This window comes from Crinia signifera, chromosome 11 (assembly GCF_055691185.1).
Source record: "Crinia signifera chromosome 11, ASM5569118v1, whole genome shotgun sequence".
Classification (NCBI taxonomy): domain Eukaryota; kingdom Metazoa; phylum Chordata; class Amphibia; order Anura; family Myobatrachidae; genus Crinia; species Crinia signifera.
Genome location: NC_139227.1, coordinates 113,092,747 through 113,164,835, shown reverse-complemented (window position 1 = coordinate 113,164,835; position 72,089 = coordinate 113,092,747). Strand labels below are relative to the sequence as shown.

The 72,089-nt window shown below is 45.5% G+C and overlaps 1 protein-coding gene across 2 annotated transcripts; it reads right to left on the bottom strand.

Annotated features, from left to right (window-relative positions):
- Positions 1-24,235: 24,235 nt before the first annotated feature.
- On the bottom strand, positions 24,236-58,031 carry RCN1 (reticulocalbin 1). Of its 2 annotated transcripts, none has more exons than XM_083164285.1 (7): positions 57,898-58,031; positions 56,175-56,423; positions 45,487-45,680; positions 44,552-44,730; positions 43,484-43,544; positions 30,289-30,488; positions 24,236-26,173 (listed from the first exon to the last, which is right to left on the bottom strand). In XM_083164285.1, the coding sequence occupies exons 2-7, from the start codon at positions 56,396-56,398 to the stop codon at positions 26,066-26,068; spliced, it is 966 nt and encodes a 321-aa protein (XP_083020411.1). In that variant the 5' UTR covers positions 56,399-56,423; positions 57,898-58,031; the 3' UTR covers positions 24,236-26,065. The 2 variants fall into 2 exon arrangements, with proteins under 2 accessions (XP_083020411.1, XP_083020412.1); XM_083164286.1 differs by having other exon boundaries at positions 57,912-58,021.
- Between the last annotated feature and the right edge of the window lie 14,058 nt (positions 58,032-72,089).

The following is a 72,089-nucleotide window of genomic DNA, read 5'->3' as shown; positions in this document are numbered from 1 at the left end:
TACTGGTCACTAGATGTAGCTCTGTATTGTACACAAGATGGGTTCTGTGTTGTATACAGGTCACTAGATGTAGCTCTGTATTGTACACGAGATGCGTTCTGTGTTGTATACTGGTCACTAGATGTAGCTCTGTATTGTACACAAGATGGGTTCTGTGTTGTATACTGGTCACTAGATGTAGCTCTGTATTGTACACAAGATGGGTTCTGTGTTGTATACAGGTTACTAGATGTAGCTCTGTATTGTACACAAGATGGGTTCTGTGTTGTATACTGGTCACTAGATGTAGCTCTGTATTGTACACAAGATGGGTTCTGTGTTGTATACAGGTCACTAGATGTAGCTCTGTATTGTACACGAGATGCGTTCTGTGTTGTATACTGGTCACTAGATGTAGCTCTGTATTGTACACAAGATGGGTTCTGTGTTGTATACTGGTCACTAGATGTAGCTCTGTATTGTACACAAGATGGGTTCTGTGTTGTATACTGGTCACTAGATGTAGCTCTGTATTGTACACAAGATGGGTTCTGTGTTGTATACAGGTCACTAGATGTAGCTCTGTATTGTACACGAGATGGGTTCTGTGTTGTATACTGGTCACTAGATGTAGCTCTGTATTGTACACAAGATGGGTTCTGTGTTGTATACAGGTCACTAGATGTAGCTCTGTATTGTACACGAGATGCGTTCTGTGTTGTATACTGGTCACTAGATGTAGCTCTGTATTGTACACAAGATGGGTTCTGTGTTGTATACTGGTCACTAGATGTAGCTCTGTATTGTACACAAGATGGGTTCTGTGTTGTATACAGGTTACTAGATGTAGCTCTGTATTGTACACAAGATGGGTTCTGTGTTGTATACTGGTCACTAGATGTAGCTCTGTATTGTACACAAGATGGGTTCTGTGTTGTATACAGGTCACTAGATGTAGCTCTGTATTGTACACGAGATGCGTTCTGTGTTGTATACTGGTCACTAGATGTAGCTCTGTATTGTACACAAGATGGGTTCTGTGTTGTATACTGGTCACTAGATGTAGCTCTGTATTGTACACAAGATGGGTTCTGTGTTGTATACAGGTCACTAGATGTAGCTCTGTATTGTACACGAGATGCGTTCTGTGTTGTATACTGGTCACTAGATGTAGCTCTGTATTGTACACAAGATGGGTTCTGTGTTGTATACAGGTTACTAGATGTAGCTCTGTATTGTACACAAGATGGGTTCTGTGTTGTATACAGGTTACTAGATGTAGCTCTGTATTGTACACAAGATGGGTTCTGTGTTGTATACTGGTCACTAGATGTAGCTCTGTATTGTACACAAGATGGGTTCTGTGTTGTATACAGGTCACTAGATGTAGCTCTGTATTGTACACGAGATGCGTTCTGTGTTGTATACTGGTCACTAGATGTAGCTCTGTATTGTACACGAGATGGGTTCTGTGTTGTATACAGGTCACTAGATGTAGCTCTGTATTGTACACGAGATGCGTTCTGTGTTGTATACTGGTCACTAGATGTAGCTCTGTATTGTACACAAGATGGGTTCTGTGTTGTATACTGGTCACTAGATGTAGCTCTGTATTGTACACAAGATGGGTTCTGTGTTGTATACAGGTCACTAGATGTAGCTCTGTATTGTACACGAGATGCGTTCTGTGTTGTATACTGGTCACTAGATGTAGCTCTGTATTGTACACAAGATGGGTTCTGTGTTGTATACAGGTTACTAGATGTAGCTCTGTATTGTACACAAGATGGGTTCTGTGTTGTATACTGGTCACTAGATGTAGCTCTGTATTGTACACAAGATGGGTTCTGTGTTGTATACAGGTCACTAGATGTAGCTCTGTATTGTACACGAGATGCGTTCTGTGTTGTATACAGGTCACTAGATGTAGCTCTGTATTGTACACGAGATGCGTTCTGTGTTGTATACTGGTCACTAGATGTAGCTCTGTATTGTACACAAGATTTTTAATTTGAATTTATGTAATAAAAGTGAGCGAAGTTGGCATTTTTAGCAGATATTTTGAACATCTCTCACAGAGATGTTGGCACTGAAAGGGTTATGCTAGGGCTGGATCTGATGAGAAACAGGAGACACCAGAATGCATGTAATACTTGTCGTCACTAATGGACATAGGTGGCCATGCAGGATGCCGGCCGAACTCTGAGGGTTTTTTAAAAGGGCAATCATTTACAAGGCAAAACCCTGCCCTGCATGTGATTGCCCCTTAATAAAAAAAACCTTGGGGGCTTAGCATTTATGAGAATATTTGCCAGATTTTTAAAAATATTTTGAGATCTACTTTTATCCGTTACTTCGATCATTTTCTTTCATTTGTAATGTGAGGAGTTTCTATGTATATATATCATTTTATTTTATTTTTTCCGATTTGGACCCCAGTAATGACAAATAATCTGGTGGTGCCGAAGCTCGGACCTCATTCAGAACTGCATAGCTAACAGCTATGTAATCAGGACCCAGAAAGGGGCGCATGGTCTTAGGTCAGGATGGAGGCGTGGCTGCGTGGCCAGGGACATCACCAGAACTTTGCCCCCATCGCAACATTATAAAGAGGACTTTCCCCACAAATGCTGTAATCATAGAGAAACCTACTGCTATCTGACAGTGCTGTGCCCAGCGATCAGCTCAGTGGTAGATGTATGAAGCTGTGATAAGAGAGGAGAAGTGGCAACCAATCAGCTGCTCTGTATGATTTTATATTATGCAAATTCTAGATGTTACTTCAGTGCTGATTGGTGACCATGGGCCACTGCTCCTCCCTTATCACTGCTTCATACATCTACCCGTGAGCTCCTAACAGGAGCATGGGAGATGGTCATGGATCCTATCAGTCTCCCATGTCCAGGCTGAGCAACCATCCAGATACAACTGTGTTGTATCAGGGACTTTGGTAGACAGCTATATGACCTGGGTACGGGTCTCCTTAGGCCTCTGGACCCCATTGTAGGGATGGCCATCGTTACCTTTGTCATTGATGGTTGCCATCGACGGCAAAAGTGTAACTGGCCATCGATGGTGTATACCTATTCAATGGATGACCATTTTGTAAATCGATGGTCATCCATTTTCTGTAATTGAGTGGCCTGTGGGCCAATCAAAATGCGGGGGCGGGGCTTTGTGGTGTCAGGGGCGGAGCTATGCTCTGTGTCCTGGCACTTTAAGGAAAAAACAAAAACGAAACTATTCATTTAAGCCCCGATCGATGGCAAAACTATTCCACATCGGCCATAAACCATCGATGATTTCTAATCATCGATGGTCGATGGCCATCCCTACCCCATTGCCCCAGCTGACACTATAAATTATGAATTTATTAAGATGGGAGTCCTATTTCAGATTGGATGTTGCTATGGGCAACCAATCAGATCTATTATCTTCTAGAAGGTGCTAACTAAATAAGAAGTAGATACTGATTTGTTGCCGATAGCAACAACCATGTGAAATAGAACTCCCATCTTAGTATTTTTCCCCAATAGCTCAATTAGTCAACAGGCAGAGATTGGCATTGGGTCAACATGATCAAAAGGTTGACACAAGTAAAAGGTTGACATGAAAAAAGGGTTAGGTCTAAATTGTAGTGGGCCAAAGGACCTCAGGGAGGAGAGGCGGTGGAGAGAGGAGGAGCAAGGTCGGAAGAAGGGTCCCAAACGGACCCGCGCCAGCACGCTTCGCTCGCCATGCTTCGGGGACGGTGGCTCGCTCCACTCGCCACCTGGTTACTAAAGGCAACCAGTGGTGGTGTGGATAGTGAAGGAGCAAGCCCCCCGGCCTTGCTCCTCCCACTGGGCGTGGAAGGTCCTTTAGCCCACTACAAGCAAGGATAAAGGTCCACGTGAGTCTTTCATGATGTCTTGTTCACACTTTACCACCCAGTGGGCATAGAGGGAGAATGTAACAGTGCGCTGAGCGCAGCGGGCCATGCGAGGGTGCGCGGTGGACTAATACGGTGTCCATGTCAACCTATGTCGACATAGACACCAAAAACATGGGGGAAAATCATGCCGACTTTTTCAATGTTGACCTTTTGCTTATGTCGATGTTTTTCAGAACTTCTGCCTGTCGACCAATAGTGGTCATCCTAATGATCCAAGCCAGTGGCAATGATAATGCAACCACAAAAGTGTCACTGCACAGCCTTCTCCAGTGAGCCCCACCCACACCCCACCCCCTTTGCATCACGGACGCTGGCTCCGCCCCCTCCTGGTGAGGGCAGACAGAAATACAGATGTAACTAAGAAAATAAAGAATAAAAATATAGATTCCCAGAGCACCGTCTGGAACAGGTGCAGTCCCAGACCATCAATTATACCAATCTAGCCACTAGCTGTACCCCACATTCGGGGCCTGTTCCTCATATCCTCCATTATTATAAAACTATAATGACCAGACACAGGGCCAGATGCACCAAGCTTCAAAAAGTGATAAAGTGGAGAGTGATAAACAACCGGCCAATAATTCGTACCTGAGATTTTTCAAACCTAGCCTGTAACATTGCAGTTAGGAGCTGATTGGCTGGATGTTTACACTTTATCACTTTTTGAAGATTGGTGCATCTGGTCCACAATGAGAAGATCATAACAGCTGTTTCTGTTAGAAACTATGGCCCTTATTCTGGGTCACCCGCAAAGGCAAATTCCTTCTCAAATGGACAAAACCGTGCTGCACTGCAGGTGGCAGATGTAACATGTGCAGAGAGTTACATTTGGGTGAGTTATTTTGTTTCTGTGCAGGGAAAATACTGGCTACTTTATTTTTACACTGCAATATAGATATCACTTTGAAGTAAAACCCCACCCAAATCTAATTCTCTCTGCACATGTTACATCTGCCCCACCTGCAGTGCACATGGTTTTGTCCATTTGAGGAATTAGCCTTTGCGAGTGATCCCGAATAAGGGCCCTTATGTTATCGATTGATTTCCCACAGCCGGAGTATCTAACACCAGCTACCAGCCCACGAAATGCGTTGGGTGAATCAGTACCATAAAAAAGTGCTTTGATCCAAAGGTTTGCGCTTTACTTGGCAAATAAAACGCTTCTCTGGTACAATATGGTTACGTGTCTCTCTACCGGCAAGTGACACTGTAACAATAGCTATCCCAAGATGAAAACACAATGGCTGTCAGCGGGGACATCATTAAGACATCTTCTGGCTTTCAGACCTGGAAGTGGCACAAGGGTATCACACGTAACAACAAAGACCACCCCACACACACACACCTTCTGTGTCACCTGGCATTTCCCCGCTGCCAGCCCTACGACAGAGCTCTGTAGATATTACGGTTTGTGTAAAACAAATAACGCAAGACTGGATTATGCCATCCTGAAACAGTCTCTTTTATGCCGGTTGTAAATGCGAAATATCCCAGGTTGTGCATCCAGGGGAGCATTTAGAATGGGTTCTCTTTGAAATCCCTCTTTATTACCAAACGGCATGTTAAATAATCAGTGCACGCCAGAACTGAGACTCTCTTTCTGTGATTGTAAGAACCCATTAAATTATATTGTTACCGGGGAACAATACATGTGCTAATCACGCACTGAGCATGTGGATCTTAATTTCCCAGGAGAACCGGTTATGAATTTTTACTAACATGTTAATTTTGTGTGTTAATCAGTCGCTGTAGGCTGAATGAATGGATTGACAATGTAAAATTGTTTGATATTGAAACAACTTCTTTTGACCCTCTCAAATTGGCTCCATTCCCCTAAAGACGGTTAAAGTTAATTAAGCACTCAATAGGTTTATGGTGTTTAAATTAAAATATATTACTCCTCATTGTTTAGTCATCTAGTGAGAGGATCTTTCTCCTCCTGGCGGCGTTGCTGGCTAATAGGCTTATCAAAATTCATGATGTAATGAGGAGGATTTGATAGCTGGACAAGTGTGGTACAGAACCATGTTGTCAATCAATGATTAGGGCAGTACCTATATCCACCACTGGAGGGCAGCTGGTTTCCATGAATAGACTGGGGATCATACAACTGTAGCGTGTCAAACAAAAATATTTGTCACATGTATGTATCATTATCAAAGAACACAATGTCAACGTTAGGTATATTGAATGTCACTTTAGTCAGGCTTAGCTCCCCATGTTAAGACTTCTAGCCACATATGGGATAATATAATAAGCTCACGTGGGACTCACGTGGAGAATTGACGCATTTTACCTAATAAATATGTGTCGCGGTACAAATGACCCATGTGCGTCCATATCTAGGTCTACTTGGGTCACATTTGAATGAGCAAACCTTTACTTTACCCATTCAACGGGTGCACACCGAACCCCTTCCATCCCTTACACAATGCAAAACGATGGAAATGAAATGACTGCCAGGACCTGTACTGAGACGCCCACTGTCCCAGTACCCCTATGTCCCCCGATGTTCACGGACAGAGCCGAAGCTATATTTACTGTGTATGGGATCGCCGCCGCAAGCTGTGCCACCCCCTGATTGGCTGGGGCACGTTGTAAAACTTGTTGCGCATGATAAAACTTGTTGATAAATCCGCCCCTATTGTTTTTAGCATGTCAATTACTGGAACAATATTTGACACATTATCTGGGTCAGTCAGTGGCGTAGAAATGCTACCGATTAGTGGCTTGGTAGCGTAAACGCCTATTTACCAGGAATATGCTGAAAATGGCCCTCCAAAAATGGCTGCCCCCTAGGAGGAGACAGATGTTCGAGGTTCTACTAGACCTCTATCGCCTGTCAGGGAAGCGCAGCTCATATAAAGTTACCTGTAAGAGCCAGATACCGGGAACGTGGTGTGCCAGCTAACGTGAAACCCCTGATAACAAGCAAGAAACCACTGCCAATGAGAAATAAACCCCTAGAAATGAGAATGAAATCCTGGCAACGAGCAAGACACCTCTGGCAATGAGCATGAAACCCCTGGCAATAAGTAAGAAACCACTGGCAATGAGAAATAAACCCCTGGCAACAAGAATCAAGCCCCTGGCATTGAGTACGTAACCACTGGCAACAACTAAGAAACCCCTAGCAACGAGCGTGTAGGCCCCAGGGCCCAGGCCCCCCTCAACTCTAAACAACCCTCTCTATTGGAGATTGCACTATGTATTGTATTGTAATATATTTTACATATTGGCAAATTTGTTCAATATTTCAAAGTGTTTAGAAAGAATTTGTGTCTTTGCTAAGGCCAGGCACACACCTGGATGATACTGGTGTGATTTGCAGTATCGGAACAGCAAATTGTTCATTCTGTACCTTGCGATTGCGCGCTCCCTGCGACATCTTCCGGTTGGCCATGCCGCATGGCCAACCAGAAGATATCAAATACTATCCCCGACGCAGTGTGTTGACGGAGGGAACTGGATGCCGTTCCGTCACTAATTAGATTGTGTAATGTGTACCGGCATCTGCTGTAGTCCGGGATGAAGGGAAATCGCCCCATCTGCATGGTGGCAAACCTTTGGGGGGTGCACCTTTACCTCTGTAAATAGTTCCCAGGTATCTGTGTAAATATTTCCAGCAGGCCCTGAGGCCGGGACCCTTGCAGTAAGGTGCCCATATGGCAGGGCAGGAGTTAATGCTTGGTGTACACTAGCACAATGTGCGCAGAGCAGAGTATATATATAGTCTCTCAGTAGATGTCTATATACCTTAAAGTTGTCACATTTCTTTGCATGGTTTGGTTGTGACACCGCTGAAGGCATCCAGATCTTTCCCTATGTCTCTGTCTCCATCTATTCCCATCTCTTTGGCTGTCTTCGATATGGCAGATGTTTGTCTTTACTCTGCATTGTAAATGACAGCCCCTTTATTCCCTTCTTTATTTCTTATTCACTCACTGGGTTATTTGTTCTAGACGGAGTTTGGTTGTTTCCTTCCTGTTTTGATTGTAACAATTACCAGCAGAGACAGAGCCTGATATACGGCAAAATAGATAGATAGATAGATAGATAGATAGATAGATAGATAGATAGATAGATAGATAGATAGATAAATAGACCAAATGTGAGAGAGAGAGGGTGAGAGAGGGGCTGCACAGATCCCCGCTGACTGGACCCCATGCTGCCCTGGTACCACCTTCCTCCGTCATGGGGGATGGGGACAAGCCTCCGTCCATTGGGGCCCCACAGTTTTGTTGACCAGGGCCCCCACAGACTTTAATCCGGCCCTGCAAAAGATAGATAGACCAACTGACCAAAAGACAGAAAGTTTAAAAGACAGATAGATTTATTTATTTATGTACAGTTTCTTATATAGCGCAGCATATTCCGTAGCCCTTTACAATTGGAAATAACAGGGATAAACAACCTGGGTAGATACAAACAGACATGGAGGTAGGAGGGCCCTGCTCGCAAGCTTACAATCTATAGGTATAATAGGAGGGATACATAAGGGTAGGAATCCTTTAAATAGATAGGTATAGATACAATTAGAAATTAGATATATATGTAATGTAGCTGAAATTCGCTTTTTTATTAAGTCTGTAATAATATAGGTACCGGATAATTTATGCTGAATCCTGCAGATGTCACTGTTGCTATTGTCGTCAATGGAAAGACTTAATTTCTGATTAAAATCTCTGTACCCCCGAATCCAGTGACACTAGGTACTAGCTACTCCATTATCTACTTCCATCTATTTTATTCATAAAAGGCAGCACTAAAACATATATGGGGGACAATTATCAAACCTTCTACAGATGACAGTTTGAGATGTTGTCCGTAGTAACCAAGGGCCAGATTCTCTAAGCTTCAAAAGTGATAAAATGGAGAGTGATAAACAGCCAGCCAATCAGCTCCTACCTGCCATGTCACAGACTGTGTTTGAAAAATGTCAGACAGGAGCTGATTGGCTGGCTGCTTATCACTCTCCATTTTATCACTTTTGAAGCTTAGAGAATCTGGCCCCAAGTCACCAACCAGATTTGTCATCATTCTTTAAAATGATAAGTGGAATTGCATTGGTTGCTATGGGAAACACCTCAACTTATCCTATTTAGAAGGTCTGATGAATCTCCCCTATGGTTACAAAAAGAGATCCAACAATCTACTTTCTATGGTATATTTTGTTGATAATAATCAGATCAAAGGGAGTGTTGTTCATCCTAAACACCTAATCCTCCCCCCCTAGTACCGAACCCTAATTCTCTCCTTTGTGACTCATTACCCTAACCTCCCCTCCCGCAGCCTAACCCCAAACATCCGCTACAGGACCGTGCAGAAAGTTATCATACGCTGATACTATGAACGGAAGCGGTACATCTGTCAGAACAGACTTAGGTCTACAGTCATTAGGTCGACCCCGGAAGGTCGACTGTCCCTAATGTCGACAGGGTTAAATGTGGACATGGCTCAAGGTCGACATGACTTAAGGTCGACATGAGCCAAGGTCGACATGGTTTTAGGTCGACAGTCATTAGGTCGACATAAGTTTTTCACTGTTTTTTTACCTGAATGTCGACACAGTCGACATGGACACAGTTGGAGTCGGACCGCAGCCCCTCGCATCGCTCGCTGGGCTCGGCACACTATTTTATTCTCCCACCACGCCCTAGTGGATGGTAGGGCATGAAATACCGCCTGTCGGCACATGTCTGCTCAAAAAACAGTGAAAAACTCATGTCGACCTAATCAGCTGCCCTCCCAGCGAATGCATGGGCACGTCTGCGTTCGCAGGGGTACACCCAGCGTTTCCATGGGCTTGCCCAGCATTTTTGTGGGCATGCCTATATATTGCTGGGCGGTCCCCTGCATTTGCCACATGATCATCCCCTTCCCGCCCACCATTGAGCGAACCCTCCCGGCGAGTGTGAAAGGCGCTCACTCCCGAGGCTTGCACATGTGCATATTCACGCGTGTGCTAAGTCTCTCCATCGGGACCGGGGGCGTATTCGGACCTGAGCGATCAGGACTGAATCAGCCCCTAAGAGTCCTAGGACCTCCACAAACAAGTCACCTTTATGGGTAAATGCAATAGGCCGGTGACATTGGCAAGTTCCCTGCGAGTTTTCCTGAGGTTCTAACAGGGCAAATCATTTAAGAAAGCAAAACTAGGTTGGTTTTACCTTTTAAATTTATTTTTATTTATTTATTTCTTATATAGCGCACACATATTCCGCAGCGCTGTACAGAGAATATTTGAACATTCACATCAGTCTCTGCCCCAGTGGAGCTTACAATCTATATTCCCTACCACATGTACACGCACACAGACATTCTAGGGTTAACTGACACTACTGGGGACATGATATGTAACTGGCACTACTGAGGACATGATATGTAACTGGAACTACTGGGGACATGATATGTAACAGCACTACTGGGGACATGATATGTAACTGGCACTACTGGGGACATGATATGTAACTGGCACTACTGAGGACATGATATGTAACTGGAACTACTGGGGACATGATATGTAACAGCACTACTGGGGACATGATATGTAACTGGCACTACTGGGGACATGATATGTAACAGCACTACTGGGGACATGATATGTAACTGGCACTACTGGGGACATGAGATGTAACTGGCACTACTGGGGACATGATATGTAACTGGCACTACTGGGGACATGATATGTAACTGGCACAGTACTTGTGTATTTTGGCGGTGCCCATCGCATCGCATACCATAAGGCATACGATGGTATGCAATGCGACGCGATATCGCGCAATGCTGTACAATGTCATACAATTTTAAAATTGTATGACATTGTACATGGCATACAATGCCATACAATGCGATGCGACGCGATTAAACATTGTATAAGCACCCTAATGGGTGCTTACAATGTGAAATGCACCCCCACGCCACCCCCCCCCCCCCACCACTATAAACTTTAACCCGAAGCGTGGCGAGCGCAGCGAGCCCGCGAGGGGCGGCGGTACACGTCCTCGGACCTTTTCATACCCCCACTATCCACGTTGGCGTGGAGTTGAGAATAGAAAGTGTGGCGAGCGCAGCGAGCCTCCGAGCCCGAAGCGTGGCGAGCGCAGCGCGCCCCGCGAGGGGACGCGGATACCTGTGAAGCCCGCGAGGGGACTCCGATACCTGTGAAGGTATCCGCGTCCGCTCGCCACGCTTGGGGCTTGGTGGCTCGCTGTGCTCGCCACACTTTCTATTCTCAACTCCACGCCGATGTGGATAGTGGGGGTATGAAAAGGTCGGAGGACGCGTACCGCCGCCCCTCGCGGGCTGGCTGCGCTCGCCACGCTTCGGGTTCACGTTTATAGAGGGGGGGGTGGCGTGGGGGTGCATTTCACATTGTAAGCACCCATTAGGGTGCTTAAAAGCACCCTTTATGGTGCTTAGACGATCTTTCATCGCATAGGGGGCAAAAATCGCGTTGCATCGCATGCAACGCGATGCATGCCATGCCATGCGATGCGACGCGATATAAACATCACGCGATGCACATCGGGGGCGCCGCTATAATACACAAGTACCACTGGCACTACTGGATACATCTGTAACAGCACTACTGGGGACATGATATGTAACTGGCACTACTGGGGACATGATATGTAACTGGCACTACTGGGGACATAATATGTACCTGGCACTACTGGGGACATGATATGTAACTAGCACTACTGGGGACATGATATGTAACTGGCACTACTGGGGACATGATATGTAACTGGCACTACTGGATACATCTGTAACAGCACTACTGGGGACATGATATGTAACTGGCACTACTGGGGACATGATATGTAACTGGCACTACTAGGGGACATGATATATAACTGGCACTACTAGGGGACATGATATGTAACTGGCACTACTGGGGACATGATATGTAACTGGCACTACTGGGGACATATGTAACTGGCACTACTGGGGACATGATATGTAACTGGCACTACTGGGGACATGATATGTAACTGGCACTACTGGATACATCTGTAACAGCACTACTGGGGACATGATATGTAACTGGCACTACTGGGGACATGATATGTAACTGGCACTACTAGGGGACATGATATATAACTGGCACTACTAGGGGACATGATATGTAACTGGCACTACTGGGGACATGATATGTAACTGGCACTACTGAGGACATGATATGTAACAGGCACTACTAGGGGACATGATATGTAACTGTCATTATATATGTATAAGATAATGATTGCTTGGCAATTAAATTCAGTGCCTGAGATTGTACACAAACTTTGTTTCATGTTTTGAAACCTTGTTTTATGCACAAATAAAATATATTTGTGTTTATTTCATGTGTTTGATGTATATGTACAACATAAATGCAAGATACCTCAAGATACATAATTGAAATATTAAAATATTCCAAAATACGGAATAATCAGTTATCCAAAATTCTCCTGGTCCTGAGCATTTTGGATAAGGGATACTCAACCTGTAATACATTCTTTATATTATGCCAGATATTTGGAACATTATGGTACATTTTGTAAAGTGTGATTTGCATTTTAGTTTAAAAAAAAAATATATATTATGAGCCAAATGCAGTAAGGTGTAAATATCAGAAAGTGATCAACCTGGTTTTGCCATGTAATTGATTGCCGCTTTAAAAAACTCCCCAAATCTCTCACTTTCTGATTCTCACACCCTATTACATTTGGCGCCACATCTTTTTTCTTAAGGAATTGAATACAATCACAATGTTTATTGATAAATTATACTTTATAACCGCCATTATACCACTTTTATTGATGGGACCCCCACAAGTTTGTTGGCCAGGGTCCCCGCAGACCTTAATCCGGCCCTGCTTGGGTGGGTTCTACAAATGATGTTTATATAAACAATCATACCTTGTTTATTTATAGATTTGCGGTGGCATAGTTTTCAGATTACATTAATAATGGTCCCAGTTCCACCTCCTTTCTCTCTACAATGGTTTGGCTACAGTCCATGGAACACAAGGATGGGACCGAGCTGAACTGTTGAACCTCTGGGCATTGTTTGCAGCAGATGTCAACCATTCCTGAGAGCATTCTTCAGTGGGTGGGGCAGTTAGGGCACAGCCTGCTGAGTATATTGAGAAATAATACACCCATTGTGGCTAATAAAGAGGGTATAGTTAAAATATTCTTGTTCTAAAATAAAAATATAGTAACATAGAATTTAACAGCAGACCATCTGACCCATCTAGTCTGACTTATTATTAAACTTTATGTTATAATAGTATTATTATTATTATTAATATTACCATCATCATCATCATCATCATCAGAGCCATAGAAAGCGGTGCCAAGCCTGGGTACTGTAGATGGCATGGCCTCATCATGAGTGCGTGACCATGCCCCCTACAAAATGCGCCCCTTAGCCATTGGCAGATCGGGGGGGGGGGGCATCACTGCGATCACTCTGGATTCGTAACTCCCCCAACACCTACAATCTTTTTAGCAGTGACAACAGCCTCTTTCCACAACCAATTACATAGTGCACATGCTGGTCTTTCAGATTTTTTTTTTTTTTTTGGGGGGGGGGGGGGGGGGGGGTTGGGACAGTGGACTGCCACACCTCCATAATTAGAACATGTCCCCTACAGTACCCTGGCCCATTTCCACTCTCTATGTCCCTGGTCAAATGTACTGCTCTTCATAATGTTCTTACTCGTGCTGACTTTTTAAAAAATATCGTTGGGTAAACGCAAACTTACTGCATTTGAACTATGTTAGGGGAAAATGTAGAGGAAATGTGGGATACTTTTAAAAAGCTATTAGATACATTAATGAAAACATTTATCCCAAAGGGGAATAAGGGTAACACCAGCAAGAAAAACCCAGCATGGCTAAACAAGAAAGTAAGGGAAGCCAAAAACAACAAGAAGAGAGCATTTAAAAGATACAAGTCTACCGTGGACGAGGTGGCATGCACAAAGTACAAAGAGTTAAATACAATTTAGAAAAAGGAAATCAAAGCAGCCAAAAGAGAAACTGAAAAGCAAATAGCCATAGAAAGCTCAACAAATCAATAGCAAACGGTTAAAATAAAAAAAAGAACATAGGCCCATTCAGCAACGCTAATGCAAGTAGCATTATTGAGGACAAGGATAAAGCAGAACTATTAAATTAATTTTTCTCATCTGTTTTTATTAGGGAAGAGCAGTCATTAGAATCTACAGGAACCTCAGAAGGGATGAAACCGCTAAACGTAAACATGGAATTCACCTCAGAGGAGATCCTCAAGAGCAATGATTTTCAACCTTTTTACCTTGCGGCACACTAAGTAAGATTTTAAAATTGCCAAGGCACACCATAAGATCCCCACAGGGCAAAACACATTGGCCCCCACAGGAAAAAAAACAAACCTATTGGACCCCATATTAAAAACAATCACACTGGTCCCCACAGGTAACAAAAATAAAATACATTGGCCCTTTACATGAAAAGAAGAGACCGGTAAATAACAGTAGAACTGGTGGTGGCTGTAAACAGGTTTGGGCATCTCTAGATCTGGGGGCCCACCTGAGAACAGCTCAAGGCACACTAGTGTGCCACGGTACAGTGGTTGAAAAACACTGCTCAAGAGGCTTGGTAAATTAAAGGCAAATAAATCAACAGGTCCAGATGAGATTCACCCAAGGGTTCTGCTAGAACTTCAGGAGGAGATAGGAAATCATCTGCACTCCATTTTTTGATAACTCTTATTCATCTAATAAAGTGCCAAAGGATTGGGGAATTGCGGAAGTAGTACCAATATTTAAAAAATTGAAAAGAGATGACCAAGAAAATTTTAGACCTGTAAGCTTAACGTCAATTGTGGGGAAATTATTTGAGGGCATTTTAAGGAGAGACATGCTTAACTTGTACAAATATATCAGAGGGCAATATTGTGATCTGTCGGAAACTAGGACACGTGGACATCCTTTTAGACTAGAGGAAAGAAGATTCCATACTTTTGGAAGAAAGTGTTTTTACACGGTCAGGGCAGTATGGAACTCTCTTCCAGACAACGTGGTGATGGTGGACACAATGAACACATTTAGAATAAGATTGGGCAAACATTTTCTGGAAAATAACATTCAGGGGTACAACTAATCACTATTTAGCCCATAGTTGGAAAGGGTAAAACTGTAATGGGGATATCACAACTTGCCTATACAACCAAACGGGTCCTGGATAAGGTTGAATTTGATGGACGCAAGTCTTCTTTCAACCTCAGCTACTTTGTTACTGTGTCCGTCTATACAGTGTTGGACTGGGACAGAGAGGGCCATTTGGGGGAATTTACTAGTTGGGGCTCATCATGTTAAGAGGTGTGGCTATTCTCAGGAGGGGGTGTGTCAGCTATGACAGACAGGTTGCTGGCCTTTAGAATCACCCAGGCAGCTCATTTTTCCCACCGCAACCCCCCCCCCCCCTCCCTACTGCCTCCACTACGCTGCGCTGAACAAAGCAGGTCCCGGAGCACAGACTTATTCAACCCAGGATGCCGGCGGCCAATTCAAATTCTGTACCAGCTTTTGAGCTCTGATTGGCTCACCAGCCGGTGCTGCATTTTAATTGGTCGCCGGCATCCTGAGTTAAAGAAGCCTGTGCTCCGGGACCTCCGGGCTGCAGCTCAGCAGAAGAGGAGATGGGGGAGCAGGAGCCGGGTTAGGGTAAGTCAAGTGAGGAGGGGGGGGGGCCTGACTGGAAATGATTCCCGAGCCCCAAAATTCCTGATGGCAGCCCGGACTACAGTAACTTAGCTAACCATTACAGAGCGCATGGTCTTTATGAATATACATAGCAAATAATGTAGAGCATGCATAATAATGTGCCATAGTAACAACAGCAATGCACTGTAGAAAATACGGTACTCTTTACTTAGGACGGCGCCCATCGCGGGCATCGCATCCATCGTATGCACTAAAGTAACGGGTGCGACGCGACCGACGCGATGCCCGCGATTTCCCATAGGGATCAATGTTCAATTTTTCAATGGACCCGATTTTTCACTTCAATGCCTCAATGCCCGCGATTTTGCCATAGGAAACAATGTTAAATGGGCCACAGAGCCCAAATAGGCACCCTTAGCAGTGAAATGTCCCCCACAATTTTTAACGCCACCCCACGATCCACGTGAACCCGAAGCGTGGCGAGCGCAGCGAGCCCGCGCGGGGCGGCGGTACGCGTCCTCCGACCTTTTCATACCCCCACTATCCACGTCGGTGTGGAGTTGAGAATAGAAAGTGTGGCGAGCCACCGAGCCCGAAGGGTGGCGAGCGCAGCGAGCCCCGCGAAGGGACGCGGATACCTGTGAAGCCCGCGTAGGTCCGCGTTTACCTGTGAAGGTATCCGCGGGGCTTGCTGCGCTCGCCACGCTTCGGGCTCGGTGGCTCGCTGCGCTCGCCACACTAATCTATTCTCAACTCCACGCCGACGTGGATAGTGGGGGTATGAAAAGGTCGGAGGACGCGTACCGCTGCGCTCGCCACGCTTCGGGTTCGCGTGGATCGTGGGGTGGCGTTAAAAATTGTGGGGGACATTTCACTGCTAAGGATGCCTATTTGGGCTCTGTGGCCCATTTAACATTGTTTCCTATGGCAAAATCGCGGGCATTGAGGCATTGAAGTGAAAAATCGGGTCCATTGAAAAATTTAACATTGATCCCTATGGGAAATCGCGGGCATCGCGTCGTTCGCGTCGCACCCGTTACTTTAGTGCATACGATGGACGCGATGCCTGCGATTTTTTACACACGATGACCGTGATGGACATCGTGGGCGCCGTGCTAGGTAAAGAGTACCGAAAATACACCTTAATGCCTTGCAGCATAAGGTGACATATGTATAAGTCAACTGCACAGCCTGGAACCTGAACCTGCACAGTTGGGCCCCCAGGCATTGGAGCCTACCGTGAGATTCCCTTTTACCCAGTCCTACCCTGTGTCTATATGTACTCAAAACAAGCTCCACCCACTTGGGACACCGGCAGCAGCAGCAGCAGCAGGAAGTCTGACCAACTTCTAATGTTACCGGCATCAAGCACTTCCGAGTGGCTTCTGTATACATGCAGGAACTCTCCCCGTACTTGTGTCATCGGCTGAGCATCAGTAACATCTGAGCAGCCTCATTTCCCCCATGAGATGCTATCTCACAGGAGAGTATAATTCTTCCCCTGATAGAATGGTCACAGACAACACTTGTATAATTTGCTGATATTATAACAAAAAATAGCATGCAGGTAATTACATTCGCTGTGCGTTATATTTCATAGGACATAATGCAGTGGAAAATTGCAGTTCCGCTTTTTATTTTTTTTTTATACCTAACCCGGCCATTTTTTTTTTCTCTTCCCATCGTGGCAATGAAGCAGATATACTCAATAGGATTTTAACATGTGTTCAATTTATAAATGCGTTCATTAACTTAGCCCTTTGCCCAAGGTTAAAGACTGCAGGCTTGTAAATATTACAGTGTTTCAATCAACCGAAGTCACTCTTGTATCGTGTGATTGCTCGGAGACAATGAGAAACCTTTTAGGCAATTGCCGACTTCATCTGCTGAGTATCTTTCTCCCCCAATCTGTCTCCACTGTGCTGAAATGTAATAAAGGGAACGAAAACTGTCATACTTCAAACATTTTAAACATGGCATTAATTATAAAATCCATGTAATTTGCACAGTCTACAGTTCAGGCTTGTGAAATTGAACTGTAACACATCCCATAATCATCTGAAAATACAGACGCTCATGTGTCACCGGGTTAATAAAAGAGATGTTAAAGGATAAATAGAAAACATATTTCCAAGTGAAAATTTACCCTGGGGATCTTTATCACGTTCTAGAAAAATATTTTGAAAATTAGCCGACTCCAAAATGCATCTTCATAAAAATGTACCGTGAAGAATAAAATGCCGAAACATCTGGGTAAGTTAAAATATTTTATTACATGTAAGTAAAGTTTAAATGCTCCTACGCTCATACAGTAGGTGTCCTGTTTAAAGGTTTCAGAAAAAAGTGAAATTTCCACAAATATTAGTGGTTCGTTGCTGATGAGGCAGAAAAGGGCCAATTAGGATACAGGGAATTCAGTAATGTGAACAGCGCTGATTCTTTCATATTGTACAGCAGGGGTCCTCAAACTACTTTGCTCTGGGACCCCATTAGACAATAAAAAATAATGACAGGACCCCAGCAAGTTACTGCAGAAGGTCATCACATCACACGTGTGAGTCAGCAGACAGCACATACATGGCAGCATTGAGGAGGCACAGAGTGATGGGAGGAGTCTAATATACCATAACCCATCACATCACACGTGTAGTCAGCAGACAGCACATACATGGCAGCATTGTGGAGTCACAGAGTGATGGGAGGAGTCTAATATACCATAAGCCATCACGTCACACGTGTGAGTCAGCAGACAGCACATACATGGCAGCATTGAGGAGGCACAGAGTGATGGGAGGAGTCTAATATACCATAACCCATCACATCACACGTGTAGTCAACAGACAGCACATACATGGCAGCATTGTGGAGGCACAGAGTGATGGGAGGAGTCTGATATACCATAACCCATAACATCACACGTGTAGTCAGCAGACAGCACATACATGGCAGCATTGTGGAGGCACAGAGTGATGGGAGGAGTCTGATATACCATAACCCATCACATCACATGTGTAGTCAGTAGACAGCACATACATGGCAGCATTGTGGAGGCACAGAGTGATGGGAGGAGTCTGATATACCTTAACCCATAACATCACACGTGTAGTCAGCAGACAGCACATACATGGCAGCACTGTGGAGGCACAGAGTGATGGGAGGAGTCTGATATACCATAACCCATCACATCACATGTGTAGTCAGTAGACAGCACATACATGGCAGCATTGTGGAGGCACAGAGTGATGGGAGGAGTCTGATATACCATAACCCATCACATCACACGTGTAGTCAGCAGACAGCACGTACATGGCAGCATTGTGGAGGCACAGAGTGATGGGAGGAGTCTGATATACCATAACCCATCACATCATATGTGTAGTCAGCAGACAGCACATACATGGCAGCACTGTGGAGGCACAGAGTGATGGGAGGAGTCTGATATACCATAACCCATAACATCACACGTGTAGTCAGCAGACAGCACATACATGGCAGCACTGTGGAGGCACAGAGTGATGGGAGGAGTCTAAAATAACAGACCATTCAACAGATTTTCAGACTCCTAGAATCACTGACTGAGATTAGAAAAGTCATTGGCCTGATGGTCAGTAACATGGAGTCACGACCCCATGCTGAGAAGGTTGGGACCCACAGTTTGAGAACCACTGCTGTACAGAGTGGGATGTACTAACCAATGGCGGTAAATCTGGCCACACATCACATTTATACTAATCGCATATGTGTTAACATATACAATGAGTTTCGCAAAGAAAAGCTATCCCGGTATCCCAGCACTGGATACTCCACTTCCGGAATTGGCCACCAGGAGTCCCTATGAGCAAGCACAGATGGACCCCAGTGGCAGAATGGGTGTTGGGAGGGATCTGATTGGATCCCTCTTTTAGACCACAATGCAGAAAGAAGCCCATAGGCTTTTATAGGACAACATCTGCAAGCTGGTGTTACTCTCCGCAACAAAACAGGAAATTGCTCAGTACATATGGAAAATGTGACCGAAGCCTGAAAATCTTTAGTACATCCCACCCCTAGTCTTTATACCACAGATTTCTAACTATTCAAAATTGAGGAGGATGGAGGGATGCATGCATGCAGAATAAAGGATGGGGGAATAAAGGATGGATGGCTGAAGAATGGAGGGATGAAGGATGGTGGGAAAAAGGGTGGTGGGCTGAAGGATGGAGGGATGAAGGGTGTTAGGCTGAAGGATGGAGGAATGAAGGATGGAGGGATGAAGGGTGGAGGGCTGAAGGATGGAGGGATGAAGGGCGGAGTGCTGAAGGATGGAGGGATGAAGGGTGTTGGGCTGAAGCATGGAGGAATGAAGGATGGTGGGATAAAGGGTGGAGGAATGAAGGATGGATGGCTGAAGGATGGAGGAATGAAGGATGGAGGGATGAAGGGTGGAGGGCTGAAGGATGGAGGGATGAAGGGTGTTGCACTGAAGGATGGAGGAATGAAGGATGGAGGGATGAAGGGTGGAGGGATGAAGGGTGGAGGGATGAAGGATAAAGGAATGAAGGATGGTGGGATAAAGGGTGGAGGAATGAAGGATGGATGGCTGAAGGATGGAGGGATGAAGGGTGGAGGGCTGAAGGATGGAGGGATGAAGGGTGGAGGGCTGAAGGATGGAGGAATGAAGGATGGTGGGATAAAGGGTGGTGGGCTGAAGGATGGAGGGTGTTGGGCTGAAGGATGGAGGAATGAAGGGATGAGGGCTATTCCGTCTCCTGACTCCAGAACACATCCATAAACTGTACCTAATACATGTATTGTAGCATTAGCCAGATGCCTAGAAGTCTCTCATCAACATCATCATCATTATCATCACCTTTGTTTCCTTTCCGTCTTTTGCAAGCCATAAAGATTATTTCCACATCATGTATACAGTACAATTATAATATTGTATCTTGAACCAGTAAGGGAAACAAAGCAAACAAATCGCCAATACAAATTCAAAAAATCCTGGACTCTAACTGACCTGGGTATAGGTATGGGCATCTACTTCCAGGTATTCAAACCCCCCCCCCCCCCCCCCAGCAAGATTTTTGGGCCAGGTAAAACGCATTGGTACACCTGTGCAGCCAGGGGACAGCCGGTCATGTGCTAGCGCCTCGCTCTGTAGTTCCATGCACACACTGTAGCAATGTGCACGCTAAATTTTGGGGGCAGAGGCGGGATCTGGCAACCCCTGTAACCTGCCGCCATGGGTTGTAGTTTTGCGAGAATTTGCAAAAACTATAACCCAGTCTGAATCAGGCCAGTTGCAGCGCCTCATCTTGTACTTCTTTTGCAATTCCCTAACTCGCCTACGCTAAACTAGGAGGCGGCCAAAACTCTCATTGGATACGTACACATTTTAGTCTTAAAATCTATGTAATCAAGTTACCCACACACCCAGCCCTGATAACTCTCCCCTTTTGCCGATGAAGATATAACTCTATAGAGCGTATTATATTGCAGAGAACGTAGAAAGAGCCCCAGCTGGTTTTACAGAATGACTGTCCGTTCTTGGCCACCCAATGCTACCTACTTACAGTGCTTCCAATAAGGACCATGCAGCTCAGTATACTGAAACCCTTATTAAGCTGAATAGGATTTAAATTTAAAAAACAAAAGCAAAGCCTGCTCCGTATGCACAGGACAGCTGGTCTCTAGGCCCTCTGGGGGTCTTCTTTTGCCTGGTAGAAGAAAATCTGAGAATCCCTCACTCTTCCACAGAAAATGACTATGCAGTTAAAGTGAACTTTTGGCCTATTCCACGGGTCTGCCTCCTTGGTTTCCATTTGTGGTACGTCCGATGTCCTATTTATTCTAAGCCAGAAACGCGTCACTGATTTCACAGTCCCGGTCAATGTAAAGGTATCTGTGCGCAGACCAGAGAGGATGCAGCGCTGCAGTTTTATGGCACCTTATTAATAGATTATAAATCAGCTGATTGTGTTTATTATTTGAACATCTATATACGGCAGCTGCTCACTAATATACAGAGACAATCTTTCTTAATGTCCGACACCGCACCCGTTGTTCTGTATACTGGATACAATTTCATCTAAACATTCAACAGCTGGGTATAGATAATGTGATATATTGCACGATATATTGTTTTAATGCCGTCAGACCAATATATTGGCCATATATAGCTCAGCGTGTAGCCGTGATTGCACACTCCTGGCCATCGCCAGCAGGGGTCCCACCAGATGCGCTGCAGGTCAGATGGTCTGACCCCTTTGACAACAGCATGCAGGGGAATGAGGCTGGTAATGATCTATTGAATAGTCTTACACTGGATCGTGCAGTGGGAATGACGGTGCGATATATCGTTCTATCATCCTTATACTGTGGGCTTTACAACTTTTTATTGAACAAGATCAAAGAAAAAGCGAATATATGGTACAGAGGGAGCGATGTATGAGGCAGTGAAAATAATGGTAGAAGTGTCAGTGGAGAAGTTGCCCCTAGTCAGGTTCTGGATGGAATTATGAATGTTGACGAGATGTATGTATTCCATAGTGACATACAGCTTTGTCATGACACACTGGTTTGGAATCACTTCTCTTATATCCCCCATTATGCATGGTCTCTCTATCACCTTCAGGTCGATACTTCAATCAATCCTGAATTCAACGCAAGACTTTCCTCTCCTGGCGGTCCACCGCCGCATTCCTGCTCTTCCAACATGTACAGTGACTGCTGTTCCCTACAGAATTCAATCCAACTTCCTCTTCCACACCTACAAAGCCATCAGAAACTTCACAACCCCATCAGAGATCACATCTCACTCCCCCTTCCCATCCTCTCCACTAATGGCTGACCCCTTGATGCTACACGGATAACCACATCCATCTCCATTCCGATCTTCATCTATAGAACGCACTTCCATAACAAATACTCGTTAGCCTTCAAAAGTTAAAGCTCTCCTTACAAAAGCCATCACGCTGGCACAGGCTGGTCTGGCTCATGTGAAGGACCCTCCCACCTCCTTCTTTGTTGGGTGCTCCGACCTGGTCTACCTGTACTTATCTTTGCATCATACATTTTACTATATTTTGTATGACACTTTATTTATGATTTAACCTTTTGTCTTGTACAGTGTTTTCTTTAAGATATTGCGTTTATTATTTTGGCATGTTCTTTATATTGGCTTTTCACCTTAAGGTGGCCATACACATGCAGATCTTTCTTCAGATCTGACTGGTTGGAACAAAAACATGGTTATGGATGAGAGCACATGACAGGTGACCATTTGCTTGGAAATGCTGGAAAACTGACAAACTGTCACTCATCCATAACCATGTTTTTGTTCCAACCAGCTAGATCTGAAGATAAATCTTACTAGTGTATGGGCACCTGTAGGCATCCTCACACCAGAGCACAGGGGACAGGAATGGATTGTGTGGGTAATGTAGCATTTTTTCCTATCATTTGTGGCAATGGGGCATTTCCGCCAGCGGTATACCCTCCACTGTCAGACCCATACCGCTCATGTCACAGACACCCCGAGGCATATGTAAGAGGACCGGATGCTGGCCAATCTCTTCCATCTTTTTTGTTTTTAAATTAAAGCGGCAATCATTTTCAAGACAGAACCAGGCTGGTTGATGCTTTTAAAAAACCGCCCATCAACCGGCATCACGCACACCTGGCAAACTCAGACCGTATCACATATGCGGCACAGCCTTGTAGGATTAAACAGTAGCCCTTAAATCATTGCCTCCTCACCCAGAATTAAAACAGAGAGCCAGTATATAAAACCCAAAAAAATAATAATACAAAGTATTGAACACCCTGCTCAAATGACAAGTAATCCTATGTAACAAAAAAAATCATCATCATCATCATTCAATGGTTATGATCAAAATGGAATAAAAGTTATATTAAAGAGGATTCAAATAATAAAAAAATACCAAAACACAGATCTTTGTATAAACAAGAAAAGAAACACGCAGACATTCTTGGAAAATATATATATATATTTTTTTTAGCTTTCGATAAGTATTCATGAAAAATGTATGGCTTCAAATTTTCAGTCACATTCAATTAGTTCCACATAATTTACCATTTTTCTCTTTCGGTTTTCAGGATTCTAAAATCAACTTAGTGAAATATGCTGATAGTACCCATGGTAAGAGACAGCCATCTGAAAGTCACTACGCTGTTGTCTCAGAGACTTCTGTGCGATATATCATTCCAGCTGTGGCAATACACTATACCAAAGCATTAGGATGCGTACACACAGTTTGAGGTTTACAAATGTCTTCTATCTACGCTATTTAAAAACACACACAACCGCCTTCACTGACGGGATGTCTGGGAGTTTTTTTCACAATCCCAGGAGAGGAAACCAGCTGCAGTGAAGTAGGTTGTGTATAAATTCCATCATCATAGCTCCCACCCATGCTGTACATGTCTCACTTTGCACCAATGTACAATGATTGGAAGTAAACAGTATTTTTTTTTTGCATGTGGGATGCACTGCCACTGAGAAATAAAAAAATTAAATTGTGCAGCAGGTGCACAGGAAAAGAAAAAAAAATATATTCAAAAAAGTTATGGCATAATAAGTTTTTAAAATAAATATATAAAAAAAAAAAATTGTCCAATTTAATCAAAAGTAATTTTTATTTCACACATCTTACCTTGGATTAGAATCCGATCTTTGACACCAGCACATACATACAGTGGCCTAAAACACTGGATCAAACATTTTCTTAAAACATGATCTTTTCACCTACAAGTTCATCCAAACTAGATAGTATAGGTCACCAGCAGATTCACAACAGCCAGATCTAGATGGCAAAAATTAGACACGGACAGCACATCTTCTCGGTGGATGAAAATGGAATCCATTCACTCACACCGGTGTAGTTAATTAAAATTAGACCGTTTATCAGAGCATTAATGTTTTCCCCAATTATTCTTCCTTTATCTGGTTTCTCAGACGGACTTAATTTTTATGTATGCAATTTACAAGTGATATAGGGAGACATAAATTGTGCTACAACCATGGTGTAATTAAATTCACTCTGGCTGGGTGACCTGGTATTTACCTGCAAGCAGCCAATGCAGTATTTTATCACAAAATGGTTTATTATACTCTTAGTTGCGTGGAAAATAAGATTTAATAATTACATTGAAAAGGACATTGAATATCTTAATTAAGAAATAACGTTGCACACGGCAGTTTGAGTCAAGGTAGATTACAAGAATACTAGGTGTCTGTAAAAAAAATAAAACAATATATATATATATATATATATATATATATATATATATATATATATATATGTTTTATTTTTTTAGCTTATACAGGGTGAGGACAGCTAGATATGTCTTTGCAATTAAAATCGTATTTTTCAATTTCAAATGAAAACAAAATTTGATGATACTGTCTACTAAGACTTTCTGCCCCCAAAAATGACAAATATGTCATATATCATTAGCTGTTAACATTTAATTGTTGTGAGTTTTAATTGATTTTTGCTCATTTATGTATTGTTAAGCGTTGCAGAACCCTTGTGCTGTCATATAAATAAACGATGACAATATTATTCTAAAACCAATTCTATTAACCACAGTTTATACAAATTTGGTATTTAAAAAAAATAATAAAAAAAGCAACATATGAAGTACCTATTCATTGAAATAGTGTATTTTTCCTTGTCAACAAATTTTAGAATTTCCTCATGATCTGCATCACACCCCACTGAACATTCCCTTAAGAGATATATATATATATATAACTATTTTTCAATACAATACAATATTTTGTATTGAATTATAGGACCCAGCTTTTTAATTGAATACAGAACTATTATTCAAAAAGTGCTAATTCTACAATTTATTAGGTTATGCACACCTGTAAGTAACTGCAAAATATATGTTAAAAACCAGAAATCCCCCCCCCCCCCAAATAAAATCATAAAATAAATTCCCACCTCTCGTGAAGGAATGAAAACCTACCAACTTTCTTACAAAAAGTTTTATTAAAATACTGACATTATTAATGTAGCCCTTGTTATCTGTTCACAGAAAACAAAAATCAGTATTATGCAAAAAAAAAAAAAAAAACATTTTCAACCCCAATATACAGTCAAGAAAAAATTCTTGTGTGTACATGGCAGAAGTTATTAAAATAAACAACCTAATATAACATTCAAAAACATAAATTTCAACTGCCACTATTGCTTTAATACATATTACAGTAAAATATAAAAAAGCTATACAAAAAAACACTATATAATCGCTTTTCTAAATCACATTTAAAAAAATCTGTTCATAGCTCTTTCAAACACTAAACTTTTGGGCAATTAAACCCATTTGAGGTAATAAATATAGTATAGAAGTGATGGTGCAAATACTATGATAAAGTAAAAGTCAAGTGAACGGAATATCAAAAACAAAAAAAGGAGTCACAGTTGCTTTTTGTTGAATTACAATTCATCGTGGTTCCTGGTGAGGTCTTCTCCGTAGTTTGTGGCCTGACTACCCACAAACATGTTCCAATTCTGCAATATCTCGTCTTTAGTCAACAGTTTATCCTAGATGGGAAAAAAAACAATAAATAAAAAGGAATTTGAAGACAAAAATATAAAAAAAAAAAATTCAAAACCACCACACTTTTAATAGTTTCACGGGTGTGTTAACACAGGCCTGTCATTTTCGCTTTGCGCATGTGCATGCATCCATGGCGAACAAACTGTTTGCCGCACCCATCCTTGTGATCAGAGGGCGCGGGGTGGGGGGGGGGTTGCTCTGAGCATCCTTAGATCTGCGTGCACGTTCCACATCTTTCGATGGTCTGCGATCTTTAAATTATGTGGGCATTACCCTGCAGGCTGCAAATGGATGTTTATGTCAAATATCCATTCCCAACCAGTGCAAACCTACGTGCATTGCGGATGGTGGGTCGTCGTACCACCATTCGGAAGGCGGGATCTGGTTCAATCGCAAGGGTGCGAATTCACATCCGAGAGGTTGAACCAGGATAAGGTCCAAAGTGGAAGGTGATACCACACCAGCCAATCAGTGGTGTTTGAAAAATTACAGTTGCGAGTTGATTGGCTGGTGCGTTATTATCACCTTATACTTTATCTCTTCACCAGGCTTAATTCATCTGCTCTGTGAAAAGGCAGATGCCTTTAAGAATTCCGCCACTGCCCAAAAGCTTTCACACCCATTGTACAGATATTTTTGGCTATAGTTAGTATATTGGGTCATCTAATACAGAATTCTTGCTGCGTGGTTTTGGCGGGTCCACAGACAGCCTCTGTCCAGCGGACCACTCTCCTCTCCTACTAAAAGCAAGGTTCTTTGAAAAGCACACAGATATTATCTACCAATAAGAAATTTGCATCCTCACGAACAAAAAGTTAATGGAGAGGAAACAAACAAGCAGTAAGAGAATATAATCAGGACTTTTCATAGCCCTCGGAGGACACGCTGAATCGGTAATTGGGACGGGGGGGGGGGGGGTCGTAACATCTCCCATGTAAGTAAAGTACTGTAATATACGGTTAAATATTGCCCTTTTATCTTTTAGCTCTTCTTTTACTTCTGCAATAAACCCACTTCCTCCTAAATTGCTCATTCATAAGCATGCCATTGCTGTATCTCACACAATATGGAAAAATCACCTGACCAGGCCCTGCATTCCCATGATGCTACAGGATTTCAGGAGACTTTGCCAGCCTAGGCTGGTGGCATTATAGAGAGGAGAGCCACAATGTGAGTGTACTAACAGACAGAGAGGGGTATTCAATCCCAGGTCACGACTGTGATAGGGGGCGTGTCCGCGTAAAAGATCAGCAAAAAGGGGGAGTGTCCACGTGAACGGTTGTGGATTGTCGAGATTCGGCCATGATCGTGACAATTCACGACCATAACCGACAAAACGGGCCCCACAGCTTTCAAAGTCGGGCTCGTTCTGTCGATCTGCCTATTCAATGCTGTTGGGCAAGACGGCATTGAATAGGCGCCCGTCAAAATTTCCCATGTCAGAATAAGTGGCGGGGATTGAATACCCACCTGAGGCTTGGTGCCAGGACTCACTTGACCAGGAAGTCGTGCTCATATAAATAATATGTTCTTGTGGGTTTAACCAGTTCCAGTATCATCAGTTTCCCTCCCACACATGAAGCCCGGTGGATCCAGAGTCCTAATCAAATCATGTATTAACGCTTTGGCGGTCTACTGGTTCCAGAGGGGCTCATGTGCCAAATATAGCTGCTGGGGCATGTTGGGATTTGGAGAACCACCAGTGCCAGTACACTGGATGTAGAGAAACAAAGAAATAAGAAAAACACTTTAAAGACGACGCATATTTATCTAAAATAAAGAATTGTACTCAGTTGCGCTCAAAACTTTTCATATTGCCATAAATACCGACTGAGAGAATGTGAACTGCGTACAGCATGGCCTGAATAAATTATAATACAGAACCCTTTAGAAATACAGACAGGACACAATCCATTAGAAGTAGATGAAGAAGTTGTTTTTATTTAAACGTTTCGATCCCTGGGGTTCATTGGGAGAGTGAGGGGTGTCAGTGTAAAGACTACACACGCATCACTATCTATGTAAAGAATGCCGGTCAACGTTATTAGTTTTGCAAGCTGGTAATTACATAGCATGCCATTTAACTGCTGTCGTGAGTAGGGAGGCCAATCCCGGGATCTGCGGTATCCTGGGATTTAGGCCTAAAATCGTCGGGATTTGAATCCCGGAATCGGGATTAGTACCCCAGTGCAAAATGTACTATTTTTTTTAAAGCCGGGCAGCGCTGAGCACTTTAGAATGGCTCAGATGCTGCCCGGCTGACTGCTACGTACCGGGACCCCGGTGGCCGATTCCGCTGTCACTGTGTGCTCTGTGATGACAGGCATGATGGCGCCCAGGCTGCGCAGCGTGACCCCTGACATCACGCCACGCTGCGCAGCCCGTCCGCAGCCATGCCTGTCAGTGCACTGAGCAGCACACTGTCGCTCAGCAACATGCCCGCTGTGCTGCTACCGCCTGCCCGCTGGATGGATGGATGGACAGACATCGCTCCTGCTGCTGCCTGTCACCACTAACTCTGTAAGTGACAGTGCAGGGCAGGGGGATGGGGTAGAGTGGCGGGAGTGCAGGCGGGGCGGAGTTAGAGGGCATTTATATTGATATTTGGGGGGCGGGTCATTTTTTATTAGGGAGGACCATTCCGGGTTTCCCGGGATTGAGCATTTTTCAATACCGAATCCCCGGATTGAAAAAATGCCCCGGGATTGGCATCCCTAGTCGTGAGCCTATTTGAATACTGCGTGTAATGACGGAGAGGAGGAAAGACACTATATAGTTCCTGCGGAACTACGTTATGTAGTTCCTAGTGTCACTACCATGGTCCTCACTGGTGTAAGCGCAGGACTGCCAGTTAGATATGCGGTTTTTAAAGTCCCAATCGGTCTGTTGGTTAAAAGGAGCAGTGAATTGTTTTTACTAAAAGACTGCAGTAGAAGTGCCTGACATAAATATGAGATCTAAGAAAGAAGAGGGTTAGTCTCTATTTGAAAGAGGTGCTATTTACTTACACTCTCCTCTATAGTAACATTGCTGATAAAGTATCTAAAAGGAGCATTATATGTCATATTGGCTTTGACTATCAATTTAATACGGATATAAAGCTGGCCTACTATCAACTGCTTATAAGGAGACTCATTCGGATTGTATGTGGCATTCTCATCCAGTAAAAAGCTAATAAGAGTATATACGAATAAGCGGACTTTGGGACTAAGCACTTTCTGTCTGTATATAATCTGCAATATTTTCACTGTCAGAAATAAAGAGTCCGTGTTTGACAGCGCTCCTATATTCTTGTGTATTGCTTTTTTATATGGCACTAGAAACGAAGGCACACCCAGACAAATACACAAGCATGTGTGTAATTTCAGTGTGCAATAGATGTAGCTACTGCAGAACATTCTCTAGCACAGACCATTACAAATAGAACAATTGTAAGTAAGTAAGTAAGTAAGTTTTATTTATATAGCGCACTTTCTCCAACAGGACTCAAGGCGCTTTACAGACAATAAAAATAACAATGCACATACTGCAATACAAAGGGTTATCAGTACAAGGAACAGGCAACAATGGCAGTACAAATGTACATCACACATACAGATATGCACAAGACGCATTCTAATAAGGGACACGGACATGGGGAACATACAGGAAGGGCAAGAGAGGAACCAAGCAAGGAAGTGAAAACATCAGTAAACTGAAAAAAAAAAAAAACAATTCTTAAGCCTTTTCACGATATGTTATATTTTCTATATTTGTTATAAGTTGTCACTACACAATATTGTAAGCGCGCCAGTTCCCTTATTAGTAAAGTTCAAGATAGCCATAAGTTGATCGCAAATATGGGGTGGTATTACTACGACATTTAGAGGAGTTTTCCTTGTTGTCCTTAATCTGCTCCCCCCCACTACCCCCCAGATCCCAAGGGTCTCTACCACTAGGTCTAAGATTGTAGTCATAATATATATGGTTTGCAATATGTCTTATATGTAATGTGTGTGTTTTTTATGTGTGTTCTTCTAATCTGTCTGATGAAAAATTTAAATAAAGACTCAAATAAAAAAAAAACTAAAAAAAAAAAAAAAAAAAAAAAAGCAAATACCTTATTCAAGTCCGATTCATAGAGCAGATGTCTGGCTTCTGCCTGTGCATGGTCATAATCCTGAGGAAGAATCCAGTGCCGGATTTCATCTTTGTCCATTTTGCCGTCCTTGTTAAGGTCACGGAAATCTGAGAACTGCTCCCTTTCCGTGGCTACCCAGTCAGGCTCCGGGACCCCCTCCTCGTGGGAAAACATGTCCTCTACAGAAAAATAGGGCACATTCTCAATTAGTAAATGATTTTCAAAAAGTTTGATTTCTTGGTTTTCGTTTAAATACATTTTATGTAATAATGGGGTTGCATAAAAGTGGGAAAGGGGGTGGAAACTCCAATCCTATGGCAATAGTCTAAGACCGTCAGATAGATAACCACAGAGCTCACATACATTTAGCCCTTAAAGGCCCCCATCCATTACTGCGACCTCAGGGAGTAGAAGTCGCAGTCGTTCCACCTTACAATGTAGGATTGCGGCCCTTTGCCCTGCTGCCGGGAGGCTGCTCGTGTCAGAAGTTGAATCCGATGCCTATGAGACCTTGCATGTCAAACACATCCGATTTGGCCACTTTTCACCCAATTTCTCAGTCTCATCCACCAGAATTGGTTGAAAGGTGGTCAAATCAGACCAGTGGATGGGGGCATTTAGCAGAGTACATCTCGCACAGTGGTCAGGGAACAGGGGTAAATTACCCCAAATGGTGTAAAAATGAAATTCCTGCTGGTAATGGGACAGTCGCGCTGCCAAGACACAGGTGGGCATGCATATTAATTTCATTGCACATAGATTCTATATGCATGCCCGGCTGTGTGTGTTACAGTACTGTAGTGTACAAGGACCTGGCGCAGTGCAAAGCGGGCTGTGTGTTACAGTACTGTAGTGTACAAGGACCTGGCGCAGTGCAGTGTGGGCTGTGTGTTAGAGTACTGTAGTGTACAAGGACCTGGCGCAGTCCAGGGTGTGTGTTTTAGAGTACTGTGGTGTACAAGGACCTAACGCAGTGCGGGCTGTGTGTGTTACAGTACTGGGGTGTACAAGGACCTGACGCAGTGCAGTGTGGGCTGTGTGTGTTACAGTACTGTAGTGTACAAGGACCTGGCACAGTGCGGGCTGTGTGTGTTACAGTACTGTAGTGCACAAGGAGCTGACGCAGTGCAGTGCGGGCTGTGTGTGTTACAGTACTGTGGTGTACAAGGACCTGATGCAGTGCAGTGTGGGTTGTGTGTGTTACAGTACTGTAGTGTACAAGGACCTGATGCAGTGCAGTGCGGGCTGTGTGTGTTACAGTACTGTAGTGTACAAGGACCTGCCGCAGTGCAGTGCGGGGTGTGTTTTACAGTACTGTAGTGTACAAGGACCTGACGCAGTGCGGGCTGTGTGTTACAGTACTGGGGTGTACAAGGACCTGACGCAGTGCAGTGCGGGCTGTGTGTGTTACAGTACTGTAGTGTACAAGGACCTGACGCAGTGCAGTGCGGGCTGTGTGTGTTACAGTATTGTAGTGTACAAGGACCTGATGCAGTGCAGTGCGGGCTGTGTGTGTTACAGTACTGTAGTGTACAAGGACCTGCCGCACTGCAGTGCGGGGTGTGTGTTTTACAGTACTGTAGTGTACAAGTACCTGACGCAGTGCAGTGCGGGGTGTGTCATTTATAGTACTGTAGTGTACAAGGACCTGACGCAGTGCAGTGCGGGCTGTGTGTGTTACAGTACTGGAGTGCACAAGGACCTGACGCAGTGCAGTGCGGGCTGTGTGTGTTACAGTACTATAGTGTACAAGGACCTGACGCAGTGCGGGCTGTGTGTGTTACAGTACTGGGGTGTACAAGGACCTGACGCATTGCGGGCTGTGTGTGTTACAGTACTGGGGTGTACAAGGACCTGATGCAGTGCGGGCTGTGTGTGTTACAGTACTGTGGTGTACAAGGACCTGTCGCAGTGCGGGCTGTGTGTGTGTTACAGTACTGTAGTGTACAAGGACCCGACGCAGTGCGGGGGGGGGGGTGTTTTACAGTACTGTACAAGTACCTAGTGCAGTGCAAGGTGTGTGTTTTACAGTACTGTAATGTACAAGGACCTGACGCAGTGCGGGGTGTGTGTTACAGTACTGTAGTGTACAAGGACCTGACGCAGTGCAGTGCGGGGTGTGTGTTTTACAGTACTGTAGTGTACAAGTACCTGACGCAGTGCAGTGCGGGGTGTGTCATTTACAGTACTGGAGTGCACAAGGACCTGACGCAGTGCAGTGCGGGCTGTGTGTGTTACAGTACTATAGTGTACAAGGACCTGACGCAGTGCGGGCTGTGTGTGTTACAGTACTGGGGTGTACAAGGACCTGACGCATTGCGGGCTGTGTGTGTTACAGTACTGGGGTGTACAAGGACCTGACGCAGTGCGGGCTGTGTATGTGTTACAGTACTGTGGTGTACAAGGACCTGACGCAGTGCGGGCTGTGTGTGTGTGTTACAGTACTGTAGTGTACAAGGACCCGACGCAGTGCAGTGCAGTGCGGGGTGTGTGTTTTACAGTACTGTACAAGGACCTGACGCAGTGCAGTGTGGGCTGTGTGGGTTACAGTACTGTAGTGTACAAGTACCTGATGCAGTGCAGTGCGGGGTGTATGTTTTACAGTACTGTAGTGTACAAGGACCTGACGCAGTGCAGTGCGGGGTGTGTGTTACAGTACTGTAGTGTACAAGGACCTGACGCAGTGCGTCAGGCCCTTGTGTATAACACGCTTCCCTGCGTGATGCTCGGGCCCCGCCTCTAAGTCCACCCACTTCTTCAGTAGAGACAACTAGTTGCTGCGCCATCTCGGCAGCGCACAGTCTGTACTGCCGCTGCATCGCTGAGTTTTTTTGCATGGTTATAGGCTCCTGTCACGGTATTCCCATCTCTAGTCTAGGGGAAACATTGCACAGACTGTCACTAGATCATCTTGTAATACTGACACTAAAGCTGGCCATACATCAGAAAGATTGATCTTAAGATCGATTGCACTCATGATTGTGTACAATTTCCCTTGAAATCCCCAGCAGTCCTTGGTGGTTTTTGGACACACAATCTATCTTACAATCAGTCATACAATCCATCTGCTGCATGGTTTTGTACACAAGATGTGCACACAATCTGCATACAATCCATCATACAATCAGTCATACAATCCATCTTATGATTGATTGTATGATTGTGTACACAAGATGTGCACACAATCTGCATACAATCCATCTTACAATCAATTGAGATTGTATGATTGGGTACAATATATTTCTGATGTATGGCCAGCTTAATAGTTACCTGGACATCACATTATCAATGGCTATACCACACACAGCCTGGCAGCCATTGATGTACACAGCCATACATGGTAATCAGCATCATCAATTGTACTGTACTAGCAGGATATATCATCAATTTCTGGGGGTACAGTGTGTATTACAATTATATGATTTCCTTCCTTTCAAGTCAAGGGGGGGTAACGTCAGCGTAGCTAAATATATTTTGGGGTAAAAGGTAAAATGTTCCCTGACCCCTGATCTAGCACATAATACACAAAAAATGTATAGGAGTGGATGAAGGTTCTACATTGGGGTTAAGGTACAGACTCTTATTGCGTAGTCCTTTAATATGAACACAAATCATAAATTCTAGTTATGGCGTTAGAGTAGAGAGATTGGCAACTAGAAAATGTTGACAATAGAAATTTTAGAGTTGGTCTCAAAATTGGGTGTCAACATTATTTATCCAAACATTTTTCATGTTGACATATTGTACCTGTTGAAATCATTGAGTCGAGATAGTGAATATCGTCAAACGTAACAAACCTGATCCAAGGAGGCCAAGTTCACATTAAAAATAGTGTATTACAGAGTATGTTGGTTATATATTCTAACTTGTATATTACTCAGACTTCACCGATTATGGCATAAATTTCAATCAACCCCCTTAATTTTTCAGAAGAAAAACAAAAAACGGTTTTATCATGACTTTTTTTTCTGATGGTTGCCTTCGGGTAAGTCAATTATACCCTTCAATTCTATCCTAGAAGATAAACAATCAATGAACAAGATTTTTGAGGGACACCACCACCACGAGATTGAGCTCAGGGTACCAAGACAGAGTGCTATACGAGTAAACACTTTTAAGGTATAAACGGTTCTACAACAACTCTTTGGGTTACAGGTTTCAATGCCACCACAGATACGTCATTCTCAAATTTGATCATTCTGTGTTTGAATGTTTTTGCTTTTGATCTTTTATTGAGTAATAAACTGTGGGGTGTTTTTTATTGTCATTGTTTCACATGTATTATTAAGTGCCACGCGGTTCTTTTTCTTTATTGTAATTCTCGAACCACCTAAAAGGTTCTTGCAGTCTGTGCAACTTTACGTACGTAGCTCTGAACCTTCCACAAATCTGCGACTGAAACATGATGGAAGTTATCATTGCTGTCGTCACAGAACCTCCTCATAAATGACTGCATTTTTTTGGGACAGAAAACTTCAGTTTCCCGACCCCAAATACGGGCTTCCTGTTGGCCAAAGTCCAGAGACATTCCACCTACATGATCATTAGATTTTCGCTAGTCACCCCCGCACATGCGCATTGTAGGGTACACATGCAGTCAAATGACTAGTTAAGCCCGCCTCCACTTGCGATTGGCTCATAACCCTGTGAAAAACAAAGCAGTGAGGACCACTGTGAAGACCCCAGTCCATGGTTTCATTCTGTCAAGGTTAAACATCATTGGTACCATCGATCCGCTGACCAGCCCTACAAATTGGCCTCATCAGAAGTTGTACCGCATAATCGAAAATTGCTGCAGATTTCCACCTGCATTCAGAGTTGGCCAGTGCTATGTGGCAGCACCTCCCCTACATACCAGCTTCTGAGTGCATCGGTCATCACTATAAGAGTGTACATTTGCAGCAGTCCTGTTCTAGGTGCAAGAGATCTATCTGAAACGGTCAGATATTTCCATACCTTGCAATAGGTCAAAATTCTGTCTACACACTCACGGCAAACGCATGCTAAATCTGAACACCCTATTATCGCCCAATTACCCAAGTGGAGATGCGTCTGACATCGCTGCTCCCCTGAATAACCCCACAGATCTGCAAGGATGCAGCAGTAAGCCTCCTTCAGCCTTGCGAGCATGCATAATACAACAAAATCACATGCTTTGCATGCGATTCTGAATAAGGCCCAAAGTGTGTAAAATCTACAAAGGCTGCAAACCGAATGGAATGAAATAAAAATAATATTTACATCACGGCAGGGCCCTCTAAACCATCTAATATACAGTATCAACTAGTATAGTATCAACAGTTACTGACTAAGATTCCGTCACATGATAACAGATGACATCATCGGTGAATCTCACCGGATTCCAGTAACCACACACGCAGTGTCTAGGAACCTACAAGCCTAGTAGGTTACGTGAAGCCCTCTTATCAAAAACACCAAGACTCTGAAGATAAGGGTTTGGCAGGGCTACGTATTGCCCAAAGCGAGGAAAAAACAATATTTTAATGAAAACAAACATGTTTGTGGAAAGAGAATGGCATGTTCTCTCATTTTGACGTGGTTACAAATGCTATTGTAATGCGGTCAGACAGAATGTTTTATTCTTCTTGACAACAAAATAATCAATGTCGACAACTAGCTTGTAATTCTGTATAAGCAGATCCCAAGCTTTTAATTTAGAAAACCGCTATTTGCATGCATCAAAAACATTAAAACAAAGTACAGATTGCGCACACACACGCACACACACACACACACACACACGTCTACAATATTAAAAAGGCAAAATTGATGTTATACAGAATATAAGATTTGGAACAAGAATCAGACGAGAAAGAATGGTTTCATTATGTCAATTTTCATTTGGCCGCAAAAACTGTGTAAACCTCAAATAACAATGTCATTTTTTTTCGTGTCTCTCTACCACTGTGAAAACAACATTCTTGATCAACACCTAAATTAAAAGACTTTACCTCTCTCCATTACGCAAACCATTCTGGGAACACATCCTGTTATTACCAGGTGGGGTGCTGACTTCTACAGTACTGTGACATTGTATGGAAAACAATATATACAATTTGTACCACTTTACGCTCGCTGGCATAACAGCAGGGCAGTGGGTAAGCACCAGCCAAGAACAGAACTTTGACCAAAGAAACATTTTAATTGCCAAAAGCCCATTAAACATCTTGGGAGACAGTTTCCCCGCTCCTATATTCAGATGTGTTTCTGCTTCATTTCACCATACACAAAAGGGACACAATTATAGGTCTAATTTAAGCGCACCTGCATTATTTCAAATCAGATGTATATATAGATATATATATATATATCTATATATAAGAAAAAGCTAAGTTTCATATTTCGCAGTGTGAGCAGTCAAATCTAGGTCGCAACTCCTAACTTTCCACACAGTCGTAATGTTCTGCCGCTGTCTAAATATAAGTTTGTAACTAAGGAAGGGCTACAAATATAGCTGCGAATAGTCAGTTGTATTTAGTAACTCAACGGGGCTGATTCAGCCTGATCATTGGGCTGCGGTGTCCATTGATCAGTTAGTCGCCTCCCCTTCAGAGCGGCAGCCATGCGAAGAGCGGGAAATTAATTCATTCAAATTCACTCAGCGTCTAATGAATCCTCCCCCTTCACCATGTGCAGCCTCGCAGTGCGAATGCCTTCGCACACAGCGGAGTGGACAGTGGGCAGGCAGGGGGCTGGAGCACGGGGAAGCCCAGTGTTTCCTGGGTGTTCCCACAAACGGTGGGTGCGCCCAGAGAAACGGTTGGCATCCCCATGTGAACACAGACGGCCGCCCCGTCTTCATCCAGGCGCTCGTAAATACAAGCCAGCCTAGACTAACTTATATATGCGAAGAGGTGGAACAATCATACGATGGTCACGATCATCGAATGACTTTTCCCCTGTACACTCGCATGCGAATGGATGTGGAGGCATTCACATGCAAATGCGGCGTTTGCTCAGGGAAGGGAGGCGTGAGTTCACTCGCACAGCTGGTGGGGTCCAAAGGAGACTTTAGGGGGTATGCAATCTGGGATCACAGCTGTCGATCCCCGCCGACAGCCGTGATCCTGGCCCATTTGCGGTCAGATCGACCACATGATTCAATGTCCCACCTGCAGATGGGCGCAAAGGGGGCGTGGCCGTGAAAACTGCCGTGGATTGTCGATCTGCAGCCCGGATAACGACAATCCACGGCCGTTATTGGCAGAACGGGCCCGACAGCTTCTGAAGTCGGGCCCGCTTTGCCGTGATCCCGCATCAATGCTGTCGTTAATGACAGCATTGAATAGGGAGCCGCCGCTATTTCCCACGTCGGAAATAGCGGAGGCAGATTGCATCCCCCCCTGTGACTTAATTGTTTTTAAATATTTTGCCTAATGTAAGATTCTCTCTATACTATGGAGCATTTATTAAGGATTATAGTTTTTAAACTATATTTAGAAGTACACATTGATCACTCCCCAGTACACAGGAACATATTCATCTCAATATAGAACTGGGAGGAGAAATATTAATAAACAATAGTAATATATTATTGGTACAGGATAATTACTTTCTTTTGTACTAGAAGAAATTAGAAGCAAAGTCCTGAATCTGATCTGGTCAGTCTGCGCGAATGCTGCCCACACACTTGTGAGATATTGTATGCAATCATTTTATTTCGCCACATCTGTCCGATAAATCAAGTGATTGTCTGCATTTTTAAAGGGACCATTCGGCGTGATGCGCGGGCCCGCCGTCGAATGTCGCGTCGATAGACAGTATGTGCTCAAGATAGCATGCGACATCAGGTGCTGAAAGGGGGCAAGTTTTGGAACACAAGATGCAAGACCACAGAAATAAGTCCATCTGATTTGTTCCTGCCTCGGCCTAGCTCTGAATGGGGTACGGACCGCAATATTAGAGTCGTCAAATGTTTTAATGGGCCCATTAGTCTTGTTGCTGCTGTTTACTTCTAGCATCTTAATATATTGATTGGTGTTATTATAATACACCGCAATTATTGTGTTTATATTAAATACTATAGATGCTTAGGTGCAGATTTACTAAATGTTATATTTTCAGAGCTCCCGATGATCAGCGTCTTTTTTCCTGATATTTTTTTTTTTATTTTAAAATATCAATAGTAATGATAAATCAGTCTTGTTTGCCATTAATTACTATGGAAAACATCGGTCAAAGCCGCAGTTCTTTTGAAAATCCAACGTTTAGTAAATAAGAGTCCCAACCTTATCTTAAATTGCTGTAAAGTTTTGTGGAAAACTCATGTTTGTACGCAGTGACCGATAATCGGCAGGCTGCGCATGTGCTGCGATGGCACTGCGCAAACGTCAAAGTGCTGCTGTGTTCCCAGTCGAAATGAGGATTGAATGGTAACAATGACAGGAAGGGACAGTCTGAAGGTGTTAACAGGAAGTGGCAACAAAGAAAAACCCACAGGGGTTTAATTGCAGTTTTGTAATAACATCACTGCTGCATCCAATCTGCGTGGGACTACCCTAGAAGTCGGTGTTCCTCTAGGGTAAAAAGCTGCGAATGTGTAAACAATTGGCAATACTTTGCGAACTCTCCGGTGAGAATCTCCCGACATCCTGGGTGGCAGCTTCAGTTTCTAACATCAGCAGCTCTGCAGCCTAGAAAATCACAACTGCATTTCTGCATAAACATAAATAAACCATCTGTAAAGGAAGTTCTGCAGTCTCTGGGTACAGATACTGAGACACTGGGCGGTATTCAATGAGCCTGATTCGCAATGTTTTTATGGCGAATTTGTGCTGTTTGGCGAATTTTTGACTAAAACGGTGAATCACCCTATTCAATGACCAGATGGCGAATACATTTGAAGGTTTTTTTCGCCATGATTCACCGAGTAGCAATCGCTATCTTTTTATGGAGAAGTGGAATGTGAACTTTTAAAATAAAGTGTTTTGTTTTTTACATTTGGTGTCAAAAAAAATCAGGAATTTTATTCTGAGGAGGGGCATGCTATTTTTATTCATGTGCAGTAAGCACATGAATATATATTTAATTTTAATTTTTTTTTTTTTTACACAGCAGCCAGCAGGGGGCGCCGGAGCCGAGCCGCTCATTAGATATTCATATATTCACTGCACCCGATCGTTACGATCGGGTGTAGTGAATATACGCGGTCCCCTGCTGGCACCCCCGATGGGCAGCCTGTGCTGCCTGGCACCCGGGGAGCCCACCTCCCCCCCCCCACAAACGTTCTGGGGCAGGCAGAGAGACTTCCATCTCCCTGCCTGCCGCCGTCCTCAGGCTCCCTGCGGCGTTCGCCGCAGGAGCTCATATTCGCCGGTCAGGGGCAGCGAGCCCCTGACTCGTTGAATACCGGAGCCGGCGAGGCTCCGGAACGTGGCGAATGTGCAGCGAATCCGAAAAAGGATTCGCTGCACCTCGCAGGTATTCACATTGAATACCGCCCACTGTCAGATTCAGCAGCATTTAGGGCACTGAAAAACACGTGACATATCTCACGAGGGCCCAGAATAGTGCACATTAGACTATTAACCGCTCTGACAAATTGTCTCGTGTGTGTACTCAGCGTAAGGGCCTGATTCTGGTTGATTTTCAAAAGCAAATCACTCCCTTAATGGACAAAACCATGCTGCACTGCAGGTGGGGCTGATGTAACATGCGCAGAGAGAGTTCGATTCGGGTGGAGTTTGTACTTCAAATGTATATCTATATTGTAGTGCAAAAATAATGCAGCCAGTATTTACTCTGCACAGAAACAAAATAACTCACCCAAATCTAACTCTCTCTGCACAGGTTACATCTGCCCCACCTGCAGCGCACACGGTGTTGTCCATTTGAGAAGGAATTTGTATGGTTTTGTTCATTAAAGGAGGAGTTTGCTTTTGCAAACCACCCAGAATTAGGCCCTCAGTGTAATCAATTTATTATCAGTTATTAATACATAATTGCCAGGTTCGCTACCCAGGTTTATGTACCCAGCTCCAACCTGGGTGCGACCTGGCTTTTGACTGCTTTCACGTGGCGTCCTCACCCAGCATTATACCGCAGGGGAGATGTCACCGAGCGCCGACTTTTCCATTGCAGTGAACGGGTCCCGGGTCGCAACAATTATTAGTGCTGGTGTAAAAGGGGTATTATATAGCGCACACATATTCAGAGAATATTTGAACATTCACATCAGTCCCTGCCCCACTGGAGTTTACAATCTATATTCCCTACCACATGTACACGCACACACAGACATTCTAGGGCTGTGAGGCAGTAATGCTATAACCATTACACCTTCCGTACTGCCCCGTATATATAACACATGGTGGGGATAGAACCCATGACCTCAGTGCTGTGAGGCAGTAATACTAACCATTACACCATCCGTACTGCCCCGTATATATAACACATGGTGGGAATAGAACCCATGCCCTCAGTGCTGTGAGGCAGTAATGCTATAACCATTACACCGTCCGTACTGCCCCGTATATATAACACATGGTGGGAATAGAACCCATGACCTCAGTGCTGTGAGGCAGTAATGCTATAACCATTACACCGTCCGTACTGCCCCGTATATATAACACATGGTGGGAATAGAACCCATGACCTCAGTGCTGTGAGGCAGTAATGCTATAACCATTACACCGTCCGTACTGCCCCGTATACATAACACATGGTGGGAATAGAACCCATGACCTCAGTGCTGTGAGGCAGTAATGCTAACCATTACACCATCCGTACTGCCCTGTATATATAACACATGGTGGGAATAGAACCCATGACCTCAGTGCTGTGAGGCAGTAATGCTAACCATTACACCATCCGTACTGCCCTGTATATATAACACATGGTGGGAATAGAACCCATGACCTCAGTGCTGTGAGGCAGTAATGCTATAACCATTACACCATCCGTACTGCCCTGTATATATAACACATGGTGGGGATAGAACCCATGACCTCAGTGCTGTGAGGCAGTAATGTAACCATTACACCATCCGTACTGCCCCGTATACATAACACATGGTGGGGATAGAACCCATGACCTCAGTGCTGTGAGGCAGTAATGCTAACCATTACACCATGCGTACTGCCCCGTATATATAACACATGGTGGGGATAGAACCCATGACAGTGCTGTGAGGCGGTAATGCTATAACCATTACACCGTCCGTACTGCCCCGTATATATAATACATGGTGGGAATAGAACCCATGACCTCAGTGCTGTGCGGCAATAATGCTAACCATTACACCATCCGGACTATCCCGTATATATAACACATGGTGGGAATGGAACCCATGACCTCAGTGCTGTGAGGCAGTAATGCTAACTATTACACCGTCCATACTGCCCCGAATATATAACACATGGTGGGGATAGAACCCATGACCTCAGCGCTGTTGAGGCAATAATGCTAACCATTACACCGTCCGTACTGCCCCGTATATATAAAACATGGTGGGAATGGAACCCATGACCTCAGTGCTGTGAGGCAGTAATGTAACCAGTACACCATCTGTACTGCCCCGTATATATAACACATGGTGGGAGACAGAACCCATGACCTCAGCGCTGTGATTCAGTAATGCTAACCAATACACCATCCGTACTGTCCCGTATATATAACACATGGTGGGGATAGAACCCATGACCTCAGCACTGTGAGGCAGGAATGCTAACCATTACACCGTCCGTACTGCCCCGTATATAGTGTTCCCGCTAGGCTGTTTTAGCGGGGCGCTGCGTCCTGCCCAATTTCTAAAGGGCAAAATGCGCCCTGCCCTTCCAGCAGCGCCCCGCTAAAAGAGCCTGCTGCCTGACTAATGTTGTGCTCGGGGAAGCTCCAGGCACCGCAATCTCGGCGGCTCTAGGCTTCCCCGGCAGCTCAGGGACTTCGGCGGGGCCAGGTCCGCCCCCTTGTATGACGGAGGAAGCCCGGGCACGCCTCCTTTGATGACGGAGGAAGCCCGGGCACGCCTCCTTTGATGACGCGGCGGCCAGGGCACGCCTACAACGATGACGTCGGCGGGCCCGGTCCGCCCCCATCCCATACAGCGGCGCCCTGCCCCCAAAAATTCCTAGGGGGAACACTACGTATATATAACACATGGTGGGGATAGAACCCATGACCTCAGTGCTGTTAAACAGTAGTGCTAACCATTACACCATCCGTACTGCCCAGTATATATAACACAAGGTGGGAATAGAACCCATGACCTCAGAGCTGTGAGGCAGTAATGCTAACCATTACAGCGTCCGTACTGCCCCGTATATATAACACATGGTGGGGATAGAACCCATGACCTCAGAGCTGTGAGGCAGTAATGCTGACCATTACACCATCCGTACTGCCCAGTATATATAACACATGGTGGGGATAGAACCCATGACCTCAGCGCTGTGAGGCAGTAATACTAACCATTACACCATCCATACTGCCCCGTATATATAACACATGGTGGGGATAGAACCCATGACCTCAGTGCTCAGCGCTGTGAGGCAGTAATACTAACCATTACACCATCCATACTGCCCCGTATATATAACACATGGTGGGGATAGAACCCATGACCTCAGTGCTGTGAGGCAGTAATGTAACCATTACACCGTCTGTACTGCCCCGTATATATAACACATGGTGGGGATAGAACCCATGACCTCAGTGCTGTGAGGCAGTAGTGCTAACCATTACACCATCCATACTGCCCCGTATATATAACACATGGTGGGGATAGAACCCATGACCTCAGTGCTGTGAGGCAGTAATGTAACCATTACACCGTCTGTACTGCCCCGTATATATAACACATGGTGGGGATAGAACCCATGACCTCAGTGCTGTGAGGCAGTAGTGCTATAACCATTACACCATCCGTACTGCCCCGTATATATAACACATGGTGGGGATAGAACCCATGACCTCAGTGCTGTGAGGCAGTAATGTAACCATTACACCGTCTGTACTGCCCCGTATATATAACACATGGTGGGGATAGAACCCATGACCTCAGTGCTGTGAGGCAGTAGTGCTAACCATTACACCGTCCGTAATGCCCGGTCCTGTAACTGTTGCTTCAAAATGTACAAGTTCTCATTTTATAGCTTATTTTTAACCTCTGTATGTTTACGTATAAATCTTAAATGAAATTCACGGTCCTTCTCACCAATATATTCATCTTCATCCACAAACCCATCTCCATTCTTGTCAATGTCTTCCAGGGTCTCCTGCAAAATAAAGTTTATATTTAATAATATATTGGGGGATGAGGAGTAGAAATGGGGATTGTTCAAGGTGGGCATGCACTAGAAAAACACAGGTTATCCCGGCAGGAAGAGCTTGCTAGTTTTTGCGCGCACCTCACAGCATTCCAAGCGGATAATGATCTAGGCCTCCCTCCTGTAATTATCTGCAGTGCTCACAGCAGCACATTGCACCAACAGAACCTCACACTCCCGTGAGTCTCACCCAAAGTCTCTCCTGATTTGCCAGGCAGCCAGTGCGCGCTACATATTATTAGTCATTACTCAAGGTGAGGACTTGTCAGGGAACGATAAAGTGCTAATAAAACTTCCTCTTGCTGCTAAGAAGACCTCTCTCTACAACCGAACGTTGGAGCGGCCTTTCAGAAGGCGCTATCTACACACCTCCATACCATCGGACATTCCCGGGATTGACACTAGGCACTACGTACTGCAGTCTTTAAGCAAGTGGGTGGGGTTATGGTATTTTAGATCTACAACGTCATAAGGCCGACCACCAGCATGCGAGGGGCATGTGAACGCGAACAAATCCCCTCACATGCAGCCGAAAAGGAGAAAAAATTTTTTCGATGGTCTTGACTGACTTTTATTCCGGCCGCTATCCGCCAAATACGGAGTGGGCGCTGACGTCAGTCTCCTGCCCCAAGCCGGCATCGCCATGCCTGTGTTCTCGGGAGAATGCCCAGCGTTTTTATGAGGACCCCCATAAAATTCTCAGCGTCCCCCTGCTGCCGCCCCCCTGCCCTCTCTACTCGGCCCAAACGGCTCGGCGAGTGTGAAAATCGCTCATGCGCAAACCTTGAATGTCACGGACGACACGGATGTCAGATTTTACACCGAGGCAAAAACCGCGGGTCGCATAAACCCCCCACCATTGGAACGGGCCGAATTCAGCCCCTTCTGATCAGGTCTGAACAACGCTGATCTGAAATGGTCGGCAAAGATTACTGGAATATGGATTATATTCTTACCAATATAACGATGTCCTTCATATGCTCAAATTCTTCTGGGTGCAGGAAAGCGGTGAACTCTTCGCGGCTTGCTTCTAGATCGCCGTTCAGATCGGCTCTCTTATACCGCCTTTCATCTCGGGGCATCATTTTCTTGAAGCTAAACTGCTCTGCTGCATCCTGGAATTCTTCAGGGTTTGCTGCAACGAGACATAGGAGACATGGATCAAAGGTTTCATCACAAATAAATGGTCTTCAATGTCCAGGTACGGTATTAATCATAGCTTAATACTCAATAATAAATGATTTGCTGCTAAATAGGTATCCAGATGGGTAGCTCTCCTATACAGTATATATACAGCTATAAGCAATCAGAAGAGTGGCCAAGAGTTCCACGAAGAAACAATAAAACAATGGAATATTTATTATATTTCATATCCACATCCATATTTCATTTCTCTTTAGTATGAGAACTCCCAGCATTCTCATGGGAACGCCCATGTAACGCTGGGCATTCCCATATGCTAATGGACCGAACCGCCACCCCACGCCTCCCTCCCAGCACCCTAAAGGTTGGTTGCTCCCCGACAGTCGGGACTCCCAACAGTCAGTACTCCGACGTCGGAATCCCGACTGCTCCCTCGTGGGGGTCCACGACCCCCATAGAGGGAGAATAAAATAGGTGGCGAGCGCAGCTCACCACCGTGCCCGCAAGGGGCTTCATTGCGCTCCCCCCGTCTGACCCCGACTGTCAGAGTATTATACCACACCCGTGCGTACGACCTGAGTGAGGTCCTAGGTGTAAGAGGACACATCGGTACCACTGTGGTTACCAGTCACTGGAGCCAGATATCACTTACAGAATGTTTTATTATTTGTGTGTTTATGTCCACATTGAGACTACATCCACCGCACCCAGAGGCAGCTGAATACTACTGTACATAAAGTGGTCTTACCCAAGTAGTAGCCATACGTGGCCTGCTTGTACTCTTCCCATGAGATCTGGTTATCTTTATTCACATCATAGTCCTTCCAAACCCTTGCCACATTTTCGTACACGTATCTCTTCTGCACTCGTTTAATCCACGCTGACAGCTCTTCCGTATTAATAAATCCATCATGGTCACTGTCTATTCTGTTGACTATTTTTCTGTGAACAAAAAATGAACAATATTCACATATTGGTTTTATGAGCAAACGTGGTTCTGTGTCACAGAATTCCCTGCGTCTTATAACGAGGTCAATTAAAGAAATATAAATATCAGACACAACCCGACCGAGTCTAATGGCTACAATACATGAACCTAGACTGATCGATGACATTACTATGACAAGCTTTCCAAACACCGAGTATATTCATTATGTTAAATTATGGTGGCGAGTGCAGCGAGCCTGCAAGGGGCCTCTCTGTGCTCCTCCCTTATTCCATCAGGATTGTAACCGCCAAAAATCATACTAAACCCGCCAACACTGCCACCGATTCAGGGGCTTTAACCCCTTCACGACATTTGACGTATATATACGTCATGGCCGGGAAGTACTTCCCGACACATGACGTATATATACGTCATGACTTTAAACTGTCACTGCGTCTCGAGACGCAGTGACAGAGGGACGATGTCTGCTGTCCCTGACAGCAGACATGTCCCTGCATGCCCAGGGGGGGCTGCGATGTCGCCCCCCCGTCGGCGATCGCTGTGATTGGCTGTTCAGTGTGAACAGCCATTCACAGCGTTTTCCTGTGTTACCAGCGAATCAGACGCTTGGTAACACAGGTGTCAATCACCGCCGGGCGTCAGGGGGCATGAGGGGGTCATCGGTGACGATGACACCTCACCCCACCCTCGCCCCACCTGCCCCCAAGGCTGTGATTGGTCCGTGGGACCCACGGACCAATCACAGCCAAGGCGCGACATTTAAACTAACGGTGACTGCGCTGCAGACGCCATTCCGGTCTGGAATAGCGTGCAGAGCGGTCACCGTGCCTATCTGCCGTGATACTGACCTGATCCTTGCTAATACTTACCTGATCCTTGCAAATACCTTACCTGATCACTTGATCACTGCTTGTAGCGTGCTGGACGCTTCCTGGATCTGACTTCCTGAGACTTCCTGCTGCTGCTGCAGTGTGATAGAGAGATAGAGAGAGAGAGATAGAGAGAGATAGAGAGAGCTATATTGTGTGTCTGCTACCCCCCCTTTTTGGGGGTGCAGGGTTTTTTTATATATAAATAACTGTCACTGCTGCTGCTGCAGTGTCATAGTGATAGATAGTGAGAGATAGTGATAGATAGTGAGAGATAGAGAGATTTGTGTCTGCTACCCCCCCTTTTTGGGGGTGCAGGTTTTTTTTTTATATATATAACTGTCAGTGCTGCTGCTGCAGTGTCATAGTGATAGATAGTGAGAGATAGAGAGAGATAGTGACAGAGTGATAGAGAGTGTATATTTTGTGTCTGCTACCCCCCCTTTTTGGGGGTGCAGGTTTTTTTTTATACATATAACTGTCAGTGCTGCTGCTGCAGTGTGATAGATAGTGATAGATAGTGATAGATAGTGAGAGATAGAGAGAGATAGTGACAGAGAGTGATAGAGAGTGTATATTTTGTGTCTGCTACCCCCGCCTTTTGTGCTGATCACTATATCTGAGGTGATCAGCAACTTTTTGGGGGCGCAGAGGTTTTTTTTTTTTATATATACCTGTCAGTTGCTGCCAGTTGCACCAAAGGTTGTGCACCTGCTGCCCCTCACTGGTAATCAGTGTCGCATCACTGATCACCTTTTTTTTTTTTTTTGTGGGTGCTGTGTGGTCTTTTTTTAAACACATTGTGATTTTGTGGGTGTCCTGTGGCCACTGTGCGCTGATCAGTGACGTACATCACTGATCAGCTTTTTCGGCACAGGGTTGATCTATTTTTTTTTTTTTTTTATCAAATTCCTGTTGCCTTTGAGCGCTGTTCAGTGACGGACGTTACTGACCAACATTTGTGCTCAATTTTTGGCGCAGGACCTTTTTTTTTGTTTTTTTAACCCCTTCAATTTTTTTTTTTTGTATAAAGTATTTTTTTTTTCTGCACTACATACACACTACACACTACATACCCCCCGGGTTGAAATAAAGTTTGTACCCCCCCCTACACTATACACGTGTTGAAACATTTCACTACCAGTAACACAAAAATAAAAATGTCATCCCAAATGTCATCCCAGTCATCCAGAAGAATGTATTCAGTGGAGGAGGCATATGCCATGCTTGCTTCTGATTCTGACACAGCCAGTGAGGCAAGCGGGGAATTTGAAGGATTCGTCTTAAGCTCCTCTTCCTCCTCTGGTGATGAGGGACCCCCTCAAAGACACCCCCGTAGAGCAGCTGAGACCCCCCCCCCAATAATTGATCTTGTATGGACCCCACCACCAGACAATTTTGAGCCCCAGGTTCCTGAGTTTTTGGCCATCCCAGGAATCCAATTTGATTCCACAGGTCTCAGAGAAATTGACTTTTTCAAATTATTTTTCTCTGATGATTTTATAAATTTAATGGTGGACCAAACTAATTTATATGCCCAGCAGTTTATTGCTCAAAACCCCACGTCATCATTTGCTAGGTGGACCCCTGTAGATGCAGTAGAGATGATGACGTTTTGGGGTCTGGTGTTTCATATGGGCATAGTAAAAAAGCCACAAATTAGGCAATATTGGAGTACAGATGTTCTGTACAGCACCCCATTTTACCGTATGGCCATGACTCGGACTCATTTTGAGGCAATCCATAAATTTATACATTGCACCGATAATGCACAGTGCCCACCCAGAGATGATCCCACCTTTGACAGGCTTTTCAAAGTCAGGCCGGTCATTGATCATTTCAGTGTCAAATTTGCAGAGCTATACATCCCTGATAAATGTATTAGCATCGACGAGTCCCTTATACATTTTAAAGGAAGGGTTAAATTCCGCCAGTACCTTCCCAGTAAGAGGGCAAGGTATGGCATAAAAATGTATAAGCTGTGTGAAAGCACCACAGGGTACACCCACAAGTTTAGGGTATATGAAGGGAAGGATTCAAGAATTGAACCGCCAGAATGCCCCCCCTCCCTCGTAGGTGTTAGTGGAAAAATTGTCTGGGATTTAATGCACCCCTTCCTGGATAAGGGTTATCACCTCTATGTGGATAACTTTTACACCAGCATCCCCCTGTTTAAGGCCCTTGGTTCAAGAGGTACAGCAGCTTGCGGTACTGTGCGTAAGAACCAAAGAGGCCTCCCAAAAACGCACATTGCCCAAGTAATGAGAAGGGGTGAAAGCAGGGGAATATGCACCGAAAATATGTTGTTGGTCAAATATAAGGACAAGAGGGATGTCCTTATACTGACAACAATTCATGGAGACAGTACCACCTCCATCCCTGTACGAGGTACCAGTACCCACACCTCAAAACCAAATTGTATCCTAGATTACAATAAGTACATGGGCGGAGTGGATCTTTCAGATCAGGTACTGAAGCCGTACAGTGCCCTGCGGAAAACAAATATCTGGTACAAGAAGCTGGCCGTGTATATCATCCAGATGGCACTGTATAACGCTTACGTGCTATTCCGTTCTACCGGCCAGAGGGGGACATTTATGCACTTTCAAGAGGAAGTCATAAAGGGCCTAATATTTGGGAACCAGCAGGCAGAGGGCCCCAGTACTTCTAGTACTGGCCCCCGTATTGTACCAGGGCAGCATTTTCCCAACGAAATCCCCTCCACTGCAAGAAAGGGCAGGACACAAAAAAGGTGCAAAGTTTGCTATAAAAAGGGAATAAGAAAGGAAACTATTTTCCACTGTGAAACTTGCCCCGACAAACCCGGCCTATGTATAAAGGAGTGTTTCAAAATATACCACACATCTATGGATTATTAGGTTCATCATTTCACCATGCTTCGGGGGTCTTGCTAATGCCACATAGCACCCACCATTCATTCCACCAAAATCTGTGCTCCAAAATCCAAAAATCACTCCTTCCCTTCTGAGTCCTGCCATGCACCCAACTGGTATTTTTTGGTCACATGTGAGGCATTGCCGTACTCTGGAGAAATGGGGGCACAGATTTTGGGGTGCTTTGTCTCCTTCATTCCTTGTGAAAATGAAAAATTTTGAGCCAGAACTGCATTTTTGTGTAAATAAATGTAATTTTTCATTTTCACTGCCCAGTTGTATCAAAATTGGTGAAACCCCTGGGGGTTTGAAATGTACACTATACCCCTAGATGAATTCCCTGAGGAGTTTACTTTGCAAAATGGGGTGACTTGTGGGGGGGGTTCCACTGTATTGGTGCTTTGGGAGTCTTGCTAATGCAACACGGCACCCACCATTCATTCCACCAAAATCTGTGCTGCCAAATCCAAAAATCACTCCTTCCCTTCTGAGTCCTGCCATGCACCCAAATGGTATTTTTTGGTCACATGTGAGGCATTGCCGTACTCGGGAGAAATTGGGGCACAGATTTTGGGGTGCTTTGTCTCCTTCATTCCTTGTGAAAATGAAAAATTTTGAGCCAGAACTGCATTTTTGTGTAAAAAAATGTAATTTTTCATTTTCACTGCCCAGTTGTATCAAAATTGGTGAAACCCCTGGGGGTTTGAAATGTACACTATACCCCTAGATGAATTCCCTGAGGGGTGTACTTTGCAAAATGGGGTGACTTGTGGGGGGGTTCCACTGTATTGGTGCTTTAGGAGTCTTGCTAATGCAACATGGCACCCACCATTCATTCCACCAAAATCTGTGCTGCCAAATCCAAAAATCACTCCTTCCCTTCTGAGTCCTGCCATGCGCCCAACTGGTATTTTTTGGTCACATGTGAGGCATTGCCGTACTCGGGAGAAATTGGGGCACAGATTTTGGGGTGCTTTGTCTCCTTCATTCCTTGTGAAAATGAAAAATTTTGAGCCAGAACTGCATTTTTGTGTAAAAAAATTTAATTTTTCATTTTCACTGCCCAGTTGTATCAAAATTGGTGAAACCCCTGGGGGTTTGAAATGTACACTATACCCCTAGATGAATTCCCTGAGGGGTGTACTTTGCAAAATGGGGTGACTTGTGGGGGGGTTCCACTGTATTGGTGCTTTGGGAGTCTTGCTAATGCAACATGGCACCCACCATTCATTCCACCAAAATCTGTGCTGCCAAATCCAAAAATCACTCCTTCCCTTCTGAGTCCTGCCATGCGCCCAACTGGTATTTTTTGGTCACATGTGAGGCATTGCCGTACTCGGGAGAAATTGGGGCACATATTTTGGGGTGCTTTGTCTCCTTCATTCCTTGTGAAAATGAAAAATTTTGAGCCAGAACTGCATGTTTGTGTAAAAAAATGTAATTTTCCATTTTCACATACCAGTTGTACCAAAATTGGTGAAACCCCTGGGGGTTTGAAATGTACACTATACCCCTAGATGAATTCCCTGAGGGGTGTAGATTGCAAAATGGGGTGACTTGTGGGGGAGGTTCCTAACTTTTAGCACTTATGGTGCCTAGAAACCTACATGGTGCCTAAAAAAAAATCTCATAAAAAGGAGGCTCCAAAATCAAGTAGGTGCTCCTTCTATTATGAAGCCTGTGGTTTGGTCAACGTGCACACTAGGGCCACATATAGGATATTTTTGAAAACACAAGAATTGGGGGAATCAATTTTTAGTCACATTTCTCTAGTAAAATCTACTGTATTTGTTAGAAAAATGTATTAAAATTGAAACTCTGCAAAAAAAAAGAAATTTTGAAATTTCACCTACACTTTGTTTTAATTCCTGTGAAACACCTAAAGGGTTAACAAACTTCCAAAATGCTGTTTTGAATACTGTGAGGGGTGCAGTTTTTGAAATGGCATCATTTATGGGGGTGTCTCACATACAAGTCCCTCAAAGTCACATCAGAACTGAACTGGTCCCTAAAAAAATCAGTGTTTGAAATTTTCTTGAAAATTTGAGAATTTGCTAGTCATATTTGAAGCCTCCTAGTGTCCAAAAAAATGAAATGGAGGCTGAAATAATGATTGCAACATAAAGTAGACATATGGTCTTTGTTAGTTATTAACTATTTTGAGTGGTATGATTATTTGTCTCACAAGCAGAAAATGTGACATTTTGCATATTGCTAAATTTTCCATTTTTTCACGATATTTTGGTATTTTTCACAAAAAAACACAGACTGTATCGACCAAAATTTACCACTAACTTGAAGTACAATGTGTCACGAGAAAACAAATCTCAAAATCACTGGGATAAGTAAAAGCAAAAAAAAGTTATCCCCACTTAAGTGAGACATGTCAGATTTGAAAAAAAGGGCTCTGTCATGAAGGCACAAACTGGCTCTGTCATGAAGGGGTTAAAAACCGTTAATTTAAAGTTTAGCTCATAGGGGGGTACATTTACTACAGCTTCTAAGAATGATAAGAGGTGATGATACCCATAGCAATCATTCAGATTCTGTATTTCATTTTCTAGGATGCTATATAGAAATTATACAGTTGCTATGGACAATAACACTTGTTTTTATTTTGAAAAGCGTTAAAAAAATTTGCCCCATAGTGTGAATCCAGATTTAACTTAAGGCCCATACACACTGGGTGATTGTGAGCTGAAAATTAGTTTCAGCTCAAAAGCCGTATAGCGTGTATGGGCAGTCGGTGGCCGTATTTCATCAGGAGACTGAGCGATTTTTTTTCCCCCTATGGAAAGCCATTCAGTGTGTATGCACCTTTAATTGTATTGCCTTGTCCACTGTAAGGCCCCATACACACTGTGAGATATTGGCTACTGGACAATTTTGACTAAACAATTTTGAGAGAGATTTTGGCTAGATGCACTGGAGATTTTGACTAAGTAATGATAGTCTATGATCTAGTCAAAATTGCCTGCACAGTCAATCTATGCTAAGCAATCTATACTAGACAATATTAACTAAAGGTCCATACACACTGGGCGACTATGCCCAGCATGAGCGGACAGCGATGATGTCAATCACCGCTGCGGGGAAAGCTGCTCAGTGCATACACACTGAGCAGCTTTCCCCTTGCCCAGCGCCAACGGAGCTATGCAAAGCCGTCCTCAATGCCGCTCATCTGCTGGTAATACCAGCAGATGAATGGCTTTCCCGGCGATGATGCAGGGAGCGCGCAGAAGCGCTCACCGCCAGGACATACACACTGGGTGGCTGTGAGCTGAAAGCCACTCAAACAGGCTGTTTTGAGCGGCTTTCAGCCCAAAGTCACCCAGTGTGTGTGGGCCTTAAGCAGGAGAAAAATAAGGAGATTTTGGCTAACCTTCTAGGAGATTTTGACTATCTAGTCAAAATCTCCTGCCAAAATCTCACCGTGTGTACATCCCTAACCAGACCTAAAGGAAAGCAAAATTGCTTAGTCAAAATTGTCCATTAGTCAAAATCTCCCCGTGTGTACATTCTTGAGACCAGGATATCCTTAAGGTCTGGTTAGACAGCAAGTTCTTCTATGATGGATAAAACAAAAACATTTCATTGTTAATTTGTTTGGGACAAGGGTTTGGGAAGCTTTATTCAAAATAAAATAAATAAATAAATAAGAAAAATATACTGTAAAAGTATGTTTACATTTTGGTGTTCTGCTATAATAGGTATAGTTAAGCCACGGGGGACCCGGCTTTTTGTGCTGAGCGACGTGCTGCAACACGAACTGTCAGTACATAGCGGGACACCCGCTCAGCACACTGCCATGCTGCGTGCTAAAATGGGATTTGACTATTTTTAGGCACTGCAAAACCAGGTTGATTTTGCCATGTAATTGATTGCTGCTTTACAAAAAAATGGGAAAACTGTCCCAAAATCTCACCCTATTACATTTGGCCCCATAAGTCTATTTTTGTAGATAATTATGGTTCGGTTTACACTAAAATAAGCAAAATAAATTTTAACATTATGGTGTTGACATATTGGTTGCCGAACTAACATTCACGTCAATAGTGTCGACATGTTGGTGTCGACCTTCTTAATACTGACTAGTCATACATAACACAATGAATGGCTGGCAATCCACTATAATCTTGCAAATCTAGGGTTACCACCTAGCTCCTTTCATTCCGGACACATTAATTACACAGGTTCTGTGGCTGGCTGACTTCAAGACTCCACTTCACCTGATTTTAAACTGCCACAGAACCTGTGTAATTAACATGTGTCCGGAATTAAAGGGACTAGGTGGTAACCCTATGCAAATCCCATCCCCATCTCACCAAGGGGGAGATCTACTAAGCCTTGGAAGAGATAAAGTAGATGTAAATGAAGTACCAACCAATAAGCTGCTAACTGTCATGTTACAGGGTATAGTTGAAAAATGTCGGGACCTGATTGGCTGCTACTTTAGGGGAGATGGATTATATCGGCATGGATTGGTAAAAAGGTGAAGCAGGAGTAACATGATGTATTACCGTCTCGGCTACCTGAGTGGGAGTGTGAACACTCACCCTTCCGGTGATCCCTGCCAGAGCTTCCAGCTCATCAGCCTAGTGCTAGTTTCACTGCCTCAATGGGTATGTACGAGATCTCATTGCACAGCCCGAAGCCCAGCAACGGCCGTAGCCAATGATAGCTGCACCTGTTTGAATAGGATAGTGACGGGGAGCGTAGCATAGTGCATTGGTCACACACAACTGGCCTATAGCATACAAGAAATCTGTATCTGTGGCAGTTAACATACACATATACCGCTATGCCCTGTAACCGTGGTTACATCTACCCCTTTATCTCTCCCCAAGGCTTAGTACATCTGCTTCTATGGGTCAGATGTATCAAGCTTAAAAAAAAAAAAAAAGTGATAAAATGGAGAGTTAAAAAGCCAATCAGCTTTTCAACCCCGGTCTGCAGAATGGCAGTTAGGAGCTGACTGGCTAGTTGTTTATCACTCTCCACTTTATCACTATTTGAAGCTATACATCCGGCCCAAAGTCTCTTCACCTCTCCGTGTGAATGGAGTTCATTGATGTACTGTACTGCTACACTCACAAGTGTGTGCCAGGTTATCAGCAGGCTGAGACACTCCTCACTAATGAGGAACTACTTGGACCTAGGAGGAAGGGGCTAGCCTCCACTTACACTTACTTAGTACGCTGATAATTCTGTAGCATGCACAAACGGTTCTAAATTCACAAATTGTAACGTACTGGTCTTAAGGCCTGTACGATAGATGGGCAAACGTTTATGCAATTTGTTCTACCTACCCTTGCCAACCACAGCATGGCAGGAGCTGCTGCAGCAGCCAGAGCAGGTCTCTAACTATCCACCTTCCCTTCCCAACCACATCAGGGCAGAAGCTTCTGCAGCAGCCAGAGTAGGTCTCCAACTATCCACCTTCCCTTCCCAACCACAGCAGGGCAGGAGATGCTGCAGCAGGCACAGCAAGTCTCCAACTATCCATCTTCCATTCCCAACCACAGCAGGGCAGGAGCTGCTGCAGCAGCCAGACCAAGTCTGCAACTATCCACCTTCACTTCCCAACCACAGCAGGGCAGGAGCTGCTGCAGCAGGCACAGCAAGTCTCCAACTATCCACCTTCCCTTCCCAACCACAGCAGGGCAGGAGCTGCTGCAGCAGGCACAGCAAGTCTCCAACTATCCACCTTCCCAACCACAGCAGGGCAGGAGCTGCTGCAGCAGGCACAGCAAGTCTCCAACTATCCATCTTCCATTCCCAACCACAGCAGGGCAGGAGCTGCTGGAGCAGCCAGACCAAGTCTCCAACTATCCACCTACCCTTTCCAACCACAGCAGGGCAGGAGCTGCTGCAGCAGGTATAAAAGATTCCCAAAACCCTCAATGAATAAGCCAACAATGAAGAGAATATAACTGACTGGGGATTGATCTCACATGGATTTCACAATATCTACAGTGTCCGATTTACAGACCACTCTGCCTATGAGTCGCTTATTCATTTCAGTTTGTCAATAGTTTTGTAAAGTGAAAATGTTTTGCATTTAATGGACCCTCATAGGCCTTTAAGGGTCCACTAAAGGGAGTCTCTTTAGGGTATTGTATTCGGAAAGTCATAAGCTTTCCAACGACCTATCACAATGCCCAAATACAAGAGAAATAGCATGGACCCTTATGACAGCACCCTTAAGCGTCCAATAAAACCCATCTTCAAACTTAGATTGTCCCGTAAGATGATAAAGGTGGTGTGCAAAGTTTGAAGACGATTAATTAGAGTTATCCTGGAACATCAAACATCGTTCAATTGTCCTTATGTTAACTGGCCGCTGAGCAGACATTTACACATTGGGTTATATTCAGTTCTTTTTGCGAGCTTACATAAGCTGACCCCCCCTGCACACACCGCTTCCACCTCGCTGGGTTTTTACAGTGATGTGGAAACTCCGCATGCGGCCACCAGAACAGCGAGGTTCGGGGCTAAATGTAACGGCCCGGGAACCCTGCAATAGACACAAACCTTGCTGTTTGGGGGAATCCTTGCCGTCATCCGACAGTTAGGGTTCCTCCGGAACATTGAATATGGTGAGTGGCCGGCTTGGGGGTTTGCTTGTTTTTGGTGATCCCCACTGTTTAACCCCATCGCTGGCCGCATTGAATACTGCCCATTATATGATCATGTACCCCTCAGAAACCTTGTGGAGTCTCACCCCAGTCTTTCTTTGCTTTCTTCTGGAGTGAGCTGGTCAAAAGTCTTGGCATCATCTTTTCCCAGAAAAGCTTCATGGTCCTGTTGGAAACTCTGGTTCTCCTCATGGACCTGAGTGTTGAGCTCGGGGTCCAGGCGGATCCTCTCTTTGCGGAAGGTGGGTTTAGTGAATATCTCACCGGCACAAAGCAGCAACAAGTACAATAATCGATGGCGCTCCATCATCTACCCCCTCAGAGCAGCAGAGGAACTGTAAAAGCAGAAACCGGTCATTAGAGCGCATTCATACTTATGTGTGCATGATACCTTCCAATTGTCAGCATACACCGCACTCTTAGGGGTACATTTATTAAAGTGCAGATTTATAGAATGATGTCACCTATATGCAACCAATCAGATTGTAGCTATTATCTTCTAGAAGGACCTAGACAAATGATCAGTAGAATCTCCCCCACACAGCTGTCCTCTGTCTCCTTCCGTCCTATCATCTTAATATGAACACATTTTATAGGTGCCATCCACTAGTCCAATTTGGGCCCTTTTCATCCAATTTCAATGGATCGTCCAGCAGGCGCCCAGCCCCACTCAGGGACCAGCGTCAGCAGGCGCCCAGCCCCACCCAGGGACCAGCGTCAGTAGACACCCAGCTTCAACCAGGGACCCGCGTCAGCAGATGCACAGCCCCACTCAGGGACAAGCTTCAACAGGCGCCCAGCCCCACCCAGGGACCAGCTTAAGCAGGCGCCCAGCACCACTCTGAAACCCACATCAGAAGGCGCCCAGCCCCACCCAGATACCAGCGTCAGAAGGCACCCAGCCCCACCCAGGGACCAGCATCAGAAGGCACCCAGCGACCAGCTTCAGCAGGCGCCCAGCCCCACCCAGGGACCAGCTTCAGCAGGCGCCCAGCCCCACCCAGGGACCAGCTTCAGCAGGCGCCCAGCCCCACCCAGTGACCAGCTTCAGCAGGCGCCCAGCCCCACCCAGGGACCAGCTTCAGCAGGCGCCCAGCCCCACCCAGGGACCAGCTTCAGCAGGCGCCCAGCCCCACCCAGGGACCAGCTTCAGCAGGCGCCCAGCCCCACCCAGGGACCAGCTTCAGCAGGCGCCCAGCCGCACCCAGGGACCAGCTTCAGCAGGCGCCCAGCCCCACCCAGGGACCAGCTTCAGCAGGCGCCCAGCCACACCCATCAGTAATCACGGGACTAGCGTCAGTATTCACTCAGCACCATCATCCACCCAGTACCCAGCATCAACCAAGTGTCACAGCACCCACTAAATTCCAGATGTGGACAAACTCCCCTGACCCAAACACCCCCACTAACCTCCAGATGCAGAAACACCGCCCAACACCCTCAGCTGCAGACTACCACCCTACCCCCAATACCCTCAGGTGCACAGCCACCACCAATACCCTCAGGTGCACACCACCTCACACACACCAGTCCCCCTCCCCTATACCCTCAAGTGCAGACCCCCACCAACACACTCCCTCAGCTGCAGCCCCCCACCAACACCCTCAGAAGCAGGCACGACCCAGCAGCAGACCCCCACACCCCAGATACTCTCCCCCAGATGCAGTAACCCCCAGGCCTGTGTAAGCTCACACTCAGCAGTCAGTATGTATCTCAGCACAGCCGTGAGCTCTCAGGTCCCCCCCGGCTGCTGGTCTGCCAGCACACTCTCCCGGGCACACACCCTCACCCTCAAGCACATAAACTTACAGTCTTACACCCACCCCGGTACTCCGAGCGCTGAGAGATCCGCATTCACTTGCTCCGAACAGGGATGAGACCCCGCTCCCAGCCAGTCCCGTGTGACAACACGTCCTGCATCCTCCCATGTTACGCAGCTTCTGATTGGCCAGAACGGAGTCAATGACTGGGAGGGGCCAGCGCGCCACGTTGCATGCAGCAGCAGCAGCCCGGGGTTACCTAGTTACCACTACACTACTACTTCTGCTGCAGACACAGTGCTTACTGCCATGTGTCCCCTCACTGGCTGTCATGTACATCACTGTACTGACCTCATAATAAATGCACTAGCTGCTATATACATGATTGCACAGTGTATACAGACAGTAATAATAATTGTATATACTTAAATTATGCTCAACCTACAATTTGCCCTTACAGTAAAACCTCATACAGTATAGGCTTCATACAAGAAAGCCACCTAGATATCCCCACTCAGAAATACCACACATGCCCCCTACAAAATAACAATGCAACTCAGAAACACCCAATATAGGTGTGCCACAATAATGCCCCATGCGTCCCCACACACTGTAATACCTCATCTGCACCGGCATTCTGTAAATCCTTATGTGACCCCACATTATGTCATGAACTCATGTCCCTAATTTTGACCCATGGGTGATTTTTTTGACAGCCAATTGGCGATTTTTGGCTAGGCTGATATGGCCATAGGCCAAATACACTGTGTGTGCGGCTAGTCCAACTTGCCTTGCCTGCACAGTGTATTTTGACAGGCGATCACCCAAAGCGTACACATGGCGGATTCCAGGGCCGGCAGCAGAAATCTTGGGGCCCCATACACTTTTATCTCTGGGGCCACCCAGCCCATCAAACGCTATCAACTCCCTCCCATGCTAGAACATAAACTGGACGCACTCCCGCATCCCGTAGCCTGCGCTCTAACACACTGACGCACTCCACCCTGTGGCCTGCATTCTATCACACCAACGTGCTCCCTCACCCTGTGCTCCCTCACCCTGCGCTCCCTCACCCTGTGGCCTGAGCTCTCACACTAATGCGTTCCCTCACCCTGTGCTATATTACACTGACACCCTCGCCCTGCGGTCTGCGCTCTATTACACTGACGCGCTCCCTCACCCTGCGGCAAGTGTTCCATCACACCGACTTCACCCTGCTGCCTGCGCTCTATCGCGCCACTGTGCTCCCTCACCCTGTGGCCTGTGCTCTATCACACTGATGCGCTCCCTCACCCTGCGCTATATTACACTGATGCACACCCTCACCCTGTGGCCTGAGCTCTATCACACCAAAGTGCTCCCTCACCCTGCGGTATAATAACTCCCAGTATAACATGTTGAAATTCTCACAAGAAAGACAATAAGGTTTTATTATTCTGGAATGTAATCGGCTCCTTCCAGTGGGTTGCTTTCTTTCCGTGTACTAGAGATTCAATATTGCAACCTTACCTTTGCTTCCAATAACACCTACAAACAATGCTTTTAGTAATTTATATCTGTTACTACTACAAGTGATAGGCCTTTAACTATTATTTTATTAACCAAACTATAGTATTATTGCGCAATAATGAGTAAAGAATAAGAATAATTTACTTTCCAGCTAACCTCTAATACTTTTGTTTCTTTTCAGCTGTCCTTCTATATTCTACATAACAACTCCAACATTTGGAAATAACAACTTTTATCTCTGGGGCCACCCAGCCCATCAAACGCTATCAACTCCCTCCCATGCTAGAACATAAACTGGACGCACTCCCGCATCCCGTAGCCTGCGCTCTAACACACTGACGCACTCCACCCTGTGGCCTGCATTCTATCACACCAACGTGCTCCCTCACCCTGCGCTCCCTCACCCTGCGCTCCCTCACCCTGTGGCCTGAGCTCTCACACTGATGCTTTCCCTCACCCTGCGCTCTATCACACTGACGCGCTCAATCACCCTGCGGTCTGCGCTCTATCACACTGACGCGCTCAATCACCCTGCGGCATGTGTTCCATCACACCGACGCACAACCTCACCCTGCTGCCTGCGCTCTATCACGCCACTGTGCTCCCTCACCCTGTGACCTGCGCTCTATCACACTGATGCGCTCCCTCACCCTGCGCTATATTACACTGATGCACACCCTCACCCTGCGCTCTATTACACTGACGCGCTCCCTCACCCTGCGGCATGTGCTCCATCTCACTGATGCACAACCTCACCCTGCTGCCTGTGCTCTATTACACTGCCATGCTCCCTCAGTGTGCGCTGTATCACACTGATGCGCAACCCTCACCCTGCGGTCTGCGCTCTATCACACTGACGCGCTCCCTCACCCTGCAGCATGTGTTCCATCACACCGACGCACAACCTCATCCTGCTGCCTGCGCTCTATCACGCCACAGTGCTCCCTCACCCTGCGGCCTGCGCTCTATCACACTGATGCACTCCCTCACCCTGCGCTATATTACACTGATGCACACCCTCACCCTGCGGCCTAAACTCTATCACACCAAAGTGCTCCCTCACCCTGCGGCCTGCACTCTATCACACATGTATACACACATACATCATCATCCTTACCTTTACATCCGCAGAGTGCAGGCTGGCTGACACTGAATGCAGCAGCCACTCCTCTGTCATGCAGCAGCAGGCCTGGCAGGAAGCAGCAGTCACCTATAGCTCCACCCCCTGACCAGGTTAAATTTAGCCCCGCCCACATCAGGTCCCTGAAGCCACGGCCCACCCGCCGAGTGGGGTGTCGGGATTCTGGTAGCTGAGCTCATCTGTTGGCTAGCCAGTAGCCACTTGAGGGGGAGAACAACAGCCGGCAGAACCACTGAGTGAGTGGGGTGGGAGGGCCTATTTTTGGGGCCCTTCAGATCGATGGAGCCTGGGTCAGCTGTCCCTCTTGACTACATAAGGTAACATTACAGGCCGTTATGATGAATATAAATGTTTGCTTGACAATTTTTACATCTATTTTGACAGATTCCCTTGGCACTCGACCGCAAATAAAGATGCGACTGGTTGCTCAGATCCAAAAGCAAACAAATGAGACAAAAATGAAGCGGGCCCTAAATGTGTTCATTGCAAAATGGCGTAACCCATATGTGAGACAGAATTACTAGAAAAGCAAAGTGTGCTATTGAAACAGTCCAAAAAACTGAGAAACTCAGGGGCACAAAACATTGAGAAGACTATCATTCGGTGTGGCACATGACTCCGAGCAGTCATAAGAATTAACGCCGAAATATTCTCACTACGCAATTTGCTGTATCATCACTTATTCATCCCCAGACACAAGACTTCTCTGGCATTACTGGTGGGGACAGAAAATTAAGCAAAGTGTAAAAATGCAGATAATGAGGAGACTACAATTTCCCAGGAAGAAGACGTCATTTACTGGGAACATGCACGGACAGTAGGATTATTGCTGTGGGCCAATTGTTAAGTTTTAACTGCAAATTAATGAGAAAAAAATGAAATATATTTAGATAAGTGAGTGCAAGTAGGGAGGATTATAGGCAGTGAAAATATTAGCCTTAGATTAATTCAATCTACAGCTTCTTAAGTACTCTAGAAATAAGTAAGATAATGCTCATCTCCGTATAAAGACTGTAGTTGTACAATTACTGTGGGACTACAAGTATTAGCAGTAACATCTATGTCGGGGCTGGTTATGCAAAGGCAACTCCTGGTGACTAGAGGGTAAGCAGAATTTCCCATAAGACCACTCCCCTTTGTGATAGGTCACCCTCCCCGCTGAAGGTGCATGGGGGTGCCACACTGGGTGTCACAAGTACCATTGAGCACACTAATACCCCTTTAACACAGCCGCAATAATGCAGGTTATGGTACTTGTTTCCTAGCACGGCCACAATCGCGGGCATCGTGTGCCTTAACTTTAAGGCACACGATGCCCGCGATTTCCTTTGAAAAAAGCAGTACTCGGGTACATTGCTTCGGTCGTATGCCTTAAGAAGGCACACGACGCGACCGACGCGATGCCCACGATTTCCCCATAGGCTTCAATGTTAAAATATTTTAACATTGAAGCCTATGCGCGCCCGACGCGATGCCCCCGATTTGTCCATAGGCTTCAATGTTAAATTATTTTAACATTGAAACTGAGTCCATTTAACATAGGAAAAAATGGGAAAAGGCCGAATAAGGGCCATTTCTCATTGGGTATGGCCCCGTCATGTGTGTAAAAAATAATGGCCCCCCATTGTGGCCGCCACCCCCACGATTGACGCGAACCCGAAGCGTGGCGAGCGCAGCGAGCCCGCGAGGGGCGGCGGTGCGCGTCCTCCGACCTTTTTATTCCCCTACTATCCACGTCGGCGTGGAGTTGAGAATAGATTAGTGTGGCGAGCGCAGCGAGCCACCAAGCCCGAAGCATGGCGAGCGCAGCGAGCCCCGTGTGGAAGTCTAGGTACACACACGCCATTTTGTGATAGTATGGCCGCCATTTTGGTTCGCAGAGTTGCGCAAATAAAGTTTCCATACCCGAGTATGTGTGACAATGTGGACCAGAAGAGTAGACATACTATCACACATAAATTCATAATAACACACTTACACGAAAGGAAATATAGTTAAAAGGTTTAGAACGCCACACATAGCTTAGTTAGCCCTGCACACATCTGTCTGTATCGTGTTTAGTATCGTTCCGCTCAGCTCATCATGCAAAGTATTCCGGTCATTGCGAATATTTCGCAATGTACACTGTCCGATAGTTATGGACATAAATCCATATTCCAGAGACAGTTTCTGTTGTAAGTAGTTAACAAAGGAAACTAGCTCAAACCGGTTCTTATCCTTGCTGACGCCGAAACCACCAAACAAAGGACTCTTAAAGTTCCCTCCCCTGCACCTGGTCAGACCAGGTACAGCGTCTAACCTCCAATCACAGTGGACCGGACATATGATCTCTGGCCAATGAGAATGGCCTTTTGACCTCCCCCTTCTGACCCTATAAGATATGCGACCCAGAGCAGCCAGGGTCTCTTCGGCACAACTACTTTCCCTGGACCTTCCTACCGGACTATCGCTCATTCCTGAACGATAGTGAGCTCTGACCGGACTGCTTTTCACATACTAGATGACCACGGTAAACGGTTGCATTTTCACGGTATTTATTCTTAAAGTATTGTTGGCTGATTGTGTTTTGTATTTGTATTCTTTCCCCTTAGCAGAGTTTGTTTAGTATTCATTGTTATTGTATTGTATCACTTGTTATACCTGTTTATTCTTATTTCTGTAACCCCCTTTTGTCCATTAGGGACTTTAATACAATCTTTTTACGGAGTTCTAACCTCCTTACTTCTATTCAGTGGTCGTGTCTAGTTATTCGCATAATAGCGATAAGGTACATTAAGGACTCTGTCCTTACATTGCGGACTCTGTCCTTTAAGGTATATTCGCACAATTGGAGACAAAGTCCTGCGAAAGGATCTCTTATTAAGGTATCGGTTCTTGGTGTATAACATACAATAGACTGTACGCTGCGCTGCGCTACGTTTTGTTCGCACGCAGTTAGGTATAAAGGGTACGTTGGTTGCGGACTTATTACGTAACCAACGCTTTTCACTTATCGTCACTCTGGTTATATTTTAATCACCATTAACAATTGGGGTGCTCGCCCGGTCGTTTCACAGTCCAGAACTCAGTACCAGGCGTGCGACTCGACCTATACCAGCAAAAGGGTGGAAGTATTTATTTGTTTCCATTGCTGGATAGGCCGAGTCCGCGGCGGTGCGGGGTTCGGGAAGTGCTAGCGCTGAACCCGGAGTACAATAAGTGAAAGCCACATGTTTTAAAGCATATCATACCTAAGTGTTTAGTAAACTGTACTTCTGCCTGCCACAAGTAGTTTAACGGGGTATAGTGTCTTGGGCTGCTTGTTTATTATAGTATATGTACCACGTGCGATAAGGTTCGCACACGTGGAATCTGTGTTTATTATAGTACATAGAGGATCCCCTCTGTGCAAAACTATAATTGTTTATTGTTAGCTACCGCAAAAACAGGGACTCCGCCACGTGGCGACAAGTCCTGGGCCTTTTGCAGTAACGTAAAGCGTCTATTGTGTATTACGCAAGGTGCGCGCGCACGTGCCCACATCGGGAAAGTTTCGCATCTTTGTACGTGGTTTACGGATTAAGTGCGGGATTTATTTCGCATCTTGATACGTAACTCTCGGACAGAGTTAAGGGATTTATTCCACATTTAGGCGCAATTACTGCGTATAGCGAAACCCGAGCGCAACCTTGCAAATACACTATAGAACACGTGGGTGGCCGATTCATCGGCGGCCTGTGAACAAGCGCACGTACACACGTGGCTGTTCATTGGTACTGCACACGCAGCACACATAGGAAGAAGTGAACAGTATTTAAACCACTAGCTTTATTTAAACAGTATAGTAATATACTGCGAATGAAGCGGTGATTTAAGAAAAGAAAATAAGGTTTTCTTTTTGTTCATTTTCTCATAAGCAAGCAACTCAAGCATTATTTTAATAGATTCCTATAGCTTATTATAAGGGATTTATACCTGCATAAGAATCTAGTGAAAAGCTACCGGCCTGGAAAAAATTTTCTGTACAGAAATATTTCAAAAATAAGCATAAGACCTAGGTGTAAATAGCGCCCAGTGTGAAAAAGAACTGAGGCGGACGGGTGTGGGACGGACACAACCCAAGCGCAGTGTAATAGGACAGGTCCAGTTAGGACAGGGTGTACGTGCCGACGTACACATAGGAACTGCCCCTTCAGTGGAATTAATTCCGCTAGGAGGGTACAAGAAGATATATCGGAACGCACTTGTTTCCGATTAGCTACTTTAGAAATCCGATTTTTGGGGGTATAGGAAAACAAGTTTGTTATACCCTGGAAAAATTGTGCCGCATCAAGCAAGTTGGCTAGAAGTTCGCTGCTAGTTGAGAGCTTGGTGATTGAGTATAATACCTCGTATCCTTCGCACCTGCTTGACTGTGGGATGTTCTAGGAAGCTGTAGAAGTGAGTGTTTGGGGAGCTCTCAGATAAGTAATAACCCACCGATATCTATTAAGCTGTGAACGTTTATTCCTGTAACTATGGGTAATAACGGGTCACGCTGTGATAACGTGCAAGATAGGGAGGAAGCAAGCCGGCCAAGAGGATCGGCTGCTTTTATTATGTGCAGGAAGCACGGTGAACTCGCAGTTGTTTACCAAAATAAATGGAGAAAAATGACACAAGGCAGCAAGTTAGAATTTCCCAGTGTTGGTAGCTTCGATCCAGAAATCTTATCGGCAGTAAAAGATGAAATATGCCTACTCTCCAGTCGTAAGGAGAGAGTGAAGCATATAAATATTCTTAAATTGTGGCAGAAGGAAGGACAGGAACAATGGGGAGCCAGAGGTCTGGCAATACCTGATGCAATCAGCCACAATAAAAATGCAAATGCAACCGCTGCCACACTAGAATCAGCTCCCCCACCCCCATATGTGCCGAAGGGGTTAATGTCTCATAAGAAAGACCTAAGTAATAATGTACCTGTTACTAACTTGTACCCTGTTTTATCCCCTTACAAGGAAACCCGAGAGGAAAACGAGCAGCTGTTGGCACTGGCCGTCTCTCATGCAATTAATATGATTGAGGGAAAAGCTCAACCCGCTGTTGAGGCCCCAGCACAGGAGGAGGAGACGGCTGATGCCAACAGCATAGTATTGGACTCAGGTAATTGTCACGCGCCGCCGCGGCGGTACACGGCGGGTCCTGTACTCACCCGTCCGTGTCCGCAGTCGGCTGGCGTGTGTCGGCCTCCATGTCAGGTGAGGCGGCAGGCAAAGGTCCGGCAGTGTTGGAGGGCAGCATGGAAGTCTGCAGCGTGGTCTCACTCTAGGCTATGGGTGCCTTGAGACCAGCGCCGCCATCTTGCTTAAGGGCAAACAGGGGATTGGGCCAGGTCAGAGCTGCACACCTGTTTCACTGTGATAGCCAATGGCAGCCGCCTTCTATGCATATAGAGGATCTGCCCAGGTAACTCAGTGTCAGTGCAAAGAGTCTTCTGTGCCGTGCACTTCCTGGAAGGCTCCTGACTCATTGTGTCCTTGCTATCCCAGCTGTGTCCGTCAGCTCGCTTTGGCTTCAGATCCAGTGCTCCTTTCCAGTCACGCTGGTCGCCAGCTTCTCTCTGGTACCCTTGGGTGCTTCCTCCTGGATTCCCCAAAGACCTCCTCTTCAGCTACCTCCAGCCGCAGTCACCTCCCATCTTCTTCCAGTCCCGGATCCTCTATTTGCCACCATCTTTTCATCTCTTCATCAGGATTTTCTTCATCATTGTCTTCTGGACATTCATCCTCATTGTCTTCTGGACATTCATCCTCATTGTCTTCTGGACATTTATCGTTTGCCATTTACTTTGATTCCTATTACAGATGTTCTCAAAGAAGTATTTGAGTCCTGTATGACAGCCTTTATTAAACCTGCTCGTTTTAACCCTACTACTGCCTCCTCCTCAGTCCCTGAGCACCACACGACCTCATCAGAATCTTCGGCCGTGACAGTTTGCACTGACCCGATGGAGTCGGGTGAAAATCAGGGATCTCTGGCAAACGTATTGCAAGGCATTATGGGCCGCCTGGAAAAAGTGGAGTCTTCACAGCGGCAAGTGGCGCAATTTTTACAATCACTGACTTCCTCACAAACCACCCCTCCAGCGGCTACAGCAACATCTTCAGTATCCTCGGGAGGAGTTTCCGCCACGCCACCAGTCGGGTCCATTATTCCCCCTCAGTTACATTTGCCGACCCCCAGCAAGTACGATGGGTCTCCTAAAGGATGTCGCGGGTTTTTGAATCAGTGCGATGTGCACTTCACTCTCCAAGCCTCCAACTTTCCAACTGACAAGGCGCGTGTAGCCTACATTGTCTCCCTCCTCTCGGGATCTGCCCTAGAGTGGGTTTCGCCTCTGTGGGAGAGAGCAGATCCTCTACTAAACAACTACGATGATTTCATTGCCTCCTTCCGACGAATCTTTGACGAACCAGGTCGAGTGTCATCAGCCGCTGCAGAGATTCTGAGAATTCGACAAGGTAGCAGATCGGTGGGCCAATATGTGGTGCAGTTCCAGACACTAGCATCGGAGTTGGAGTGGAATGAAGAGGCTCTCGTCGCCGCGTTCTGGAATGGTCTTTCCAGCCGTCTCAAGGACGAACTAGCTACCCGTGACACCCCTTCCACTCTGACAGCGCTAATCTCCTTGTGCAATAAAGTTGATCTGCGGCTTCACGAGCGACAACTGGAAAGGACTCGTTCTGAACGTTTTCGACCTCGTTCTTCTTCTGTGGTTACTTCTCCTGTAAAGATTGGATCATCTACTCCTTCTGCCACAGAAGAACCAATGCAAATAAATCGGTCCCGTCTCTCTCCCGAAGAAAAGAACCGACGTCGCAGAGATAATCTCTGTATGTACTGCGCTTCATCTTCTCATCTTCTGATCTCTTGTCCTCTTCGTCCGGGAAACGACCGCTCCTAATCTCCACGAGGGAGGCTAGATTAGGAGTGTTATCGCCTGCTCCCTCCACCATAGACTCTACCATCTTAGTCACCCTGAGTACTCCTCGGGGACAAACGTCCATGCAAGCTCTACTGGACTCAGGTGCGGCTGGGAACTTCATCTCGGCCGACATGGCTGCACAACTCTCCATACCTCTCCAACCACTGGAACAACCTCTGGTCCTGACAGCCGTCGATGGCAGCCACATCTCCAGTGGCCATGTCACCTCACAGACGGTACCGATCCATCTTCAAGTTGGAGCCCTGCACCAAGAGAAGTTAGAGTTTTTGGTTCTCCCTCAGTCCTCTCACCCTGTAGTCCTAGGGATGCCGTGGCTTACCAAGCATAACCCCCATGTCGACTGGCTAACTATGGAGATTAAGGCCTGGAGTAAGGACTGCTTTTCTTCTTGCTTATCTCCTGTTATTCCTATTCTTCTGAGCAAACCTCAAGCATTTTCTCCCCAGCTTCCTGCCTCCACCATACCCGCACCATACTCGTCTTTTTCAGATGTCTTTAGTAAAGGAGGTGCCGATACATTGCCGCCCCACCGGCCATGGGATTGTCCCATTGATCTCATTCCAGGCAAGACACCACCACGGGGAAGAACGTACCCTTTATCGTTGCCTGAGACCGAGGCCATGTCGGCATACATCCAGGAGAATCTGGAGAAGGGATTTATCCGGCCATCCACCTCTCCGGCAGGAGCAGGCTTCTTCTTCGTCAAGAAGAAAGATGGCAGCCTGAGACCGTGTATCGATTATCGGGGGTTGAATGACATCACCGTTAAAAATCGCTATCCGCTGCCCCTCATCACTGAATTGTTCGACCGAGTTAAGGGGGCCACGGTCTTCACCAAACTAGACTTGAGGGGAGCATACAACCTGATCCGTATCCGCCAGGGGGACGAATGGAAAACGGCCTTCAATACCCGAGATGGACATTATGAATACCTCGTTATGCCGTTTGGTCTGTGTAATGCTCCAGCTGTTTTCCAGCAATTCGTGAATGACATCTTTCGGGACTTGTTATATATTTCCATTGTTGTCTATTTAGATGACATCCTCATCTTCTCGTCCAATCTCAGCACTCACCGGCACACCGTTCGGGAGGTGTTAAGCCGTCTTCGCCAGAACCAGCTTTTCTGTAAGCTCGAAAAGTGTGCCTTCGAAGTCTCGTCAATTCCCTTCCTGGGTCATATTCTTTCAAGTACTGGGCTGGAGATGGATCCTGAAAAAGTCCGCGCTATTCAAGATTGGACACCCCCAACCACTCTCAAAGGTTTGCAAAGATTCCTCGGCTTTTCCAACTACTACCGCCGCTTCATCCGCAATTTCTCCTCCATAGCAGCACCTCTGACGGCTCTTACCCAAAAAGGGGCCAATCCTGCCCAATGGCCGTCCGCAGCTACCAAGGCTTTCCAACTACTGAAACAGGCGTTTATCACCGCTCCAATTCTTCTTCAACCTGATGTGAACCGACCCTTCATCCTGGAGGTTGACGCCTCTTCTGACGGAGTAGGAGCAGTTCTTTCGCAAAAAGGAGAGGATGCAGAGCTTCACCCTTGCGCATACTTTTCCAAGAAATTTCTCCCGGCAGAAAAGAACTACCCTATTGGAGAACAGGAGCTGCTCGCTGTTAAGTTAGCCTTCGAGGAGTGGCGGTATCTGTTAGAGGGGGCTCGTCACCAGATCACAGTTTTTTCCGACCACAAAAATCTTTCTTTCTTAAGACAAGCACAATGTCTCACTTCACGCCAGGCTCGTTGGGCTATGTTCTTCGAACGCTTCAATTTCCAAATCAAGTATCGTCCAGGTGTTTTAAACAATAAAGCTGATGCCTTGTCTCGGTCCTTCAATCCCAGCTCAGATTCTGAACCACTTAAACAGTCCATCCTGAACCCTGTCGTTTTTGCTCATGTCTCTCCTCACCCTACACCACCTGCAGGCAAGTCCTTTGTGCCGCCCAATTTACGCAAGAAGCTGTTGACGTGGGGCCACGCCTCCCGCTTTGCTGGACATTCCGGGGTACAAAAAACTTTACAATTTCTCCTACGATCATATTGGTGGCCAACCATTCGACAGGATGTAAAACACTTTGTATCTTCATGTGTCAAGTGCGCCCAACACAAGACGTCTCGGACTCCCCCAGCTGGGGCTTTGCTACCACTGTCCATCCCAACGGAACCATGGACTCATCTGTCGATGGACTTCATTTCTGAATTACCCTCCTCTAGCGGTTACACTGTTATCTGGGTGATAGTCGACCGATTTTCCAAAATGGCCCACTTCGTGCCCCTAAAATCATTACCTTCGGCTCCAGTACTAGCCCAACTCTTCATATCCACCATCTTCAGGCTTCATGGGTTGCCCAAAGAGATCATATCCGATAGGGGTGTGCAGTTTGTCGCCAAGTTCTGGAGAGCTCTGTGTACTGCCGTTCAGGTGAAATTAAAATTCTCCACCGCCTTCCATCCTCAGACTAACGGGCAAACCGAACGTGTCAACCAAGACCTAGAGACATTTATTCGACTTTTTGTGTCCTCCTCTCAAGATGAATGGAAGGATCTATTACCCTGGGCGGAGTATGCACACAACAACTCTTATCACTCCTCTTCAGGTACTACACCCTTCTTCACAGTCTACGGCAAACATCCACGGTCCCCTGATTTCTCAAGTTTGCCGTCTCCGGAGGTTCCGGCAGCTTCCATGTCTCTTCATCGTTTCAAAAAGATATGGGCTGAAGTTCACAAAGCTCTTCTTCAAGCTTCTGCCAGATATAAGAAAGCAGCTGATAAGCGAAGAAAGGCAGTTCCACCATTTAAAGTAGGGGATCGAGTGTGGCTGTCTACCCGCAATCTTCGACTTCGCGTACCCTCGATGAAACTTGCCCCTCGTTTTATTGGTCCATTCCCCATCACCCAAGTCATCAACCCGGTGTCCTACAGATTGCAGCTTCCATCTTCTATGAAGGTATCTAATTCTTTTCATATATCTCTTCTCAAACCATTGAAATTAAGCATCTTCCAAAAGAAAGTACCCCGACCCTCAAAGGTCAATACCGAGAAGGATGCTGAGTTTGAGGTCAGACGAATCATAGACTCTCGTTATCGCAACTCTCGACATCAATTTCTGGTGGAGTGGGCTGGTTTCGGACCGGAGGAGAACTCCTGGGTGGATCAAGCTGATTTACATGCCCCAAGTCTCGTTAAGCGCTTTTTTCAGAAGAATCCTCACAAGAAGCGCAAATGTCCTGAGGTTACCCGAAAAGGGGGGGGTACTGTCACGCGCCGCCGCGGCGGTACACGGCGGGTCCTGTACTCACCCGTCCGTGTCCGCAGTCGGCTGGCGTGTGTCGGCCTCCATGTCAGGTGAGGCGGCAGGCAAAGGTCCGGCAGTGTTGGAGGGCAGCATGGAAGTCTGCAGCGTGGTCTCACTCTAGGCTATGGGTGCCTTGAGACCAGCGCCGCCATCTTGCTTAAGGGCAAACAGGGGATTGGGCCAGGTCAGAGCTGCACACCTGTTTCACTGTGATAGCCAATGGCAGCCGCCTTCTATGCATATAGAGGATCTGCCCAGGTAACTCAGTGTCAGTGCAAAGAGTCTTCTGTGCCGTGCACTTCCTGGAAGGCTCCTGACTCATTGTGTCCTTGCTATCCCAGCTGTGTCCGTCAGCTCGCTTTGGCTTCAGATCCAGTGCTCCTTTCCAGTCACGCTGGTCGCCAGCTTCTCTCTGGTACCCTTGGGTGCTTCCTCCTGGATTCCCCAAAGACCTCCTCTTCAGCTACCTCCAGCCGCAGTCACCTCCCATCTTCTTCCAGTCCCGGATCCTCTATTTGCCACCATCTTTTCATCTCTTCATCAGGATTTTCTTCATCATTGTCTTCTGGACATTCATCCTCATTGTCTTCTGGACATTCATCCTCATTGTCTTCTGGACATTTATCGTTTGCCATTTACTTTGATTCCTATTACAGATGTTCTCAAAGAAGTATTTGAGTCCTGTATGACAGCCTTTATTAAACCTGCTCGTTTTAACCCTACTACTGCCTCCTCCTCAGTCCCTGAGCACCACACGACCTCATCAGAATCTTCGGCCGTGACAGGTAATGATGCACCACACAGCACAGACACAAATGACTCCCAAGCAGGTCCCAGTAATGCGAATGTGGTACAAACATACCCTGTACGCACACTGGAGGTTCCCTATGGTAAGGCAGACAGAGAGGGTGTGATACCTACCAGAAAGATGACCATGCTAAACCCATGGACACGGTTAGAGCTGCGGTCCATCATTACAGATTTCCCTGATCCTAGGAAAGATCTGGCAGTGTGCCGGAAATTTGTAAGGGATCTAGGAAACTCTGATGAGCCCACCAACAAGGATTGGAGAATCATGTTGAGGGCCTGTCTCCCCACTCACATTGACATCCCGAAATTCATTCAGGATAGTGGATTGAAAGTGGACAAGGAGATAAATGATGAGATCAACCAGGAGAATATACGCCTGATTAACTTACAGTTGGGAGTATATTTTCCTGCGGCAGTAGAATATAGCAAGATTTTCACCATCAAACAGAAAGATGGCGAAACTGCTGCTGATTATTTTACAAAAGCCTTACTGGAGGTATCAAAGTACACTGGTGTCT

Bases quoted from the DNA above. Each gene is read 5' to 3' on its own strand.
- RCN1 (XM_083164285.1), bottom strand. From the start codon at position 56,398: ATGATGGAGCGCCATCGATTATTGTACTTGTTGCTGCTTTGTGCCGGT. The intron at 44,731-45,486 runs GTAAGACCACTT...GTCTCGTTGCAG, and splicing joins CACGTATGGCTACTACTTGG to CAAACCCTGAAGAATTCCAG. The intron at 30,489-43,483 runs GTGAGAAGGACC...ATTTTTCTGTAG, and splicing joins GGATGAAGATGAATATATTG to AGGACATGTTTTCCCACGAG.